Source organism: Ixodes scapularis, unplaced genomic scaffold, assembly GCF_016920785.2.
Source record: "Ixodes scapularis isolate PalLabHiFi unplaced genomic scaffold, ASM1692078v2 PGA_scaffold12__126_contigs__length_90152505, whole genome shotgun sequence".
In the NCBI taxonomy this organism is placed as follows: Eukaryota; Metazoa; Arthropoda; class Arachnida; order Ixodida; family Ixodidae; genus Ixodes; species Ixodes scapularis.
In genome coordinates, this window is record NW_024609838.1 from 18,020,269 (window position 1) to 18,092,357 (window position 72,089).

Genomic DNA, 72,089 nt, shown 5'->3' on the forward strand with positions numbered 1-72,089 from the left:
CTTCATGTTTGGCGTTTGTAATTATCAGCGTCATATAGACGGTTTTTACGGCTTTCCCCTTTTCGCTCAAAAGACAACAATGTTTTAGGTCTCTTTTTTCTTTTTCTTGAACCTGCACTCGTTACATTTTTAGTATAATAAATGCACAAACTAAAAACACCCTTGTGAAAAGTTGAATTGCACTCAGTTTGTTTTTTTGCACTCAGCTCGTTTATACAAATTTATTGGCACCCGAATAATGCTCGGAATCTCCCTGGAGTTTTTTTGGCTTACCTTTAATAAATAGTGGTTACAAAATGGTCACCATTAATTAAACACACCACTCTAAAAAAGAGCTCACTTACAATAAGAACAAATCAAAGAAACGCTGCTTTTTTTTCTTACCAAATAATATTACTTGAAAAGTTTCTAAATAATACGCAATATTACTTGAAAAATTCTAAAAATATTGTCAAAGAAATTTAAAGAAATTAAAAATGACGGTGACGGTGATTGTGTCATTTTTAGTGGAGGTATATAATCTATAATTTTTCAGAATTATGAAGCAAGGTCCTTCAACAGCTTGCCCTGCAATGAGCTATATAGCAAAAATGATAACAAAATTCTACTTTACAAAAGCGCAGCATCATCTCCGAGGTCAAAAGTCACTGCAAGTGAACATATCAACAGGAACAAAAAGAAAACGACAGCGTTGGGCGATGGTTCCTTGCCAGATAGCGATTTCCGAAGAAACCGGGCTAAAGAAATCTACGAGCCCATCGCACATAAAGATTAGCATTAAATTATTTGTAGCTTGAAGTGTGCATGGCTTTTTATGCCCTTTTTTACTTGGACATGCGCTTTAACGCCTGATTTCCCTTCCTGATAAGTTAGCACTATTGTAAGGACTTAATCCAGTTCATGAGGCTCTTGAAATTTCACAATTTATATGTTCTTGCAATTAGTATTGATAAAGTATTCAACCTTCCTTTTTTAGTACGCTTGGTATCTTTGGTACTATAAAGAATGGAATTTCCGAACATTGGAAGCAGGGGAAACAGAATATTCTCCCATGGCGTTGCAAATTAACTGCGACGACAACCATGGCACTAGAAAGTGCTTCTCAAAAACTACACAAAATAGCATTGCACATTAACCAAGACGTCATGCGATGTCTCCATGTCACGTCACGTCACAATTTTACGTGCCACCATGGTGTCACTGACGTTAGGTGACACCGTGACGTTTAAAAGAGAAAATTTCTCCCTGAATTTAGTGCTAAGAAAAAGGCTATTTTAGATTTGGCGAAGACACTTTCCCGCGGTCTTGTGAACTGTTGTATGAAGTCCTTTCGGGCTTTTCAGGCCCTGTCTTGAGTCTTGCGCCCTCGAGGTAAGCGGTAAATGTACCAACCGTCCGTGTATCTAGTTTTATTCATTTCATTCGGCAAAGGCGGAAAACCATTGTAAGGGTGCACTTCGTTGCAGTTGTGTTTAACCCAGTAGGCTTTCGAGCTGTTCGTTAGCACAAGGAAAAAAGAAACAATTTATTGATTGATTGATAAGCCCGCGCGACACCGACACTACTAGCTAATGGGACCAATGAAACTGCGTGAAAAGCACAACTGTGAAGTTTTGGTTTTTGATTTGGACAGCGATGATAGAAGACGTACAGAAACATGACCAACACCATGATGGTGCGCTCTGGACGCCTTCTGATTATTCCCAATCAGCTCGAAGCGTCGGCTGCGTCTAGGAATTAGGATGAAGAACAAAGTGAGGCCTTCTGTTGGCCTTCGAAATTTCTCGACGAGACCGTTGGCTCGCGGATGATATGGTCAGTCCTGCGTATGCGTGCCGTTCCCAGCAGCTCGGAGAGACGTCGGAAAAGTGCCGACTCGAACTGTCGGCACCTGCTGGCTGCGGCCGCCTCGACGGGCGTTCCGAAGAGTGAAACCCAGGCGTCGACCAAAGCGGATGCAACGGTCTTGGCCGCGATGGGGGGGGGGGGGGGGGGGGGGGGACCCGTAGCGGTGTCGTTTGCGGCCAGCGGATAAACCGATCAACAACAATAGAGAGTTTTAGTAGATCGGTCCCATGCAATGAATCCGCGATGACAATACCCGATACCCCGCCGCCGTCTTTGCGCATGGATTGTATCGTTATCGGAGGTATCGGAACGATGTACTAAAACTCATTAATCGGTAGCTATCGGTACCCTTTTCATATTGGTAGATGTCCGACGATATCAATAGAGAGGTTTAGTGAACCGCTTTTGCACGTCCGATACGGTGCGATGGGCCCTCCGCTAAGAACTCCGCATGAGCAAGTCTTCTGCGGTAACGCGTGCGCAGTTTGTACCGGAGGGCTTATCGCACCTGATCGAATGTACAGAAACGGTTCCGTAAAACTCTCTAATGTGAACCTGCTCGAAATTGTGGTCGGGAGGGATAAACTATCTAGAATTTAGGAAGCAACAAGTGTGTTTATTGGTGTTTTGTGTTTTTAATTTTTACGCGACAAACGTATCATTGGGATATGCGTTGCAAGTTACGTGGCTGCTTCATAAATTTGCTCCTTTATAATGAAACCAAACGTTTTCGCTCCACCGAACACTTTGTGCGTGTGCATTGATATTGCTATCGATAATTATTTTAGCTAAAGAAACCCGGGGCACCGCGGAAAGACAAGTCGCCCGTATCAGGAAGACTTGGGGCGCTTGTCCAATGATAGCGCTATGGTATTGCACAAATGGAACATGATGGGGATGGTGGTTCATCAACATTAGAATCGTTAAAATAATTAACTAAAATTATTAAAACATATGATGGTTTTAATGATATACTTTTTACGAGCGAATACGAAAAGCGTCTTCCATGCCAATGCAACATTTCTTTGGGTAATCCTCTTTAAATGAAATACCCGTACTCTTCATGCCTCTAGCTGGATCCAGTCACCGCTTCCTTATCCTCGAAGAAGAAAAAAGTTCCAAAAATATGCCTCTTTTTGGCAGGGTCCAACTTGCCAAAGCGAAGAGCCGAAGCTAGTTCATTAGAGTCAATTTTACGCCAATTTTATCTGAACCCAAATATAAAACCAGATGTTTAGATTCGGTCTGCTATGTGGTGAGAGAGTGTCTTAATATAGGTATTTGGCACGTAGAATGCAAGCAGGGGCACACCAATCATAGGACAGTATCAAGAACGCGAAGAAAAAGCGCGATGACGAAACAGCCAGCTGCGCGCAGCCATTGGCTAAGATTGAAACGATAAAAACAAAAAACAAAAAACAAAAAAAAACGTTGCAGCATTTGGTGCGTAAACATACGCACAGGGTGCGTAAAGAGCACGCTGACTTGCACGCCATACACGCACTTCCTTGGCTTATCGCCCAGGCGAAAAATGCTGACTCACTGGGGTGTGGGCGTTTGCGTGGTGTCCCTCGCCGGGGGGAAGAGGCCGGGTGCGTTGTCTTTTTTTTTAGTTTATTTCGCCCGATCCCCGTAGGGCATCCTGGTGATATCCCACACCGCCTGGTGATAGGGGAAGAAAATTGGCTTAAAAGGGCAGGACGAATCATATGTTTTATTATTTTCGACTTAGGCCAGATGGCGCAAGCTACCGGCCGGTACAAGGGGTATAGCCATGAATATCCATCGATCCATCCTTATACTGGACAGAAGAGAGCTAATGCGCGTGCTCACAGCCCAGTTCCGCGCCGGAGGCTAATATTAAAATAGCGTAATCCTCTAAACCGTAAAAAAATATGCATATATATAGATATATATCGCACAATCGGTTGTGCGATTCATATCGCACAATTGGTTTATATCGCACAACCGATGGGCCCTTATCGCACAATCGGTTGTGCGATAAAGGGCCCATGGACACACGGAGCGTCACTTTGGCAGTGGCGGCAGCGCGGATGGCACACGCGGACTCTCTTCTTGCCGGTGCTACATTCAGGTTGGTCTTTCATTTACTTTTTAACTATCTAGCGCCTCTTTTTAGTTTTGCCGACGCTGCTGCTGCTGCCAAACGCTGCATTTTATTTTTAGGTGTGTGTGCGTGTAGTTATTGCTTTGTCTTGGAGGATGTCGGACAGTGATGACGGTTTGTGTTCAAGATGTGACAATGTGTTTGACGACGATGAAAACGCGTTGTCTTGCTCCGAATGTGGGTGTGTTTACCACCTTGGCGACTGCTCTGGTGTGTCCGGGTCGACTTTCACATCAAAAGGAGGCAGTTACAAGAAGGCTTTGCGGTGTTACAAAATCGAAGGGGAGCCAAGTGAGTAAACCCAAACCGGAGCTTGACGTTGCAAGCCTGCTTGCGGACATAAACCATAGGCTTGACAGCTTGACGACTCTAAAAAAGACGATAGACAGCATTGAGCGAAAAGTCCAGGGGGTTAGCAATAAGTATGGCGCCGTCCTAAACAACCAAATTCGGCATGAAACCGAAATTAAAGAACTGCGTAAACGGATGGACACCGTCAGAAGATGAGAATCCGGCTCGTGAGGTCGACAGACTGCGGGATGAAATCAATGATCTTGAATGGCAAACTAGAAAATTAAATCTGGAGATTCATGGTGTTACTATGACTGAAAACGAAAACTTGCTGGAAAAGGTCAACAACGTTGCGTCACGGCTGCAGGTTCCGCCCCTGACAGCGACAGAGGTTGCTGCCGTACACCGACTACACTCAAGACGTGATAAAGTGCCCACTATTATCATCCGTTTTACAAGGCAGTCTGTCAGAGACCAGTGGCTGCAAAATAAAAAAGAAAGCTGTCGGGAACTTAGCCGGATGTTTTTATTGCTGATAGCATGACGAAGCAGAATGGAGCGCTTTTCTGGGTGGGTAAAGATTGGGCCAAAACGTCTGAATTTCGTTATGTGTTGCATCGGAAATGGAAACATTCTGGTTCGAAAGCCGGATGGTGAACAAGCGTATGTAGTAAAGAATGAAGGTGACCTGTCAAAGCTGGCGTAGGGGTGATGTGGATTATTCCTTACTTTTTAACTTGTTTCTGTTTCCACTTCACGGAAGATCAAGCTCCACTGCTCCCGAATGAAACAAAATCTTACCTTTAGAAAGAGGGCAATTTCAATTTAAAGTGTTTTAATTTAAATGCGCAGTCCGCAGTTAACAAAGGTAATGATCTTGAACTGCTGTTTGATCAGTTCGGTGTTAATTCTGATATTATAATGATTACCAAGACTTGGTATAATGATGACTCTGTCATTTTTCGTTTACTTTCATACGACAGATATTTTTCAAATCGAATTTCGAAGCGTGGCAAGGGATTGAGAATTCTGACTAAAAAAGGTATCGGCTGTGATGTATTAAGCGATTATTCCTTTATAGCGAAAGACGTAGAAGTGTTATGCTTACGTAATGGTCAAAATGTTTTTGCTGTATTTTACCGCCCCCGGATGGGAACCTATTAGCATTTTTCGAAGCTTTTGAGACTTTTTTGGTATTTATAAATGACAATCAATATAATGTCATTTGCGGGGAAAGATTTTATTATTGATATGTATTCTGACAGCACTTCGAAAAGGGAAATGAACAACCTAGTCAGTATGTATGGATGTACTAATACCCTTGTCCATCCAACAAGAATTACCCTACGCTCTGAAACTACATTAGATTTATTGCTAACTAATTTTCACACATAGACTGAGCAGCGGAGTGATAAGCCGTGACCTTAGTGACCATCTTCCAACATTTTCGTGTGTTAAACGTAATGTATCTCGAAAAACTATGAAACATCGACCTGCGGTTTTAGAAAGCATAAATAAAATTAGCCTCGATGGATTTAGACAGGACATTGCAGCTGCTGCTGGGACAACGTGCTAATGCAAACAAGAGTTGATAATTCCTATAACACATTTTTAGAGAAATGTCTTAGTCTATATGGACGCCACTTTTTATATAAAGCTGTAGTGGTATCCAACAAAAGTCGTAAACCATGGGTAACAACACGTTTGCTTCTAAAGATTCGAAAGAAAGATGCGCAATATAAACGTTTCATCAAGACGCGTGACCCAGATGTCCTCGAGGAGTTTAAGACTTTCCGAAACATTTTAACAAAAGAGCTGAGGAATGCAAAAAACACTTCCTAGTCTCCCCTTTTTCCGTCGGCAAACGGCCGTACCGACTTAATGTGAAAACATTTAGGTTCGCTGGTTAAAGGCGCTCCTGCAGCAAATAATATGAAAACATTGCAGCATAGAGGTGTAAAGTTAACCAATCGAGAGTTGGCCAATGTGTTCAATGAATATTTTGTAGACATAGGTGTTAGCGCTGGTGTTAACGCTGATGTAGCTAATGCTTGTAAACATGTTTGTCCCCATAATTGTAGTTCCATCTTTTTAAAACCAACTGATAGTTCGGAAATTCTTAATGTGATTACAGACTTAAAGAAACAGCGGGAGCTGTGATGCCGACGGCTTACAAATTCGCTCAGTCAAGTATTTAGTTGACTTAATTGCAGCAGTGTTAAGTTATATTTTTAATTAGTCTTTGAAAAGGTGTGTGTTTCCCAAAAGAATGCAAATAGCAAAAGTAACTGTTCTATGTAAAAAGGAGACAAAAACGAGTTAGGTAACCATAGGCATATTTTTATACTGCCTGCTTTCTCTAAAGCTTTGGAGAAGATACTTTATCAACGTCTAGTAGATTTTTGAAATAGGTGGGACCTCGTCACTTCATCGCAGTTCGGTTTCAGGAAGAACTGTTCGCTGAAACTGCACTTATTCATCAAAAAGACTATGTTTTGGAAACTTTTGAGAACAAAAAAATTGTTTTAAGGGTCTTTCTAGACTTTACAAAGGCGCTTGACTGCCTTAGTCTTGTGGTTCTACTTAAAATGCTTGAAGCGTATGGCATCCGCGGGCAAGTTTGTCTACTTTTACAGTCCTACCTAGAATATCGCCAACAGTATGTAAATGTAAACGGTTTTTCATCCGCTGTACGGTTCACCACGTGAGGGGTCCCACAGGGGAGCACATTGGGACCTTTTCTAATTAATTTATACATTAATGATATCGTTAACGTAAATAAGCACGCAAAATTCGTGATCTACGCGAATGATACGAGCGTATTTTTTTCTTCCGATACTTGCGACGATTTAATCGATATGGCAAATCTCACCTTATCAAAGATAAAAAGTTGGGAAGATATCGACTCCTTGAAAATCAGTAGTCATGAAACAAAAGTTGTGATTTTTTCGTCTAAAAAAACAAGCTTGCGGTACTGTCTTAAGAATACTCACTTTTAGCTCTACTCCAATCGAAATTGTTGGTTGTTTTAAAACTGTTAGAGTCATTTTTAGTTAGGGTATGTCTTGGGATAGACATATAAATGATCTTATCTCAAAGTAAGTTTGAGTACTGGGGATTATAAATCGATACAGATCTGTGTTACCAACAAATGCTAAATTATTGCTTTATAAATCATTATTTTTCTCCCATTTAACGTATTGCCGCCTTGCTTGGGGAACGTCAACATTTACCAATATTGCAAAACTTTTTATGTTGCAAAAGAAAATATTGAGATGTATATGTAATGTGCCACGCGACTTTCATACCGCTGATTTATTTAAGAACTTTCAAATAATCACTTTTCACAAATTATATCAGTTTTGGCATTCTACTAATTATAAAAGTGAAAAAAAAAAAAAAGCAAGAGGTACATGTCTTTTGGTAAACCTTGCGTCGCTGAGGAAAACTTCGTATCCTACCCGTAACCCAGAGAAATGGAAGATGGTCACGCACCGAACATATTATGGCTCTTAAATGATAAGCTCCACACTCCCGCATTTGTTAAACAGCCTTAGCAGCAACAACATTGATCTAGAAAGTCTAACCTTTATAGACTTGCGCTTTTTATATGCTTGCGTGTGGTCATTTTCTCTCCTAACATTTGCAAAAGGGGCTTTTAGTTTTGTGCACTGATTTCTTATATCATTGCCTCTAGCACGCTATTATGTTGCTTCTTGTTTGTTTTCCCGCACGCTTCCTGCTGTCCATTGTAGGGGCCGGGGACTCGTCAAGCTGCTTTTTGCAGCTTTTTTGCTTAAGCTCCACCATCATAAAGGATGGAAATAAAGCATTATTATTATTATTATTACTAATTTTATTATTATTATTATTATATTTTTCCGGTCCATTGTTCTCAAACTACTCTGCCTCATACACACACACACAGACACACACACACGCATATGTATATATATATAATGTTAATAAAGTGTAGGCTTGGTCCACGTGAATGACTTCCTGCGTCATCAGAATATCGTGCAGGAAGAGCTAGTTCAGAAAGAACACACTTCAACTTTTCACCAAGTTCGTGGGTCGATGTCATTCTTACTTTGCAACTTGCAAGCTCCCTCTGAATAATCCATAGACGCGGTGTTTGAGAGTGGCTACCGAGCCATTTCTACTCTCTCGTTCATCGCTGATTTGTTTCAGCTGACTTAACAGACCTCTTTGGCCGGCGTGTCTAACTGACAAACAAAGGGACCTTTAAGTGCCCCGCGTTCTCACATCGTTCTCACGACATTTCGAGCAAAGTCTTGGGATCATCTGCACGTCTAAGCGTCTTTTTCGCTATTAAGACGTCAACAATGCATTGGTGCAGTATTTCAACTAAACAAAACACATTTATCTCGTTGTTCAATTGCAATCTGTTTCTGGCGCACTTAGCACTGCTGTCCGTTAAAAACGCATATTGATTACTGAATTTAGAGCCAGAGTACGACATTAACACCGCTGAGTATACGAAGGCATATCGACGCGTGCTGACTGTTGGGCGAGTTTGTGCTGTATCTTTGAAAACACGGTTGCGCTTCTAGACAGGGTTAAGTGGGAAGAACAGACAACGTAATGAGGGGGGGGGGGGGGAGGGAGCTAACTTAAAGGAGCTGTGCAACAGTTTCAGTGCTTTACTTAACTAATGTGGGAGTTGGGGTCTCGACATTTCTGAAGTAAAGAACAAAAAACCGCTTTCGCCTCCATATCCTAGTTTTTATTTTAAAAATGGACAAAGATTGAGGTTTTCGGTGCCTCTCAACTCCTTCACCAACTTTCGAGTCACGTGCGCTGTGACGTCAATGGGGAAGGCGCAGGGTTCCGGTGAAGCTCTCTATTTAGAGCCATCAGTGAGCGGCGAAAACTCATCCGCTCGCGACCGCGTGACGACGTGCTGGCGGGCGCAGAGCGAACAATATGGTGAAAGGAGGAAAGTCTCATCCGGGTCCGGCCGTACCCGTCCGGCCCTGTCCCCCCTCCCCCTCCGGCTTCTGGCGGCTGTTCCGCTGCTGACGCTTTTGTGGACCTAGGATAGATGGCGCCACTGAAACTTCGTATAATAAAAGTTTTGTCAATGATACCAGGTTTTTGACGCATTTATATTTTTGTTGGAACGACAAGATTTATAGGAAAGTTACCTTTTATCTAGCAGGTATTCGCACATCTTGCTATCTTTCTACAAGATTCCCCATTGACGTCATGCCGCGTGTTTCTCATGGCCGCCGCTAGCGGCTGCAGGTCGAGGAATATTCTAATTTTTTACTCGCGATTACGCCTCGGATTGGCAACATTTCGAAGGAAGGAGGTGTGTTTTCTGTCCTTTGGGACAAAGTGAACAATGTCAAAAGTAGAAAACGCCAATTCTTTCAACGTTAAAATCGTTGCACAGCTCCTTTAACTGTTTGTTGCACGCGCAGAGGGAGTCTTGCCTCAGATGTCGTTGATGTGGAGTGTGGCAGGAAATGTGTAGGCCAGGCATGAAGATGTGATAACGATGGATCACGCGAACGCAACCAAGAAAAGTGAGCAGCCATCGAGATATCCATATGTCGATGCATTGTCAGGACTTCAGGTGCAGGCCTGTGTTATCTATACGTGCACGATTATCAACAGTCGTAAAGACAAAACGGTGAGAGAAATTATCGAGGCAGGTTAAATCGCCAGTTACAGCGAGGAATGCGTCAGTGTGGCTTCAATTGATCTTGCGGAGAAAGACACAATTTTTGCGAGCAGCAGCTCGCGGTTACGGGATTGGTTGGGTGGTGTGATGACGCAGAGCATATATTCCCGCTCTTTTCCGAGGTATATAGAGGACTGCGAGAACCAAGTCTACACTCTGTCTCCCATTAATGCGAAAGCATTAACTGTTCCGTGGAGAGAAGTCGGCGCTGTCTGTAGCTGTGCCCTTTAGCAGCACAACGGCACCTACATTCCCTTTGGCAGCGACGCGTCGTGTGGCTCCATAGCAACTGCGCCATTGTTGCTAAGGGGCCAGCAGAACTGCTGGCGGCGCAGCGGAAGGAGAGGACGCGGGTATGCGGTGACCAACGTTATATAGAATGGGGAATTGTAGTAGACCGTTTCCGCAGCCCTCTAAGCACCCGGATAGCGCTCCGTAATCCGCCACAAGACCTTGAACTATGCAGAAAGGGCTGGCGGCGCGCATGCGCAGCTGCGGCGTTTTCTTCGGGGATACCGTAGCGGAGGAGAAAAACGGTCTACTACAATTCCCTATTATCTCAGTTGCAAAGCTACCGCGGGAGTAGAACTTTACTCTCTCACTTCAGTTCGCCTCCAGCAGAGCCATATATACTGGGAGAGTTTGGCGAATAGGCGTGGCCACGTAGCCAGCCTCCGGCGTTGAGGCAGGCTACGTCACCGCCATCGCCAGGGAACGCCTCCGCTCAGACGCTCGCGTGCAGTCGCCGCCATGTTTACGTCAGTTGCCAGAGCGACCAGGAGCAAAAACCGCGGAGGCGAGCGCCTGGCTAGCTTCGCCTTGGAGTATGGGATACTGAAGGCAGACTTCGATATGTGGATAGCTATAGAATGTCAGAAACATTGCGAGTGCGATGTCAAGAAAAAACTGGTTTTCATAGTTTCGAACGATAATAAATGAGTCTTCACGTCGTTCTCGCAGGCGGGATACATTGATAGAAATTACGCTACGACACGTGAATGAATCACGTTAAAATGGGTGCAGTAGATGAAGGTGACCCATCGCTTCAAACGTTTGTGAAATGTTGACGCCTAGTCCAAGTTGGCTCCCTCGATGTAGCTGCAGCGGGATCTTTAACTTCCTTTACTTCGTTGCTTCCGTAGCAGAACTACCATTAAGAAAACGGCTGGTTAGCGACCGAATGTTTGTTTAGCTGTATGCGGCAGTTTACGTACTCCGTTTGTCCTTAAGCTGACAGTGCAGCGAATGAGACGCGCTCGATCTAGAAGCGTGTTGCTTGCAATGATGCGGACCTATCCTGCGCAAGCGCTCGTTGCTAAGACAAGTCTAAAGCAATAGCCTCCTCTATACTCAAAGCTTCGATGTTGCGCCTGTAGCCTTCGCTGCACCGTCAGCTTTAGGCACTAAAACTCGCCGGACAGCGTTCTTGCCCGTTTGATTTAACTGGTTATCTTGAATCAGACGGAACTGAAGATTACAAGAAAAAAAACATTTTTTCGCCCAAAACAACATTTTAAGTGCGGCCATCCTCACGTCGTAGAAGAAAAACCTTAAGCAGTTGATCTAGTTCACAAACTGTAGGGAGGACTTTGGTCGTGTTTTGTTTTGTGCAAGTAATCTCGTCATTCGGCACGGAAGGGTGGGGCAAAAAAAGGCAATTCTAACTTCGCGCTCCTGTACACTGGAGCTGTTGCTGTGGGTTTGCTGTTGTCAGCCCAGTAGACTTGTTCGGAAATCACCGATGGATGACGGCAGCAACCGGCCACTGCCACCATGCTTTGTTAGCCAGTAGACAAGAACAATTAAGGCCATGCCCCCTTCAGCTATCACAAAAGGTGTTCTTTAATTTGTCGTCTTCTAGAAACCCCTATTCTTGACATGCAATGTCGTGCATGGCCTAGATTATTCAGCACTCTGTATATTAACACGGCATGATAAGATCTGAAATACTAAAACATTTGGGCACACTGAATTCTTGACTTACTACCACTCAACACCTGACTACCACGTAGTGTTGCCAGTTTGTGCTCATAAAAATAGCATTAGCAGAATTTGGTATTGCCATGAAAAAGGGCTCGGGGTACACTTAAACACTTCTTATGAGTTGTGAATGCGAAAGCACGTACAACAATCTTCCTCTCCGCGTGTTGTCGCGCTGACGGACACGCAGCGCCATGGGGTAGCCGGTCGTTGAAACTGACGCGCAGTGTCAGTTTCAACGACCGGCCACGCTATGGCGCTGCATGTCCGGTGATTGGGATGCTCGTCGAAGCGCGCCAGCCAATGGGACCGAAGCGTAAAACGTGGCGTTGGCTAGCTTTGCACGTGGTTTCATCGCTGGGAGCTGGCTTGACTTGGAGAAAGGATTTAAGGTGCCGTTTGGCGCGGTTTCAAAGTTGATGACGTCGGCTCGCTTCATGAGACAGTAAATGTTTTCGCATTAATAAATTGACCATTCCTTATATTTACAGACATTACTTGCACCGTTTGCTATGTGTCAATTGGCTATATTAAGTTCGTGTTTTTATTCGAACTGAGCAGGTACTTCCGACATACTATCCGAACAGCGTAAGCATGAAGAGACCGCTATGCTTCTTTGAAATACCTAACAGCTTGTGAGGAACCTCTGGACGAGGCCAAGGCTGGAGAACGAAGGTTAAGTCTCACTACCTGAACTCCGAGAATATCTAGACACAATAAAGCTTGCGGGGACCACAGACGAGATGGTAGAGCGTTTCAGCTGATATTAATGAGTGTACACTTTTGAAATTGACCGACATATCCGACTAAGTTTTTCAGGTATTTTGAAAGAATAAATAAATCTCAGACATTGTTTTAATGGCGTAGACTGACTAAATCCAGTATAGCTGCCACCGATCTGATTACCTAAATGTGCCTGACAGTTATCTCGCGAAACTAACGGGACAGGTCTAGTGTGCAACTGGACACAGCTATGCTAGTCTTAGTCACATCAGCCCGTTTTCTGTTTAAAAAAAACCGACTCGTTTGTAAGCTTCGTAGCTATATGCAGCATTGTATGCATTTGCAAAAGGAAACATGGCATGAAATACTGACTACATTTACTTGTATACACTGTGTTGATTGATCGTCCCTTTTCCCTAGAGTTTTAGTAGATCCTTCGGATACTCCCGATAACGATACGAAGTATTCGCAAAGGCGACGACGGAGTATCAAGTATCGTTATCGGCGTCCTCCGAAGGAACGACCAAAACTCTTCTCACACACAAGTTATTTCTATCACCTTGCATGCTTGCAGATTGCTACTTAACAATCCCAACGATGCATGCGGCGTTTTTATCGTTTTTTCGAGCTATTAATTCTATGTAGAGTTACAACAAACACTTGTCTGCGTGAAGTAAGTTCTCTTGTTTTGATCATCGGTGGTCCAGTGATGTGCACATCTCCGGAAGGCAAAGGGCAATGCCGGCGGATGCAAGCACCAAACCAAACTGAAATATCATGAGGACCGCCACCTTTAAGGAGAAGGAAACTTCGGTGAACGCAACGGACGCCATGGATTATTCCCGCGCGCACAAAACGGGCTGCTGGTTTTGCATGTCCCTAGCAAGCCGGCCTTCTGGGATTGATCGAGACCGGCGAGACCCGCATGTACTCTGTTTCACCTTACGAGGGACAGCAGCGGACGCTACGAGCCATTCCAGTGCTATGCGAGTGTCATGTGATCTTCAAGGGAGATGCAGCAATGCACGCGCCGGGGTTAGTAGTCACGTGATTTGTAAGCAGTGCTCGCTTCGCTGGCATGGCTTCCAAGGGCCACTGAGGTCCATTCTGATTAAGTAACATTGAGGAAAAAAGTAACCTGGCGTCAAATCTTGAGACATGCACACTTTAATTTAACATAATAAAAGTATTGTGTTTGTTTTAAAGTCACAAGAACCTCGAAGGGCGAGGTGATTTTTTAAGGTTTCTAGGCTAGGTGACGCAAGCTACTGCCCATTATAAATACAGCCATTAGAATCGATCCATTTATCCGGTAGAGGGATGCCGAAACTGGGGTGAGCTGAACGGAACAATGCGCCGGAGGCGTATGTCTTGAACTGTCGTGTGCGGCGAGTCGCAGCAGCCATCTTTCTCACGTGTCCCACGTCGGATCGAATAGTTTTGTCGCGATTGTTTTTCCTGCTTAACACTACAACACGCTCGTGTTGTGCGCTCTCGTGACTGCTTTAGAGTAAACGAACATATGTGCCGACTTCCGACGAAACGCCTTATGCATGATTACGAGTTAATTTTCGTCAAATACCCGAATATTCTAAGAAGGGACCATCATTTCTGGTTGGACATTGAGCCCCAAAAACTAGAGAAAAAAATTAGGCGTTCAGAGATCTCTATAACGCGAAATTAGAGCGCAGCTCTTGAAGAGAAGGACGGGAGGGTATGGAGGGGAGGGTACTGTGGAGACCGGTTATAACGAAGTCAGTTATAATGAAATAGCGGCTACAGCGAAGCGATTATGATTTCCCATTCCCTTTTGCACTTCGTTATAACCGAACTCGGTTATAACCAAATAGCGGATATAGCGAAGTGATTCCCGATTGCCGTTGACTGCGTCATAACCGGTCTTGGCGGTATATAACTCCTCCTCCCCCACTCTTCCTCCCGTCCTTCTCTCCTCCTGCTCCTCTCCCCTCCTAATTTTCCTCCACTACTCTTCTTCTGCTCTCCCCTCTTCCTCCTCCTTCCATCCTCCTCCTCTCCCCTCCTCTTCCCCATTTCTTCCTCCTACTCCTCTCTCCCTCCTCCTCCTCCTCCGGCCCTTCCCCACCTCCCCCTCCGCACCTGACGTCAATTTTTCCCGCTAAATCTAGCCACGAAATCGAATTTGTTCGTAGGTGACTGATACCAAATCATGTGACGTCATTTTCCCCGCTAATTTTGCGGAAAAATTGAATAGCTGTTGAGGTCACGTAACATCAATTTTCCCAGTAAATCCAACGGACGCCGACGCCCACGGCGATGCCGCTCCACACGGAAACACACACCTAAAAGCTGCGCTCTAAAAAAAAAAAAAAGAAAAAAAAAAAAGGAAAATCCGGAATTTCTTTTGTACAGGAAGTTCCCGAGAAAATAGAACCGAATTTTTCAGCCCTGGTGAATAAACTATGCATCGCAGAATTCTCAAACTCCATGAGAATGGGGTGCTAGCGGTTGGGATAGAATGCGAATGTTTGAGAGCATGACGTTACCCGGATTACAAGATAATTTAGACAAACACACTTTTTTTATGAGCCGACTCCAACCAAAACCTAATTTTGTAAAAAAAAAAAAAAAAAAAAAATGTAATAGTGGGCGTCTGTAGCACCTGTTCGAGTGAAAGAAACTTGTCGGCAAAATAGAAAGCAATATAATCTGTCTTGTTGCTAGTGTTTTTTCATTGATTTAATACTCACGAACGCTCACAATATTATTTCGTGTTTTGACGCAATTAGGCTTAGGTGGACGACGGTTCAAAGTAAATTTTATTTTCATAATTATCTTTCAACCCAGGCAACGTCATCTTCGCAGACTTTCGCCTTCTATCGCAACCGCTAGCTTCTTATTCTCAGGAAGTTTGAGCTTTTTTTTATGCGTAGTTTTTTTACCCGGTCGAATAAACACGGATTTCTTTTCTCGGCAACTCTCTGCATATTCAAAAGGCTCTGTAAACGTACAGCGTTTATAGCTTCTTTGTGAGGTGACCTTAACAGGAAAATAGGAAGGCGATCAGGGAAAAGATTCTTAGCCCATGAAAAGATATTTATTCTAAAGATGAGAAGGAAGGATAGAATGCCACCGCAAGACCAAATCTTTGACGGTGTCGGGATTCAAACATCGTACCGTTCATGTACGATGTCTACTGCAGCGGTTAGCATTCGTGACCAATTTAGGTAGCGGGCGCATTGTTTTGTTTTATGTTCGTTAGCCAAAATAAAGCACGGGCACCAAAGGAAGAACGAAAGTCTACAGACATTCTTTTTTTTTTTTTTCAATGATATTGAAGGGACGGGTACAAGCATTTCGAATCTTATATCTTCAAAAATAAATCTATAATTTATGAAAATTTAGGCACGCCATCAGAAATTCAGGGCGCGCACTATTATTATCACGCTTATTGCTTCGTGGTCCATTTTACGTCGTTCTTATTGTCCGACGCCGCAGTCTCATTCGTTGCAGGAAGATTGTAAAATTTAACATTTCAAAAGCGTGAACTGAAACACGGACGAAACAAGAAACACGCACGACATGACGGATGCTACTTACAACTGAATTTATTAAAAAAAACGTTCACTCAGCCAGTCTTTCGTTCATCATGAGCTATAACCAAGCCATTAACCCAAAAAACATAATTGCAGTGTTAGATGAAGCTATCCAAAAAATACATTTCCCTATAGAGCAGTAAAAGAGGCACCACGCTCAAAGATTTTTCATCTGCGTTCTCGATAAAGAATGCTTCAAGGGATTCTCTCTGCAATTCGCTCTTTTTAGAAACGTCGTCATATCTAAAAGTGGTTCGCGCCCGCAACGGTTACGATGGTCTTCGACATGCCCCCCGAATCGTTACATGCAGCAAGCTGGTGCTCCCTCGCATTTTCATTAAAATAACACCCCATTTATCCGACAGAAAATACGGCAACGACTCAAGGGAATCTCGTAGAACACCTTTTTAACAGATTCAGTCTACCTCGTAGCATGTTTCTGGGACAAAATAGGAAGCTCGTGATACGCCACACCCTCAGTTGTTTAAGCCGTGGGTGACGATCATCCTGTTGTTATCTCGAAAATCATCTAAACACACATCTTCCCAACATTTTGACGTATTTATAAAACATTCATTCAGTGCCTGGTTAACTTGAATTAAACGCATGTTTAATTGAAGTTAACGCTCGTTAACTGCAATTCCCTCAACTTCAACTTCAAACGCTCGACCATTACGCTACGAGTCTCATATCGGACTCTAATGGAAAGAGATCTGACCATGCTTGGTTGCTAATGCACCTGAAATAAAAGCAGCGTTTGTAATTTTTTTTTAAATATGTATTTCCTACATTTTGGTCCTCTGTTAAATTCTCCTGCAAAGAGAGTGGGTATTGAGCGGCCGAAGAAACGAGATCGAAGTGGGGCCATATCACGAGTGCGTGGTATGGCCCCCCACACGACGCATAAGTAGAAACTTTTGCGTCAACCCCTCCACCCTTATTTCGCCCCTCTCCCATTTCTCCATGCGCCGGTAGCTTCATTTCTTTTTTACACTGTTGCGGTTTGTTGTTTCGCAGAGAGAACAGCCCGTGTTTTTTTTTTTTCTGTTTTCTTTTTTTTTTTTTTTTTTTGCGCTAGCTGAGGGTTTAGCCCAGAAGTGGCTCTCCGCTGCCACATAGGAAACCGTTCGGCGCAGCTCCGACGTAGAATTAACAGGTTCTGTAGAATAAAAAAAAAAGGTTATGCTTTGATTGCATAGCCAGATATCCTTGTTCAAGAGTATGGAGTGGTAACTGTGGCTCAGCCTAACTGCAGTTCAGTGTGCACGTGTAACTAGGGTATTGGGCAAATTTTCCTGGCTATGCACTGAAAGCTATGAACGCAAGTGCCCTTGCGCGTTTTGAGCGCCCGTCAAAGCTGTGCACGAGCACTCTTCACTTTTTTTGAAACAGCTGTTCGAGAGTTTGGTTTTGATCACGGCGGTGAAAAGTAATTGCACTTAAGGGTGACTGACCAACTGTTAAAGGTACGCATGCAATTAGCGTATAACATTCTTTACAAGACTAGTGACGCGGAATGGGCCTTTTGTTAGGCTACCCGAGTACGAGTGTGACTGTCGTGAAGCGAACCCCGTCAAACAAATGATTCTTTGCAGGCGCGTTCATCAATATTTTGGTTAGTAAATACGAATATTTTATACAGAAAGGACGACCGCATCCAGCGCGTTTGCCTACGTTCCCAGCATTCCCTTTGATGCTTGAGACATTTTGCAACATGTCTGTTCAAACTGCGTCGCTTGTTCGTACACCCCGCGGCACTGTTAGCGCAAACAAACCGTCGCCGGTGTCCTCTTTTTCTATTTTTTTCTCAGTATTTAAAAGAATGGCATCAAATCTAATTTAGTGACGGAATGTGCTCATTTGGCGTTTTGACCTCAGTGATCAACTTTATTTCCAACTTAGTTTTTGCAATCACCGATACACCTAGTAGTCAATACGCGTTCCTAACGGACAGCAAAGCCGCCTGCGTCAGAAACACTTATCAAGAGAAACAATAAATACGCGTTAGTTTTGTTGAAACACAATACCACTGCGTCTTTGTTTTCATTGCAGCGAGAAGAACGCTTAGAGGTGCAAGCATTCCAAATCTTTCCTCGAAGTTGTAACGAAAACGATATGGAAAAATATTGCGGCTGATTTAAAGGTCCCTTTGTTTGTTAACTACGTGCCGGTCAGGGAAGCGTGTTAGATCAACTGGAATAAATCAGCCATGAACTAAATTATTAAAAGGCTTGATAACCACTCTCACAGCGCTTGTTTGGCTTATTAAAGCATGAATCGGTTTATTAAGCATTCTATGCTTTAAATCTCTATTCTTGTAAATTGCGTCTGTCCTACTTTTTTCAGATATTTAGGGAATGTGTATAATTACTACTTGGTGACTTGTGTAAAAATGTATTTGATTCGTGCACCCCTTACTAAACTAACCTCCCGAACCCTTTAATATATTTCTCATAGAGCCTACCATTATATTTTTATGATATAATTGCATCTTAATAAACTTCTTCCAATAAAGAATTGCAAAAAAAAAAAACCCGTACGCTTTGGGTAGGTGAACATACATAAACATTTTAAGCACATAAATAAAAAAAAGAAGGGAAGGTGACGTTTGCTATTTTATTACGTCGTTTTATTCTTCTGCATTTACATGCAAAAAGGAAAACGTACACCGTGTCCTCGAAAAAAGAAAAAAAAGTACGAAACTTTACATGTTTGAAGTTTAAAGTGGTGTTGTGTCGACGCTATCTCAGAGAAGAACTCGTCGATACTTTTCTTTAGATGTCACCAAAGCAACCCAGAGCGGGAGGTCCTATAGCAACCAACAAATACTGCAAGACAACACGAACACGATCTGACATTTTCCAAATGGGCGAAAGAGGCACTTAACCATTCTATCGTGCTGAAAGGTTCCTTAATGTTTTAAAAGTAATCTGGTAATGCCAGGGCACTTAAGGGCCCTTCGTAATTTGGCTTCGAGCACAAATTGGCGTGATAGAACCCCTTCGCAGTAAAGCCATTTTTCATTCAGACAAGAAGCAGCCGCATCGAGGTTATAAGTAGGGTGACCTCTCGCCATGCTGTCAGAAGACTTTACGAAACCTCCGGATAAACTCATCATGAAGTTTGTTATCATCCTTGCCGTTATTGTCTTCGCAAGCACCCTGAACCCAGCCGAGCAGGTAAGCCGCTGGACGGACGTTCTGCAAGACCCGGTCTTCGCACGCTTCATGACGATGGCGACGGACGGAAAACTGGGCATTCTTCTGTCACCTCGATGTCTCAAAGAAAACGGACTTTACGTTCGACGCTTTCTAAAGCGGTTGCCCATTGCGCCGCAAATCTCTACAAAACATGGAGATTGCGATATCACGGAGTTTTGCTACCGTATTTCGTTCCAGTCTCTTAGCCTTCTACTGATATGGTGCGAACGCAATGATATGTCACGAACTATAATACGTCACCCGTACAAAAACACGATCGCTTTACTCTCTGATGACGTCCGCGCTGAAGTCCTCTCAGTGAAAGATCCCGGAATTTTTCGAGATCCCAACTACACCTATGTCCAACAGAAAGGCGTCTACACTATACTTCGAAGTGACAGTAGAATTCTGCTAACGAAGGATAGCCAAGTGGAATGCCTGTCATGTAGTGAAGGTCATCTCGCCGCAAGCTGGAAGCCTCGTCTCTTAGAGCAACTTCCTTTGGATGGGGCACGATTTACGATAAGTTGCCTTTACCCTGGATTCTGTGGGCATCCCACATACGCCGTACTTCTGGATGTTTTAGTTCACAAAAACGCCAGTTTTAACGAGAAACACTATACACTATATGCTTTTTGGAAAAGATTTTTCAAGGACAGTTACACTCCTAATGCAAATGAAGTCCAGATTGTGGGTGGGCCTTGGAACGTGTGGAACCTGCGCTCTCCAGCGTGGGTACGACCGCGAATTTACCATGCAAGCCCGCGTACGCTTTTTGCGAAGAGAAGATACCCCCTTCCAAAGGAGGTCGTGCTTATCCTTCCCTTCTCCTCCCAGGTATGGACAGCGCTGCTATGCGCGATGCTGTTGAGTGCATTCACTATACTCCTTGCGCTTTGGGCCAACAAGAAAACATTTTTTAGTGCCCACACCGCGGTGCTTGCATTGGTCGCCTCATTGCTGCAGCAAAGCGATCAACTCTCATACAACAGACGGAGACAGTTCTATACAAAGCTTCTTATAGCTCTCTGGAGTGTCATGGGTCTTGTGCTTGCTACGGGATACAAAGGTTCACTGACCGCACTTCTGAGGGACGTACCTCTTGAAGCCGAACATCCGAGATTCACGAACTTCAGTAGCTTCGATCATGAAGGATGTGTCCTTCATTTTTATCACTTCGAACATCTGTTGAATGATACTTCAACAAAGGACGCCGCGAAAATCGTCAAGACCGAATATCTTAAACTAAGGAAGCAGAAAATAATGCCAGACAAAAAGTATTTTATCATGACTTTCGAGTTCGCGGGTCGACATACCAGTACCATTCATGAAGAACTCGGTAAGTTCGACTACGTCTCCACGGGGGAATCCATCTTTACAGAGATGATTGGACCCGAGATTATCTACGCGTCGCAGTTCAGGGAAGCGTTCGCGCAGACCGTTGTGAAAGCCCAGGAGTGTGGCCTGTTCAGCAGGGCGGAAGCACTTCAAGAATTCAAGATGAAGTACCAATCCTACAGCGGCGAAGTCTCAACAGAGCCAGAGGTTTTGACACTGAGCGACCTCGTGCCCTTCTTTCTCATCTGGTCTGTGGGACTCGGTGCAGCGGTACTCATCCTTCTGCTTGAAGTGGCTTCGGCTTATATACGTGTCTTGTGTGTGAAGCGCAGACGCCGCAACATACAAGTCTTGTTTAAGAAGCCCGGATGCTTCAAACGGCGTAAACAGAGACTGGACATGAGTCAGCATCGGGCTTGCTGAACTGGACCGTTTCTCTTCTTTTTGATGTTCCACTGACCAACTGTGTAAACCCCATCCACACCCGTAAAAAATGACTAAGCTTGCTTTCCTGCTCATTACAAAAGCAGACAATAGCAGTGAACAGTAAAAAGGATCACAACGATTGAAGTAGAAGACGTTGAGGCAGAAAAAAAAAAAGATGGCCGGACGGAGAGTGATCATGTCGTGGCAGTTGCTCATTGCTCCTGGGCACTTCGCATTTCTCATATCTATCCATATTGTTAGTTTCGTCGTTTTGTCGGATTCTAATTTTCAGCGTGATTATCTGCCTCCGTGTTGTTCAGCAAAGCCAAGCAGCAGACATTTCTTAGAATAGACTGAATTTCCGCGAAGTCATCATGGCTGTCAGAATGTTTGCACAAAAATAAATGTGTCACAAAGAAAACTACATTGAAGCTACAGTTATAGTTGTTTAGATAGGTTTCTCCTAAAATTATTTCGTGACGGTCATAACCTACTAAACGTGCGTCTTTTTAACACAGCGGTGGTTGCTTAATTCTTTAGAAGAAAAGAAGCGATCTGCGTCCACCTCTCAACTCGCAGGCAGCTCTAGCGGCCACGTGGATGTAACCACGCACTGGGGTTGGCAAAACAAATGCCACGTGCTTCGTTCCATACAGTCTTTGGGTTCGGCTATTGCTTAGGTCTAAGGTTCGGCTATGCTCTTGTGCCATTTATGAGCCGCATTTCATTATTGCCAGCTTGGGGCAATCGCCATGACAATGTCAACATGACGATGCCCGTCTCTAGTTTATCGAGTATCGCAAAGTAGCGACTTAAATAAAGATACCTCTTTTATCTTAAATTATGTCGCGAAAGGAATATTCTGAACGTCTGAAAGACGTTCAGAATATCTTTAATGCGAAATTAGAGCGCAGCTAATGAGGAGGAGGTGGGGAGGTACTCTATACCCTCCCCTCGTAACGCGAATCCCTACCCCTCAATTCGCGAATTCACAACTCGCGCAACAGACGGTGTAGCCTCGCGAGGGGGGGTCAAATTACCTTTGTTTTTGATGTGCGCTTCTGTATTCTAGCACGGTCTTGAGGCACGGCTGATAAGCGCCCGGCGCGAGGCTAAGAGCATCTTCTTCGAGGGTACGGACGATTCTTCTTTTGGTTTACTTGTCTGGGCGTGGTGGTCGAGTCCACTCCTCACTTTACAGTCAACTGTCAACAGAGAGGGGGGGGGGGGGGGGCATTTAAGTTGTGCTGAGAGAGAGAGAGAACGCGCAAAAGTGGTGTGATCCCCTATTGTCTTGTGAGACCAATGGCCACCGCTTCTCTCGCTTTCTATGCCCTTCCCTTTCCTGTCCTCCACGAATATTGGTATGAAAGTGTGAACCGATGATCGATCGATAACCCGTAATCGCCACTTTCGTAGCGCTAGCTACACTGGCCGAGGTTGAGCAGTTTCGCGCGGCTCCCAAAGAGGATTGCTGCGCATGCGCGAGGAGCAGTGACATCACACGGCGCACAGCTGGCGCGCCGGAGCCACCGCCACCGCGCGCTCCGCCTGCGCCGCGCGCTCCGCCTGCGCCGCGCGCTCCTCGCCGGTCTGCGCAATCCAGAGGAGTGACGTCATAGCCGCGGCAGACGCCCTAGCGTCGCCGTGTGCCCAGATGTGCGCCTCCGTTGCGCAGTAGCCAAGTCTGACGCTGCACCGGAGCCGCTTGATAGCGCCTCTCATTTTGTGCGCATAAGTTCACGCTACGTATATCCTGGCATAGCCGAACTAAGCGACCGCAATTTTTTTCTCTAACTGATCGAGCTTTCGGTCATGGAGTGTCCGTCGTCTCCATGCCATCTCTTAACGAGATCTTTCAAATTCAGGGCATTAATGAGAAGGGAAACCTAGAGTTTCGGTGCATACTTTGCTTGCCAAAAAACACACATTGTCATCAGCAAGAAACACAAACTCTACTACGGAAACACATCAAGGTAACCTGGGACACCTGAAGTCTGCATTGGCTATACATTGTAACGCCAGAACCAAGTTTTTCTTTTCTAGTAAATAACAGGCGAAACACCCGAGTCAAAAGGGAGCTTTGGAGATCGCTTCTTTAGCTCCGAATCTCGTAGCGGAGGTAGACGCTGCTACTGAGCATGCGCACCGCTAGCTTTTTCTGCACAATTCGAGGGATCATTTCCGGAGGCGGTAAGCTAGCGGACTGGCAGGTGTGGACCGTGGTTGCAGCTTTCGGTGCCTTGTCAGCTTGCAGGTGAAAGGGGTGTACCTACACTCTTTCTCTTAAATACATTATTTTATTTTTAAAAGGACTACCATAATACGGGCGTATGAAAAATGAAAAGTAGTGTTGCAGAACGTTTTTGAAAAAAATATCAAAATTGTTTCTGTTGTTTTCTGGATAAGCGTACGTAAAAACGAACGTGAAAGTAATTTGTAACGTAACGAGTAAAGTAATTTTTCCGTTACTTTTTAGCGAAAGCAAATCCACTGCATTTCAGGCTCAGTAATTTTTATTTGTAATCCATTACATCTTTCAAGTAACGAGCACAAGTCTGCTCTTGACTCGTTGGAAATCTTGAATCACCATGGACCTCTTGACGCGTTGAATCTCTTGACGCGTTGGACCTCTGACCTATTTTGGATGCTTTTTCTCGTGTCTGCCGAATCAAGAGATCCAACGCCTCGAGAGGTCCAATATTGGATCTCTTGACACGTTGGACCTCTTGACTCGACATGCGATCAATTATTCGAAGAAGGAAAGCAGGGCTGCCTATAAAAAAACAAAAGATATGGGGTAGAAGGGAAAGAGGAGGGAAAGGCAAAAAAGCACGGACTAAACCCCGAATTCATAGATGTGACTTCTACTGAAGCTGAACTTCGACTTGCTCAAGTCCGCCTCAACACCAAGTTCGACTAGAAAACGTTCAAGCTGGATTTTACGTTTCATACACGCTCCCGCGAACTTCCTTCGTCAAGTGCCGTTCAAGTCGCGAGCGGTCGCGGCCCTCCCCGCCTGGAAGCGAGAGTAGGCTGCAGTTTTTTTGGTAAAAGTTGTTTCAGACTTTAAAATAAGGTACTTCTTGAAACTTTCTTTATAGCATCTGTTTACGAAACATAAATCGCGAGAGATGGTAATGGGAAGTTTAATTATTTTACCGATTGTACGCGTTTTCTGGACACAATGATGATTTCGTCTAGCAACATACCAGATAGCCGCCAAACACGCCCTTCACTCGTCCGGACGCTCCAGCCTTCCCTTCTGTCCAAGCTTCCTTCTGCTAAACTTTTGAGATTCCCCCAACCATTGAGCAGCAGTGGAATGGTCACTAAAAAAAGGAAAAACACAATCGCCGCGCTTCACCGCTGATGAAATATCTATTCATCAGGGCTTGCGGGCAAGCATAAAAAGATAATTGAATGCAAAAAGACAGACTCCGTATTTTCGAACCTCAAAAACGATACCTGGAAGAAATCTGCAATGAGTATAATTGCTTACCGGTGTTTAGTCCACGGGACTCTAATCAGCTCAAGAGGTGTTGGGAGAACCTCAAACAAAAGTGAAAGAACGAGCGGTCGGATGAGAAGCGCAAGACCCACAAGACAGGCGAGTGTTCTGTCTTTACTCGTCCATGTTACTCGGAGTGATTGATCTACTCTAGCATTTGCGATTGGCGAAAGATCATATTGGGAAAGCGTTTCGCGATTCCTTTTTGCCAGCGCGTATCATTCCGCATTTCCTTCAGTATAGTATATAGAAAGATCGTGATATTCGCAATGTTTCGAGTGCCTTGAATTATCCCGCGCCCGTTTAGATCCACTTTAGATTTATTGTACTGAGGCACGCAGCAGATTTCGATATATCTTCCGTAGGGAGCGGGAAAATAGTTGTTTTCCATGCGAAATGGCATAATATGTCATCGTTGCCATTTAATCTTATGGCGTTTTTGCGTTATTGATCAACCTACCTTTCTATTTGTTACCTGTGTGACAAAAATATCGTGGTAATATGTTCCAGCCTCGTCTATGTACAGGAGTGTTTATTTAGAATATTCAGAATGTGCCTATATCTCAACTGCGTTAATTAAGTGACTTGACATACACGATAGTGCTTTAGAGGGGCCGCCCCCCACATCCATGAGCGCAATTTCTGTGCTTGTGGAGGCAGTGGCAGGGCACATGGCTGTTTTGTAGTAGGTGGGTTTACTCAGCTATGTACATAGAATGAGATGAAGTGATGCGTCTTGAGTCAGCCCGAAGTCCAGCACAAGATGCAGAGGTTCCGCTCTATGCGCTTCGTCGTCTTCGAACCCCGGCTATCCAACATCTCTCCTTTTCCTTATTGTCCAAAACGACTTGGTGTCTTAAACAATCTTCCCGCTCGTGTAGTGTACCCACGTTGTGGCTCTACGTGAACACTGAGTGGTTCATCGCCCTGGTAGCCTTTGTATAAGCTTGTACCTGGCAAATCATCGTACGACATCTCATCGTCCTCCTTGTTTTAGAGCGCAGCTCTTAGGCGCCCGTTCCCGGCTTGAGCGGCGTCGCCGTCGGCGTAACCGCGAGTAACCCTCGTAACCCTCGTGAGGGTTACGAGGGTTACGAAGGTTAATCTCACGAGGGTCACCCTCACAAGGGCTACGATGGTTACTAACCCTCGTAACCTTCACGAGGGTTACGAGGGTTAGTTACCCTTAAAAGGGTTAGATTCAAGAGGGTCTCGAGGGTTACCGTCACGAGGGTCCCGAGGGTTATGAGAGTTACCCTCACAAGGGCCACGAGAGTTACCCTCACGAGGGTCACGAGAGTTACCCTCACAAGGGTTACTAGGGTTACCCTCACGAGGGTTACGATGGTTACCCAGGTCACGTGACCCCCCCCCCCCCCCCCCGGGGTCACGTGACCTGGGGATACCCCCGAGGTCACATGACCCCCCGTTGACGTCATCACCACTGATGACGTCATCAGTGACGTCACTGATGACGTCATCGGCATCGGCATCGTCACGTGTCGAAGACTGCCCTGTTTTTGCAGTTTGGAGAGTAGGTGCTCCGGCACGACAGAGACGTCAGCACCGGTGTCCAAACGAAAGCTCGCATCTTCGCTCCCAATACGAAGCAAGACTCGCCATGGTGGGCATCTGCCCCCGGGGACGTCACGGTTCCAGTGAAGTAAAAGTCTTCGTCAAGGTGCCTGGAAGCTGTAGGCTCTGAGATTTGATGCAGGAAGGTCGACTTCGATTTGCAAACGCTTGCGAAGTGACCCGGCTTTCCACATTTGTGGCATTTTCTCTTCGATGCTGGGCAGTCGTTTCGTGGATGAACGTCATGGTTGCCGCACCAATAGCAAGCTTGAGAATCTTTTGCTATCATGCTGTGCGTTTCTACAGGTGTGGTGTGCCTCCTGGATATCTTGAGGTGATCGACTTGAACCTGATCAGGTTGCGTGGCATCCTCTTGTCTGAGGGCCTCCTGTTGTTTTCCGACTATTTCAGTTTGCTTCGCGAGAAGAACTGCTCTCTCTAGCGTCAATTCACTCTCTAGTTGCAGCTTCATGTGCAGTCGTTTATCGCGAACACTAACGACAATACTATCGCGAGTAAGCTCATCGTTGGTTTGGCCGTACTCACACTTCTTGCTCAGTGTGTGCAGCGCCATGATAAAGTCGGCGAGTGGTTCACCATCTTTTTGGATACGAGAATCGAACATAGCTCTCTCTTAGACAATGTTCTTTTTGACAATAAAATGTTCCTCGAATGCTTGGATGACGGATAAGTAGTCCTCAGCTTCAGAGGTCGGAATGTTGAGCGTCGCATAAATTTCCTCCGCTTTAGGTCCCATCAGGTAAATGAGAGAGTTTACCTGGTCGGCTTCAGGCTTGACGTGCAATCCAGATGCCGATCGAAAACGCTCCCAGCGGCGCTTCCATGTCATTCGTTGTTTCGGATGAAAGTTGAAATGTTCAGCTGATATGGCATCGTGGGGGTGACTTGCACCGATGAAGTGGCTTTGTCCAGATTGCGTCATGAGCAGGCCTTGTTCTGAGCGATGTAGTCAGGAAGACCTGGTGGTTCTTTGCGAATTGGGCCGCTCACTTCTGGCGCCGAAGATAGCTGACGAGTCCCAAGACTTCTGACACCAAGTTTTGTAGTAGGTGGGCTTACTCAGCTATGTACATAGAATGAGATGAAGCCTCTTGAGTCAGCCCCAAGTCCAGCACGAGATGCAGAGCTCCTGCTCTCCATGCGCTTCGTCGTCTTCGAACCCCGGCTATCCAAGAATGACCACCCGCCTTGGCAACGACAATGACCCCGACGGAGCGACCTACCAGCCCCCTGTCCAGAACGAGCCAGTGGAGCGGCTGCTGGAGTGCATGGTTGGCTGCGACCCAGAGTACGAGTATGCAGGTACAGTGTGTTGACACGTCGATCTGCACTTTCGGGCACTTGTAGGTTATGTGTGATGAAAAAAAAAGATAAATAAAGGAACTCGGAATTCCAGAGCGGTGAAGATAAGAAGCAAGACATTTACAGTCGAGAGAAGTAAGATATAAAACGGTTTAGATATATAAACAAAGTTCAGTTCGGCAAATGCGCTTACGGCACGGTGTTGCACGTCGGCATTGGCATGGAGTTAGTCGTGTCCCGGAAATGCTTGGCAGGCACGCTTGGCACAGGCAGATGTTTCCCAGCAAGTTTGGTTAACAGCCCCACGGGCCTGGATTCATCCGTCCGGGTTCTTCCTTGGCTGCCAGGACCACCGCTGTCGAGCCGAGTTCCGTGTCATGCCCGCCCTTTTTTCACGTATCACAAGCCCGTGTCATCTTCCTCTCATCACGTCTTTTGTCTTGCTGTCTTCGTCTTCTAGTTACTCACATCTTCACCACGTTCACTGTGTCTTTTTTCTCGTTTTTTGCTCAGTCCAGCTCACAGTTTTCATGTGTGTAGTTTTTGTCGTCCTTGGTTCCTCCACATCATCACAGTGTGCACCTCACAAGGGACTGGTAACACAGAATCCATTGTATAGCTTTGTGGTAACGTTGCACAAATTAACTGACCAATGGCGCCTAAGCGTGGTATGCTACCCACTCGCAGGGTTTTCACGGGGCTTGGTTCCTTCTTTCGCGAACCCTTTTTCCCACTCCCCGTGTTTCCTACCGTCCCGTGCTTCGGTTACGTCTTCGTTTGTTGTATTGGTGTGTTTTTGACCGTTTGTTTTGTGACTGTGGCAATAGTTTTGCACGCTTGTGTTGGTTTCTGGGGGGCGTTTTTTTCTTTTTTTTTTTGTGCTGCAGCCATGCTCACACGGGAGCAGGAAGCTGCAATGGCAGTAGCGGCACAAATGAACCTGCTCGAAAAGGTCACGGAGATGTGCAACCTCGTGATGCAGCGCATGGCCCTCACGCCTGGCCAGCAGGAGACCCCATCGCAAGAGCCCCGACCACACTTGACTGTACCAGTCTACATGGGGTACGACGACGTCAAGTCCGTGGCAGACTTCCTGGGCGAGTTGCAGACGTACCTCCTTGCCTCCGGTGCCTCGAAATCCTTCATCATGAACCGCATTGTCCCGCTGGCGTTGCAAGCCAGCGCTAGAAGCTGGTTGGGGTTGCAGGCCCCGTTCACGAGGCTGGCGGACTTCCAGACAAGGCTTCAAAAATAGTTCCTGCCTGCGGGCTACGCAACGCAGATTCTCCGAGAGCTCGAGGCAAGGACGCAGCTCCCGGACGAAAGTCTGGACCGGAATGTTCGGGTTATGCATGAGCTTTTCAAGAGGGCGGACCGGAATACACCGGGGTCGGACAGAGTAGCTCGGGTCAGAAGACAGTGCCACCCAAGGTACCACGCCTACCTCATCAACCGTACCTTTGAGACCCCTGAAGAGCTAGCCAGGGCGCCCGCCTCATCGAGCAAGCTCTTCATGCTGAGCGGAACTACGTGCCGCAGCCACCAGCCAAGTACGCAGTCAAACCAGCATGCCCCGAGGCCTCCACGCAAGCGGACTGTTCGAACAAGACTTCTCTTCCCCCCCACATCAACCGGGAGAGTTGGCGTGGCATGCATGGCGTTATCACATGCGGGATAAGCGGATGTTTGACTAATTCTCATCGACAGGTCTCTGGAGGTCACAGCAGTGCCCGTGATGGTCTCGGGCGGGGGTCGCCACGACAAATGGGAAGTTGTTGGCCGTGCCCTATCGCGAGTTGGGGCCCAACGGAGATCACTACCGAAGCGAACCATCTTCATCAGAGTGCTCCTGCAAGTGCTGGGGAAAACTGGCATGCTGCGGTCGAAATCCCGCAACACCCGCCGCAACGAAACAAGCCCTCCCCACAACAGCCAATCGCAAGCCTGGTAGAGGCCCTCCGATGGTGGTTCTTTACCCGATCACTGGAGGCGGTCCGACGGGCACCTCGGTGCGGGTGACCTAAGCAGGCCACTGTTGTCGGACGGCTGCTACGAGTGCGAGCAGCCTGGCCACCAACGAAACCAGTGTCCAAGACCTCTGGACACTACAAACAAGAGGTGGCACGAGACGGCGGCAAAGGGATGGAACCAGAACCAGGGAAGCTACCACGGCCACCGACGCCGAAGCCAGACAGCCACTCGCTGTCAGCCGTTACAGTCTCGGGGATCAGTGAGGCCGCGGCACAGATTCCATCGGAATTTCGAATCCAGCCCGAGCCTATCATCATTGAACCGTGCATGACGATCACTCTGCTCGGTTTTCCTTTTGCCGCACTTTTGGATTCTGGGGCCGCTATCTCAATTAGAGGGGATTTCGTTTTCGAACTCTGCAAAGCGAAAAAGACAAGTCTCCGGGAATGCGAAACGCGATTACAGCTAGCTTCTCTGACAACTTTCCAGAGGCCCGACAAAAACTAGGCGTCGCCCGAGTGCAGCAGTCGTCGTAACAGTACAACCAGGAAGTGGGGGCCCCGTCAGACAGAAATGCCTTTTCCCCCTGCCTCTTTACCCGGCATTGCCGATGGAAATCCAAATAAAGAATGAATGAATGAATGAATGAACGGGACCTACAGTTCGAGTTGTCACAGTTTAATATGGATACAGCTCATTTAATGCCTTGCAATTTATAAACACTGTGCCTTGTGCTACAGACTTGTAATCCAGATATGGGTTTATCCATCTTGTGACAAGAGACCACTACCAACCTGGCAGCCCCTCTATGGACGTAGCAGAGCCAGAGGCAAATGCCAGTACCGCAGCAGCTACAGGAGCAGCCCAGGATTCCCTTACCGAGCGGACCATACCTGCTCCTGCAGCTGCTTCAAGCTGCAGCAGCGACAGGGTGGCGGCTACTCACGATGAAGCCAGGCCGCCCAGACGGAGGATGGTGGTCCTAGAACAGACTCTCTCAGCAGAAAATGGTGTACGAAGTTCTCTGCTGAGGGCAGAGTCTGCCATCCGTATCAAACTCCTTGAGGAAAAGCAGCAAATAAAGGTGGTAGAGCACCAAATGAAGGTGGCAGAGCACCGCGTGCGGCTCCAGGTCCGGTTTTCTCGAAGCGATGGTAAACCCATTTTGGTAAACCACGGTGCCTAGGAAGGGAAAAGTACCTAGGTACTGTAATAAACGGCTAGATATAGAACAACAATAATTATTTTTGAATGGGCAATAAGATGCGCCATCTATCGGTGAAACAAGCCAGTCATTTTTTTATCCTCTTTTTCTGCTGGTTGTCATCGATCTAGTATGGTATTTTAAGTCAAAATATAGTAATGTTGTACTTGAAGACCAATTTATTAGCTTCCGCTGGTTACTATGCTAGAGTTTGTCGACGAATATTCGAAAATGTAAGAAACATTTCCTTCAATATGTTTCGCCATTAACAACGCATAACTTTCCCGTGTTTCTTCCAGTCTGGTAACGCCAGTGCTGTAGTCTCGTTTTCGTTCCTTGCGACGCACGTTTCTGCGATTCCTGCTGATCTCAACTGTTTGCCCTCTCTTCCATTTGCCCAACCGATTCACCGGTGACGAGAAGCTAAGCTTCTCGTCACCGTTGAATCGCTGGTCACCGGGGATATGTAGAAACCTCAATGCTGTCGGCATACTGTCGGCGCACTGTGAACAAAAAAAAAACAGTACAATGTCTCAGCTATTCACCCGGAACGAAGACTTTATTGAGGATAACCCCCTTTCTCCTCAAAGTAATCGCTGCTCACGTGTTGGCGTGCATAGTATAACAAATTAAACGTCTTAGTATAAATATGTACCAACACTCGTTCGCAAAACATTTTTTTTACTCATCATAAAAACACTTGCAAGGCTTGTGTACCGTCATATGTCTTGGATCCCGGACTGCTGAAGAGTGATGCGTTCGCGGAATGCTGCCGTCGGTTAGTTTAGTAGTCCCTCTGAACTATCGCTTTGCTTAACGTGCGAATAGGTTGATGGTGAGTCATTAATATAACAGCCAGATCGAAATGAATGTTCAGCAGAACCAAGCAGAACTATTAGCCCTCATTAAGCGATGCCGCGGCCATTTTGCTTCTAGGAACTGCTCCTCCCTCGGCGCCCCTGCTCTCCCAGTCACGTGACCTGGAATTCCCCCTTCTAGGGACAATAGTTAACTTTAAACCACGGTTCGCGTTCGAGAAAACGGGCCCAGGTGGAGCAAACGAATTTAAAAAAAATGCCGACTGGAAGCTCAGGAAGCTTTACCACGGAGGCGAAAAATAAAAAGCAGTGCCAACGCCTAGATTTTTGAAGGGATCTAATTTATTTCACAGAAGTTCAAAGCTGGGTCTATATCCGGAAAGGGATAGGATGCGATTTCCGCTTGCTTCACGTTAGGCATGCTTTGAGAAATTGCATTATTACATAATGGCTCCTGCCTATCATCTATTATTCTCATTTGGAATAGTGAAAAGCCACTGCACAATCAATACAGAAAAGGTTTCGGCAATATTTTCACATTTTTATTGGTGAATAAACAGGAATAAAGAAAACAATAAAGGAATTTGCGAAATAGACAAAAAAAAAAACTCATTTACATATGAACATACTTCCAGACGATGCTTATAGGACAGTTTCATTAGACGCCGTGCTTTATCTTCCAGTAAAATAAAAAAAGCCACTTTCATGACAAAAGCTTTAAAGGGGCGATGGAACGATTTTCGTACTTCGTGCAGATATTGCTTAAAACAAATCCCCGAAGAGTATGAGCTATGAAACATGCCTGTGTTTTTAAACCCATGCAATAAAAAACGACGAAGAAAAAAAAATAAATGGCAGCGTTTCCCCTTTTAGCTTGCAGCCAGAAAAAGTGGGCAAGTGATCTGGAGACGATTATATTGCCGCGCGCCAAGTAGGCAGCGCGGCCGTAGCCTAACGGTTATCGCGCTTGCCTCCCACGCGAAGGGCCAGGGTTCGATTGCTGGCCGCGGCTATGCATTTTTGTTAACACTGTAATGTGATGTTCTGGTGAAATCGAGAACCGTCTAGCTGATTCGAGGTCAGAATTTTCTACGCGTTCGAACCTTCTACGTCGAATGCTCCAGAAGCCAACGTGTGTACAAAAGCGGCTCGCAGGCAAGCCGGAGTCAGTTTGGCTCCAGCGTTCGACTGTGCTGCTACGCCGACTTCGACGCCCGCGACGCTCTGTTATTATCTTTGTTCTCCCTTTATTTTTTTGGCACAAGTTCGCCACATTAAACGTTTATTTCTTCCCGTTTATTCCCTTTTATTTTGGTCACCACCCGGGACATTTTGGTGGAGGTGCGGGGTAGCGCATGCCCGTGCAGCGTTCCCCGTTCCCCTCCCAGGGCCCGCAGTGCAAGCCCGATTCCGAGCCCGGTGAGAAGACCACTCGACGCGGAACCTGAAACTCGGACCAGTCGCCGCACCCAAGGTCTACACCCGGAATACGGACTTCTGCCACCCAGGACCAAGCAGCCGACGAAGCCGACGATGGACGGCCAGCAGTCACAGACTCCGGCCGCTCCTGCCTTCATCTACCTGCCAGTCGCACCCCGGACTCCGACGCCATTCCACGGGGACGCCCACGAAGACGTCGAGGACTGGCTTCAACAGTACGAGCGGGTGGCCCAGCACAACCGATGGACGGACGAGCAGCGCCTGCAGAATTTTTACTTCGCGCTCGAAGGAACGGCCAGGCACTGGTTCGAGAATCGGGAGACATCATTGATCTCGTGGACCGCCTGCAAGAATGAGTTGAGGCGAACTTTCACAAACCAGTATCGACGGGAGAGGGCCGAGGACCTTCTTCGAATGAGAACCCAGTGCGCAAACGAGTCCATCACCAGTTTCGTCGAGGATGTCCTGCGCCTGGTCACTCGCGCCGACCCTCAAGCCACCGACGAAAAGAAGTTGCGGATCCTGATGCGAGGCGTACGAGATGACATTTTCGGAGGCCTCGTCCGCAACCCGCCGACCACCGTCGAAACGTTTGTAACAGAGGCGACCAACATTGAACGGGCCCTGCAAACACGAGCCGCTCACTTCCACCGAGCTCCTGCCGTCGCTGCACCCACGCCGTCAAGCTGCGCCCTCAGCCCCAATATTCCGGGGATCCGAGAAATAGTCCGGGACATCGTCCGTGAAGAACTGAAGAAGCTGATACCTGCCGCCAAACACCCAGCTTCACTCTCGATTGCCGAGATTGTTCGAGAAGAGGTCCAGAAAGCGCTCCAGCCAGACGTTCTCGCCGACGCCGCACCGAAACCACCAGCTGTGACCTATGCCGCCGTTGTTCGTCGTCCGCAGCCTCCTATTGCTCGGCAGTACCCAGCTGCACCTTAACGAGAAGTCTCTTCGTCGCAGTACGCGCCGCGCCAAGAGCAGCGTGGACTTCGAAAGACCGACGTGTGGCGCACGGATGACGGACGCCCGGTGTGCTTCCACTGCGGGGAGGCTGACCACGTTTACCGGAGGTGCCCCTACCGCCAGCTCGGCCTGCGAGGATTCGCTCCAAACGACCGTCGACCTCGTTTTGTAGAACGACCAAGGGACATCGAAGAATACCTCCGTCGCCCTCCGTCACCAGCGCCCACCACACCACGAGGTTCCCGTTCTCCATCCCCGCGACGTACCGCGTCGCCTTTCCGTCGGTCGCGCCGTGACAGCCTGTCCCCCCTATCCCGTCGGGAAAACTAAGTGCGGCAATGCCTGGAGGTGCCGTTGCCAAAGACGACCCGAGTAAAGAGCCTCCAAGAACGCCGGAGCGCTCCCACTCTCCCGACGTCACGCATCGCTACGACGCCCCTGCAACGGTGTCCAACAACCTAAACGTCGTCATCGACGGCCACGACGCATCGGCACTCGTGGACACCGGAGCAGACTACTCAGTCCTCAGTGGGAGGCTCTCCCGCCGCCTTCGAAAAGTCATGACGCCGTGGGAAGGACCCCAAATACGAACCGCCAGAGGACATCTCATCACACCAGTCGGGAGATGCACTGCTCGCGTCGAGATCCACGGTGAAACGTGCCCTGTCAAGTTCGTCGTTCTGCATGACTGTTCGAGGGACGTTATCCTCGGAATGGACTTTCTCTGCGAGTATGGCGCCGTCATCGACCTCGGAACAAACCGGCTGACGCTACGAAAACCTGCTCCACCAGCGGAGGAACCCCAAGCGACGTCACCCACGGTCCGAGTCCTCGCAAACCACGTAAACCTACCACCGCGGTCGAGTGTTTTCGTACTTGTCGGGATCGATGAAGCTTCCTCTGGCGAAGTTCTTCTCGAGGGAAGCCTCCAATTGCTCCTGGGAAGAGGCATAGGCGTCGCAAGGGGAGTAGCTGAACTTCAGGATGGGCGGACTGTGGCCCTCGTGACGAACTTCCGAAACGAAACGCAACACCTCACGAAAGGTGCAGCCGTGGGCCACGTCGAGAAACTCCGAAACCCCGCCGAAATCACCGCGATTACTGACGAATCCTCGCCGCCCCAGCAAGACAGTACGTCGCCAGGGCAGCTCGACATTGACCCTAAGCTTCCGGACCCTAAACGGCGTCAGCTGGTTAACCTCCTCGCCGAATACCGCGACTGCTTTGCGACGTCGTCGAAGGTGCGCCAGACCGCGGTTGCCAAGCACCGCATCGTTACCGAGGACGACGCGCGCCCTGTGCATCGATCGCCGTACAGAGTCTCCGCTAAGGAAAGGGAGGTGATCCATCAGCAACTTCAAGAGATGCTGAATGACGACATCATCCAAGCTTCAAGCAGTCCATGGGCCTCTCCAGTCGTGCTGGTTAAGAAGAAGGGCGGAACTCTTCGGTTCTGCGTGGACTATCGGCGGCTCAACACGGTTACGAAGAAAGACGTCTACCCACTCCCCCGCATCGACGACACTCTAGACCGGCTGCGCCACTCTCGATACTTTTCATCGATGGACCTGAAGAGCGGCTACTGGCAAATCGAGGTCGGCGAACGGGACCGAGAGAAGACAGCCTTCGTCACGCCGGATGGACTGTACGAGTTCAAGGTGATGCCCTTCGGACTATGCACGGCGCCAGCAACTTTCCAGCGTGTCATGGACACCGTACTGGCAGGGCTGAAGTGGCAGAGTTGTCTCGTCTACCTTGACGACGTCGTAGTATTTTCAGCTGACTTCGACGAGCACTTGAGACGACTCCGAGCTGTTCTTCAAGCCATTCAGACCGCCGGACACTCACTCAAGCCGTCAAAGTGCCGGTTCGCCTATGACGAACTGAAGTTCCTTGGCCACGTGGTTAGTAACGAAGGCGTCCGCCCAGACCCCGAGAAGACTCGCGCCGTCGCGGCATTTCCAGCGCCGACAGATAAGAAGGCCGTGCGAAGATTCCTTGGACTTTGTGCCTATTATCGACGCTTCGTTCGGGATTTCGCAAAGATTTCCGCACCACTTACGAATCTCACGAAGGACGCCGAGAAGTTCGAATGGGCCGAGGAGCAACAGCAGGCATTCGACGAACTGAAACGACGACTCCAGACTCCTCCTGTGCTTGGACATTTCGACCAGGATGCGGAAACAGAAATTCACACGGACGCAAGTAACGCGGGACTGGGCGCAGTACTAGTCCAAGTGCAAGAAGGCATCGAGCGAGTCATCGCCTACGCAAGTCGGACATTGTCCAAGGGGGAAGAAAATTACTCCACGACTGAGAAAGAATGCCTTGCGGTCGTCTGGGCAATAACGAAGTTTCGTACGTACTTGTATGGGAGCCCGTTCCGTGTAGTCACGGACCACCACTCGCTCTGCTGGCTTGCGAACCTGAAGGACCCGTCAGGACGCCTCGCTCGATGGAGTCTTCGACTACAAGAGTTCAACATGGCAGTGGTTTATAAGTCAGGCCGCAAGCACAGCGACGCCGACTGCCTGTCCAGAGCCCCCGTCGAAACCCCTTCCGGCTGCAGCGACGACAATGACGACGAGTGCTTCCTAGGAGCAGTGAACACCGACGATATGGCACGACGTCAACGGGACGATCCTGAGCTGCGCGCATTAATCGAGCACCTGGAAGGGGGCAGGAGTACCGTGCCACGTGTCTTCTCACGAGTACTGCTGACCTTCGCCATCCGACAAGGTGTACTCTACAAAGAGAACTTCGGCGACAACAACACACCGTGGTTGCTGGTAATCCCGAGTGATCTTCGAGAGGAGATCTTCCAAGCCTGCCACGACGACCCGACATCCGGACACCTTGGTTACAGCCGGACACTGGCCCGTATTCGTGAAAAGTATTACTTGCCGAAGCTCCCCAAGAACGTCCACCTATACACACGATCATGCCACGAGTGCCAGCGACGCAAGAAACCGCCGACGAGGCCGGCCGGACTTCTGCAGCCCATTTCTCCTCCAACTACACCCTTCCAGCAGATCGGAATGGATCTACTTGGTCCTTTTCCGCCTTTGACGTCGGGGAACCGCTGGATCATCGTCGCCACAGATTATCTCACGCGGTACGCCGAAACGAAAGCTCTTCCTTCAGGGACTGCTGTGGAAGTCGCGAAGTTTTTCATCGAGTCCATCGTCCTCCGGCACTGCGCACCCGAAGTTCTGATTACAGATCGCGGATCTTCGTTCATGGCACAGCTGACGCAAGAGATCCTTCGTCTCAGTGGCACCGGCCATCGCCGAACCACTGCATACCACCCGCAGACCAACGGGCTGACCGAGCGACTCAACAAGACAATCGCCGATATGATCTCTATGTACGTCGACGTAGAGCACAAGACGTGGGACGAGGTGTTGCGCTACGTCACGTTTGCCTACAATACGGCGGTTCAGGAGACCACTGGATTCACCCCTTTCCAGCTGGTACATGGTCAGAAGGTAACGACCATGCTGGACGCAATGCTGCCCCATGAGCCATCTGACAATGAGAGTGACGACGCCCAGGCGGTTGCTCAACGTGCCGAAGAAGTCCGCCAGCTCGCCCGACTCATGATTCAAGACCAGCAACGCGTCGACGCGGGCCGCCACAACCTTCGTCGCAGGGACGTTCACTTCCAGCCCGGAGACAGGGTGTGGGTGTGGACGCCCATCCGTCGCCGCGGCCTCAGTGAGAAACTGCTGAAACAGTACTTTGGACCATACAAGGTACTTCGTCGCCTCGGCGAGCTGAACTACGAGGTGATGCCCGACGGAACAAGAACATCATCACGCCGCCCACCACGACCTGAAGTCGTCCACGTCGTGCGCCTGAAGCCGTACTACGCTCGATAGGACTGTGAATCTTATGTGTCTCAAGTTACTCTTTAGTTTACCGTTCTTTTTATGTGCTTTGTTTTGTTTTGAAATGCATCGAGGCGATGCACTTTTTAAGGGGGGAGTAATGCCGCGCGCCAAGTAGGCAGCGCGGCCGTAGCCTAACGGTTATCGCGCTTGCCTCCCACGCGAAGGGCCAGGGTTCGATTCCTGGCCGCGGCTATGCACTTTTGTTAACACTGTAATGTGATGTTCTGGTGAAATCGAGAACCGTCTAGCTGATTCGAGGTCAGAATTTTCTACGCGTCGAACCTTCTACGTCGAATGCTCCAGAAGCCAACGTGTGTACAAAAGCGGCTCGCAGGCAAGCCGGAGTCAGTTTCGCTCCAGCGTTCGACTGTGCTGCTACGCCGACTTCGACGCCCGCGACGCTCTGTTATTATCCTTGTTCTCCCTTTATTTTTTGGCACAAGTTCGCCACATTAAACGTTTATTTCTTCCCGTTTATTCTCTTTTATTTTGGTCACCACCCGTGACAATATGCGACCAATGTTGATCATAGTACAGGACACGCACCGAATGGCAAACATTGTTGGTTCGGCTATTGTCGTCGTTGCAGCACTTGGACACGAGCCACTACCTGAATGCTTGTCAAGCTGTTATCGCATGCCCAAATGAAGTGCTCACGCAATGCTCGGGTCCAATCTGTGAGCCGCATTCAAATATTGTCACTGGGAAGGGTGACGACCCCGGTAATGCGACCCCTGAGCTTTTGTGGAGTTTTGTGAAGTAGCAATTGCAAGAAAACGCTTGCTTTTATCTGTGAAATTACACTGCAACAAAAATGTTTCTCGGTCAGCGGCATTGCATTTAAGTATACTTGGGTTCCTCGAGTGTTAGTAAGCTTGTGTCAAAGCTCGATCAGTCATTGCAGAAGGGAGCTTCTACTTCGAAAGAAGCTCCCATTTGAAGCTTCTTTCGATGAGTCGCTCCCGTGTCTGTATGCCTGTGAGGGAGTCCTCCACGATGTCCACGGGTGGCAGGTAGACTGGCCGCGTGGCCCTCCCCCTGGGTCTGCGTGTCCTAGGCACAAGGGCGGAACTGGGGGAAGTGGAGGCTGTGGGTCCTTCCTCAGGCAGGCCAGGTTGTGGAGTGCAGCACAGGCTGTGATGATCTGCACGGCCCGACGTGGATTGTGTTGAAGCCTTATGTCAAGGCAGGGGAAGCGCTGCTTCCAGATGCCAAAGGCCCTTTCCACAGAGTTCCTCGTTTTGATGTGGGCCTTTTGGTACCTGATCGTTTAAGGGAATATTATGATTGGCTAATTAAGTTATAATATTGCCTTTAGATCTTCTTCAAATCTTTCTCCCGAGTAGCACGATTTTAAAATGCTTCAGCACCACTTACAACAACGCACTAGCCGCAGATAACGACAAACAGGAAAAGCTTCACTTGTCCCGCCTCCAGCATCAGCATCATACATTCGGTAACACTTTAGCATCTTGTTTACCTCGCGCGTGCATGTGCAGCCCAAGCATGCCAGAAGGCACTGAGCGTGCTCTGGAGGCTGGGCAGAAAGATTCCCTGCAGTTCTCACCGTGTCAGTGACTGTAATCCTCAATAAGGCTGGATATTTGCGGGGCTAATGTTGCCACACGCAGTATCTTACTTATTTTGTTCGTACATTATTTAACCATCGTAACTAGCTCACAGGTTCAGTAGTGTTACTTCTGTTCCACATTTCTATACAATGTTTTCTTTGTCTCCACACATAGCCCTACATTTGCTCAGGCACTTGTAGGATTTACATGCCTGCCTCGTGGTGTGTTGGCTGGACCGGGATCTGCCAGGGGGGTCATGAGGAAAAAGAAGCAGGCGTAGCCCATGTCCCCAAGCAGCGTCCCTGGTACCCGGCGTTCCTTGTACAGCAACCGCACACGGGAGTTGTCAAAAATCTGGCTGTCGTGTTCCGACCCGGGCCAGCTCACAACCACACCGTAAAATTCAAGGGGGGGGGGGGGGGGGCGTTGACAGCCTGCAAGTAGTTTGCGTTGAAATGAAACATGGAGACATGAGCAAGAAACATTTGTAGCAATGGTCCCATCGAATGAACCTGTCGTAATACTCGACAAATATTTTCATTAAAAAAAACTGCTCAAGTGATGTTTTCTGGTATCGGAACGATCTACTAAAACCATAGAGAGCATACATACTAACTCTAGACGAAAAGGTCCGCCATTTTCCCATACATTGCCGCAAGCGGCGGAGCATGCAGGCAGACCCTCGGGGTCCCATACATGGTAACCAACTGCCTTCGATTTCACAGATATAATTATATCATCAGAGCAGTTTCATGAACTTCAACAATACACGAACGTACCAGTGGAAAGATATTCGCGTTCCTTTCGAAGCTTTCTTTTTGCATAGCACGCAGATGTACGGCCTTCCGTCAACACTAAACTAAACCAGATAACCGAGATGACCGGCTTCGTGGATGGCCGCGCCCCAGGAATACGAAACCGCGCAACCACCAGATTTCCGAGATTTCTACAGAAGGGAAGTTACTGCAGCGTAATGAATATAACGCTTTTTATAAGCCTTAGAATAGCTCAAAATTTAGTTTACAACGCTAAATTATCACTATTTATATTGCTGAGAGCTTTCAGTCTTCGCGACTACCATTGCGACTGTCGTCCTTCAGCTGGCCACATTGGTTTCTTTCTCTCGTGTTCTGCCGCTCTCTTTCACGATCTTTCCCTCGGGACCCAGGATGTCTGCGCACGGGGTTTGCCACTCCTCCTCACCCACCCTTACCCCCCTGACTAAAACTTCCTAATGGGGTATCGGTACCCTTTGCATAATGGTGGAGGTCCGACGATATCCATAGAGAGTTTTAGTGAACCGTTCTTGAACATTCGGTACGATACGATGGGCTCTCTGGTACGAACTGCGCATGTGCAAGTCTTTTGCGGTTGCATGTGCGTAGTTTGAACCAGAGGGCCCATCGGACTTTATCGCAGTGGCGGATGCAAGGGGGGGGGGGGGGGGGGGGGGAGGGCGACGGGGGCCGCCGCCCCCCACCCCCCCCCCCCCTCCCCCCCCAAACAAAGTCGACCCGCACCCCCTCCTCCCCTCTCGGAGGGCAATTTGCCATTGGTGAACCTTCCTGCGCACAAGAAAGAATGGGAGAATAATATCCTTACAAACTTTCTGCCCCCTCCAAAAAAAAAATGGAGTTCTGGATCCGCCTCTGCCTTATCGGATGTGCAAAAACGATTTCCTAAAAATCTCTAATGTGAACCTTTCAGAAAGTGTGGTCGAGAGGGATAAGCTATGTAGAATTTGGGAAATACTGGGTTTGTTTATTGGTGTTTTGGGTTCCTAATTTTTACGCGACAAACGTATCCTTCGGATATATGTTGCAAGTTACGTGACTGCTTCATAGATTTGCTCCTTTTATATTAAAACAAAATTTGTTCTCTTGAAGAAACACCTTATACATCGACATTGATATTGCTATCGATATTACTTTTAGCCGAAGAAACCCGCGGCGCTGAAGAAAGGCAAGTCGCTCGTATCACGAAGACCTGGGGCGCTTGTCCAATGATGGCGCAAGGGTATTGTACAGATGGAAGATAAATGGTGTTGGTGGTTCTTCAAGAGTTTCTTCCATGTAAATTGAATCTTCTTTAGATAATCCTCGCTAAATGAAATACCCGTATTCTTCATGCCTCTTGCTGGACCCAGTCACCACGCACTTATGCTTAAAGAAGAAAACAGTTACAATAATACGCCTCTTTTTGGCGGGCTTTAACTTGCCGAACCAGTGAACCGAAGCCATCTCATTAGAGTCAGTATGTGCGCCAAGTTTATCGGAGCCCAAATATAAAACCATATGCTTGGATTCAGTCTACATTCACCTATGCGGCGAGAGAGTGTCTTAATAGACGTATTTGGCTCGCAGGAATGCAAACAGGGGCACACCAATACAAGGGCAGTATCGAGAACGCGTAGACAAAGTGCGGTGACGAAGCAGCCAGCCGCGTGCAGCCAATGGTTAAGGTCGAGACGAAAAATAAAAACACAAAAAACACTATTGCAGCATTTGGTGCGTAAAGAGTACGCTGAATTGCACGCCATACGCACCCTTCCTTGGCTTATCGCCCAGGCGAAAAATGATGACTCACTGGGATGTTTGCGTTTTAGGGGTGGGCGAATAGTGGTTCGAATCGAATAGCGCTGCGTCACTCATAGCCTTCTCAGTGCTAGGGGAAACGGAGACCTACCGGTTTTCTTTGCAGCGTCAATGCTGGGAATGACGCTGCGCTATCCGATTCGAACCACTATTCGCACACCCCTATTGCGTTTGCGTCGTGTCCCTCACCGGGAGAAAGAGGCGGGGTCTGATGTTTTTCTATGTTTTTCCACCGATTCCCGTAGGTCATCCTGGTGATATCCCACACAACCTGGCGATAGTTAAGGGGAGAAAATTGGCATAAAAGGGTGGGAGGAATCAGACTAGTACGTAATCCGTTACAAGTACCGAAATCACTTGTAATCCCTTACATTTATAAGCAGTTTTGTAAGGCTATAATTACATATTTCAGAAGGTAATTTTAAAGTAATTTCTTTACTTTTTTTACGTAAGGGAATGATTGTAACCCGTTACATTTTTGTTTTCATTTACGGAGAAAAAAGGCGGGAAGTTTAGATATTAACAAAAAATCGTAATATATTTTTTTTTTCAATTTTAAGGGTAAGCTTTATTGGAATCACATTTTTACCTACATTTACAAAACGCAAGGACTGACCTTCTGCAGATGCTTAAAGCCTTTCTTCGTGTCACCTACAGCCTCGACTTGAATCTTTTTCTTTTTTTCGTGGTTTGGTTGTTCGCAAATCATAACTCGTCAACTTCCTCGCCCACAACAACAACACACACACACAAAAAAAAGGGGGGGGGGGATCGGATCACACCGACACAAAGAACCGGTCTCTCCATGCAAGTAATATTAGGATCTGTGCGCGCCCTTTCTTTTTTTCCCTTCGCTCTTTGCTTCTTTCTCGCCGAGTGACAGAGAAATGACTTTGTATCAACTTCAGGGACCAAAATAATCCACACTGGGGACAAAAGCGAAGTTTGAGGGAGCTGTAGCTAGATCGCAGCGTCGCGGCCATCAGGATCTAGCTAACTTTTTGGGGGTCGAACGAGCAGGAGAGGCCTTGCGAACACGTAGTTTTTTAATCACTCAGTCGAGCGTTTTGGGTGGCAGCACCTGTTTGGAAAAAGGTGGATTCAAAAGGTTTTCAGCGTGGACGACGACATCTTTTCATAGAAACGAGGCAAGATGTCCGATGAAACTTTTGAGAGCCAGATGTTGCTCGAAGTGACAGACGTGTGCGTGGCGGCTACGATAAACGCTTTTTAGGGCAACTCCGGTCCATACTTTCGATTTTGGGATTATGACTGTTTTTAGTGCAGTCAGGCGTCCCTGAATTGGAAGGTGTAATTTTTTTTTCTCGTTATTGTGCGTAGTCTTAAAGATATCGACGCCTCAAAGTTTTTTTGGGGCGTGGCCAACAAAACCGAAACTAGCCGCTCGAGGCCTTGCGAACACTGGAAATGAGTCGCTATGTGAACGTGACGTCATGGTCGTTCTCGTTCACCGAGTACGCGGGCCGAGCGACACCTACCTCTGTTGCGCTAGCCGTCGAAAGAAAGGAGGTAAGTTGATTTGGTCCTAATTCTGTATACGTGGTAGTTATCCATCATGTGTAGGAAGAGTTAGTGCGTATACCTAACCCGTACGAAAATGTCAGATATGGCCCAGGTATATTTCATATACGTTCAGATATGATAATATAAGCAGTCAAATAGGGCTGTATTTCGCCAGATATGGGAGCTAATACAGCCGTATTTCGCCATATAGGTGGGCAAATACTGCCAGATCTGGCCGTATAAATGCGTAAATACGTCCATATATCACCATATACGCGTGCGAATATAGCGCCCCTGATAAGGATATATGGGCCCGTTTCAGTCGTGCAAGCAACAAGTTATATGCACTCGCTAAGACACTAGTTGATTGATGTATATTGCATGCGTCTCATGTAATTGGTTAACCATTGTCAACATCCTTAAAGTGAAGTTATTCGAGGCATTTTGGCCAATTAATCAATTGCGCAATTTGAAGATTGAAAGACAAATGAAATTTGGTTGTATGCTTGATGTGTGACAATATGACGAAGTGCGATCGGAACGCGAGTTAATCAAATAATGGATTTTAGTCGCAGCTCTTAGGCACCCGTTTCCGAGTTAAGCGGTGTTGGCGTCGCCATCGGTGTAACCGCCCCGCTAAATTTAGCGAGAAATTGAATAATAATAATAATAATAATAATAATGACTTCATTTTCAGTGGCCAAAAACAACCACAGCGGTCTTCACTTTGGTGCACCTGTTCAATCCTAGAAACACGTTGGTATATTACCATCACCCAAAAACAAATAAACAAACAAAATGTTATCAGTAAATTACAAGGTTATTCAACTGATGGCGGTACAATGAAATGGATGTACAGAAATCGAGGTGCTTAGGAGCAATGCTGTTGTATAATGTCTGAATCCGAGAAAGCGGTGAAGTACAACAAGGTGAACGTACATCAAAGCATACGGGATGTCTAGTATGGCGTAAGTTAACATGAAAATTAACTTTGCTGAACATTGATGGCGAATCAATGACACTATTCACAACCTTATGCAAAAATACAAAATCATGAATCGTTCGCCTTTCAGACAAGAGTGTAAGCGAAAATGACCTAAGTATGTATTCATAGTCATAATAACAGCGCCTTTCGAAGTACCTATCGTAAACAATACGAATCAATCTTTTTTTGAACATTTTCGATGGTCAAGGCCTGTGCCCTAGATATTGAGTTCCATATTACCGAGGCAAATTCCAAACGTGACCTAACTAAAGATTTGTAAAGATGTAACAAACAATGAGGCCTCCTGAAATTCTTCGACAAACGTGATATGATTCCCAGAACTCTCATAGAACTTCCTACCACAAAAGATACATGATTTCTAAAAGACAAGGCACTATCAACGTACACGCCAAGATCCTTCACACACAGTACACGTTCCATTGGCATGATATCAAGATGATAAGTAAAACTGAAAGGCACATGGCGGCGGCACAAGGATAGGACCTTTGTTTTTGCAGGATTAAGCAATAATAGATTTTGTTCACACCACTGAAAAATGAGGGACACATCACGCTGTAGGATCTCGCAGTCCACAGGAGAGTGAATCATTCTAAACAACTTGATATCATCAGCAAAAAGTAACAACTGGGAACTCTGGACACAACATACTATATCATTTATAAATATTAAAAACAAGAGAGGGCCCAGGATTGACCCCTGTGGAACACCTGACGTTGAAAAGTAACTATGGGAATAACTATCAACAACGCGAACAGAGTTCGAGCGGAGTGACAGGTAACTCTGGAACCACTGACATAACTCTGGCAATAGACCATATAAAAATAATTTATGCAAGAGTAATTTGTGACTGACCTTATCAAAAGCTTTAGTCATATCAAAGTATATTGTGTCTACCTGCCCCCTATTTGTAACAAATGGAGCGCAAAAATCAAGAAAAGTACACAAATTAGTCTGGACAGACCTGCCACTCAGGAACCCATGCTGCAAAGGTGTTAATTTTTGACGGAAATAAAAGAGCATCCGGGTATGTACAACAATCTCGAAAACCTTAGAAAACCCACAGAGCAGAGAAACAGGACGATAATTCGTAACAACCGAGGCATCACCACTCTTTAAAATCGGAACAATAACTGATTTCTTCCAAAGAGATGGAAAGACCCCAGAACTAAGCGAAAGATTAAATATGTGCTTTAAAATGGGAATAAACAAATCACCGCATCCTTTGATTATAAAACTCGGTATACCATCAACACCACTTGAAAACTTTGGTTTTAATTTTCTTATCGCTTCCGCAATTTCGACATGATCCACTTGTACGGAATGCAAGAAGTCATGACAGCTTATCTTATCGTCACCAGGCTGGAAAGACCCGTGGCAGCTAGTGTAACATTTGCTAAAATAATCAGCAAAAATATTTGCAACGTCATCAGGCGACGAATGATAGGCCGGTGTGTGCACTACATCATCACGTAAACAGATGCCTCGACTTGCATCGCGCGTGTGGTGTTTTACAAACTGCCAGAACTTTTTTGGTCAACGAATCAAGCTATTCTCAACGCTATCGAGGTGAAAACGATTATCACGCTTGAACAATTTTTTTGCTAAAGCACGATATATGCTAAATTTGGTGTACCAAAGTGTATAACCAGTATTTTTGAAGAGTCTGTGAAAATGTTCTTTTTTGCGCAGGTATACTTTAAGTTCTTGCAAAAACCAGTTAGGATAGATGGAAATTTTGTTTATGTTTTTAGGCACAAAGCTATCGATAGCATCTTTAGTAACTGAGGTAAGCGTCTCGCTAAGGCGGTCGACATCCGACATAGCAAGAACATTGCTCCAGTCAAAATTCTCGATAGATCTATAAACACTCATATAATCACCTTTCGAAAAGCAATAATTTGATGGCATACACGATACTCGTGACCTGAAGGGAAGATAAAACTGGACAATAAAAGGTGGATGAAAAACATCGATCTGTACAAGGGGATCGAAGGCAGGACTCAAGTTGAAAATCGGTATATTCGAAAGAGCAAGATCAAGAATATTTCCTACGCTATTTTTTATCGTATTGTGCTGTTCGAGCCCGCAGAAGTTTATAAAAGATAATAACGAAGATGCTTTGTTAGTTGTGATGCTGTTGCTACTCACATTTTGAAGTGCCCAGTCAACACCTGGTAAATTAAAGTCTCCTTATATTTGCACACGATACTTATCGAAATTAATTTGTTTTCTGATTGCCTCAAAATGCTCAATAAAAACTGTCTGGTCAGAAAGAGGCGGAAAATAATACGTACCCAAAAGATAATTAAAACCGTCACTTGCCTTAATTTCCACCCATACACATTCCGAGTAAGATTCAAGGTCAAACCTTCTATGCGAGGCAACAGAGACTTCACAGGCAATCAAAACACCACCGCCTATAGCTTCTGCCCTGTACAAGAATAGTCTCTATCTCGGCGATATACATTGAATTTCGGACTGAAGTAATTAGTGTCTGGTAAACTATTGCAAAGCCACGTTTCAGAAAGACAAAAAATATTGTGCGGAGAACCTACGAAATTTGACATAAACTCGGCAGCCTTCGTACGTAAGCCTCTTACATTCTGATAGAAAACACTAACCTTCTGGGCCATTTCCACCATCTACCTCGCTAACAGGGTGAACGCGGGAGCTGTCAAGTCGGCCAAAAAACTGATGAAAAATGCTGCCCTCTGGCCACACTTCAGGATTGTTGATAGCATTAAACACTGACTCGTCGCCTGACAAGTGGAAAGAAGAGTAGGAATCAAATTTAGCTATCATCTTGGAGCAGATGACTGGCTTTCCCTCTAAGAAAGGAGCGATTAGTGCCATCACGTCGGCGACACTCGTGTCCGGAGCAAGCCTAGAAACAAACAACGCTGAAGGGCGTTTTGACCGAGGAACAGCAGTCACCTTTTTTGTTTTAGCTGTTCCAGTTGACGGCTTGGAACGTCGTCTTGGTCTAACCATGGTGAAGTCGTCATCGTCGGTGATTTCGGTAGCTGCATGCGCACCATTTCCAGAAAGTATTTCCGGGTTCGTGGTCCCAGCAGGCCGTCGGGGAGATGCGTCGAAAGCCTCACGCATTGAAGGAGGCCCAGACGATGGAATTGGCGCGTCCCGAGTCGATCTCGAGGATGACGCGACAGATGACACGACAGACGAATGTGCGGTCACGGAGGCGTACAGGGGCGGCGAGGATGACGGGAGTGGCATCCTTTCCATGACGTTTTTCCGCAGTTGTTGTACCACTGAACGAAGACTGTTGTTATCAGCCCTGAGGCACATGATCTCGGCCTTCAGTACATCGAGCTTGCTTGACAGGCTTTCGATGACACGTAAAAGACCGGGTGGGGGGAAGTTTCCAGCCAGTGCGGTGAGCGCATCCTCGTCCAGCGTTGCGTCAGTAGTATTCACATCACCCGAAGGAGAACTCGTGCCGGCGTTCGTTGGTGACAGGCTGCGTCTCCTGGTACAGCCCGTGCACTTGAAGGTGCTCTTACCACTTGCCATGTAAACGTTGTACTCTTCTTGGCCTACGTTTATGCACTTACAGTGGAAACGCCGGTTACAACCGGCGGAGCAGATGAGGAACTGTTGCTTCCCATAGAAACGCACAGCACACGCGCCGCATACGCCCTTCGGGGGAGCGCTGTCAGACACGTCATTCCCCGTCAGATTGGTACGTATGTCACGTGACGTCAATTTTCCCGCGAAATCTGGCAGTGAAACTAATTTTTTTTTTCATCTTTCCCCGCTAAATTAAGCGGGTAAACACGAACCGTTAGTTTACTCAAGGTGCAAGACGCTACTTCGCCGTCCCGAATCCTTTTCCCTTCGAACGGAAGCCGTTCCGCCCGGAGTACAATACACAGCTCTTTCAAATCCGTTCGCGCAGCATCGCATCCGTTCGTTTGCGAGCGACGGCGATTCATCGTGTGTTGAAAGTCGGAAGATGTGCTGTCCGTGGTGTCTTTTATGTATAACTCGTTCGTAAAAAAATTTGAAACAGTGTACACGTGATTTTAAATTTATTGGTAAAAATACATTTATATACATATTTAGTTATCTATTTATTTGTCGACATCATGCACAAAAAAATAGTCGCGTTAATTTTTTCATTTAAAATTATAATGTGGTTTATACAGCGTAAAACATAGCATCTTGAAACTCGCATCGTTTTGAGTTCAAAAGCTAGACTTCATAGAGCTGTATGTTCACTCGGTATTGACAGCAGGGTAGATGCTACGCGTGTTTTAGGCCAATCGTGTCTCCGGTTAGGGTCACGTGACTACAGTCTAGAATCTGCATGGTGACAAAGCAGGACATATCGCACCTGCCTGGCGCCCAAGGCCACACATAGCATTCACAGCACTGTCAACCTTCCTTACAAGTGACACATCTCCTGGTTGTGGCCCCAAAAGATAATCCTTTTGTTCGTGAAACCCCGTTTTGGCCTCTCCTTCGATCCTTTTCTCTCTCCCTAAGATGAAAGCGTTGTAAATGGTGAGTGGTCACGTGGTTTGACGGTTGACGCATTAGCCGTTGCCGATATCGGAATGCGTTTAGCCGGACCTAGTTTGGCGTGTGAATTCTTCCTCTGTGGCAGATGCCTATGTCTGCTTCTGCAAGCGATTTCTGCAAAGAAGCCCATGAAGTTTTTGTGATGCGTTTAGTGTTCGGTTCTACAAACGACAGCTTGTGCTACATCGCGTTGAATCTTCACGGGCACCTTCTCGTTTCTGTGTTCGAGTGGTGGTTTTGCCGTGGCCGTGTCGACATCTCCCTCGTACAACACCTTTCAAGTCGCGTCTCGTCAACGTAAGTGCGCTGCAACCTACTTCGTGACAATTGATCGTTTTTCCTAAATGCATTCTTCCTGATTACTTCTAGATTTAGGCCGTGTCTATCTCCTGGCAGCCTGGAGAATCATTGAGCAGAATGTTTCGGCATTGGTGCGATTGCGCAACAAGCAGAAAATTTCGACATGCCGCCGACAAAGTTTTGACGTGTCGCCAAAAAACAACAGCAGCAAAGACTCTTAATTACGCGTTTCAAAATTTGACGAGCGGCTTTACGAGTCGCTCGTAGAAAGATTGTTACGATTTTTCGAAATACTGGTGAACAATGCTAGGTCATCCGCGGATGTATCCCTCTCCGCCCGCTTGTACTTTCTCTAACTTGACGGACACTCTGTCTCGCGGTTCATGCCGACGAAACGATCGTCGGGATACCGGGTAATTGCTACAGCCGAGCGCGGCAGAGTTTACCATTGCTCCCGCTGTGGAGGGTCGAAGAGTCAACTACCAGCACGGTAGATACCGTTTCTTTTTTTTTTTTTATTCTGGCAGATTTGTTTTAAAAGAAGCCTTGAACGCTACACTTATGCGGTTTGTGCGAGAGTGATACGCCCAGGGGGCTGTAAAGTAGTTGGCTAATCTTTACGATAAGTCGGCTAATTAAATAAAATGTATTAATTAACTTTTTAATTAGTGAAAACAGACATGGTTTCAATTAGAAGCTTGCTGAGCGTCGTCCGAAACCCCTAAACCAGTTATTTTTAGAAAGACTGAGCGCGTGCGAAGCGCAGTAGTGCGCTGAAGTTACCACTCGTGGACCAGGTACATGGCTGGGGCTAGATAACAAAGCCGGAAAATTTCCCCGGGCGCCTTACCGAAACCGCTAGCCTTGTATTTGCTCCACGAGTGGTGGCATTAGTGCGCTCCTCACGCGCTGAAGGACTTTCTGAAAATGACTGATATAGGGATTTTGGACGACGCCCCGCTAGCTGCTTACTGGAATCGTATGTCTATTTTCACTAATTGAAAAGTTCATTAGTGAATTTTAATTAATTAGCCAAGTAATCGCAAAGCTTAGCGCCCACTTAATGCCCCCTGGGCGTATAACTCACTCGCAGAAACCGCATAAGTGTGGCTTTCATGACTTTTTTTAAGAACAAATCTGCAAGAATAAAAAAGAAAAAAAAAGCACCCTGATATGGGAGGCAGATATACCCCTATTTGGCGGACCCCGATATGGTTATATAAAAAATTGGGCAGATCTGGTTATATAAGGCTTATATAAACTGATGTGCTTGATATCGCCAGATCAGCCCAATTTTTTTATATATCCATATTTGTCGTTTTTTTTATATAAGTCCAGATCTGCCATTTTCGTAAGGGAAAAGCTAGCGACTGAAAGACCCGTGAACTCATACGGTGCCGTACACGGCGGCCGCCGCCGTGCGTGCGCTATGCCGTGCTCGTCGCCTGTATACCCAAAAACTAGCGACTGGAGAACGAGTGAGCTTGTTCGGTGCCGTACTTGGCGGCTGTCGCCGTGTGTGCGGTCTTCCGTACTCGTCACTAGGCCTAAATTGTCATCGGGGCTCCGTGGATGGAGCGGTGTTGCTCTACGCCGCGCTGCCAGTGACGCACAGCACCGGGGGCCCTCTCGCTTTCGCGCTGCGGGTCAGTCCCAGACACGAAGCTTTGAGGCTCTCCGGCACGGGCCGCGGCGCCCGAACACACGTGTGCTGGGCTGTACACGCCTGTTTTTTCGTTCTTTTTTCCTCGGGCGCGTAAAAGCCGAAGTCCTAAGTCCACTCGCCGAACAGCGTTCACCCACACCTTCTCGAATTTCCGGTCCGTTGGAAACTTGTGAAAAAGCACTTCCGTGTTGTGCAGCGGGTTGTTTGAGCAGCCCACAGCACTACAAGTTGCACTCGGCATCTTTCGAGTAACAGCTGGGTAGTCTTAAGGGGTGTCCAAACAGGACACTACAAAACCCGCGACTCCGGCAAATCGTGAAAATCGAAGCGGACGCTTCTATTTTTACGGTCTGTCGGAGTCGTGAAAATGTTTGCAGGAGTCGTGAAAAGTTTTGCGATCACGACTGCTCTCCTCTTCAAATTGACGTCACACGCCACCTGCGTCTGTCTCACCTCGCCAACGCCCTCGCGTACCGCCGTCGCCTCGGCTCGAAGGCCAAGGAGGTCCGGCTTTGGGTGGATTTGGGACATTCCTGCGTCGAAGGGTGCGTTTCGCCCGCCTCGGATCTGCCTTTTTGTCGAGATTCACTTTCGTCATGATGGCGTCCGATGCGGTTCCGTATTGTGAGCGGAGGCCTTGAGCGATTGACCGACAGCCAACAGAGCGTGTGAGTGGCTCTCCGGACCCACGTGATAAGCAGAGCAAGGCCGCCGTGGAGGAAGCGAGGGGGAGATTTGACGGAGGGAAGTTTCCCCCCGGGAAGAATTGACGGAAGGAAATTTCCCTCCGACGGCCGGAAGCGGATCGCGGCAGAGCGCGGGACGATTTGCCGGAGTCGCGGGTTTTGTAGTGTCCTGTTTGGACACCCCTTTATGCGCACCGAGTTGCTTGCTAAAACGAGTCCTGGAGTCCTCACAAGCAAATAAACAAGAGGCTATACCGAAGCTACACGGGCTACAGATAAAAGCAACGGCTAAACACGCCATTCCCAAGCCGAAGTAGCGGTGGTAGCGGCTCAAAAAAGCGCAGTCCGCGCAACGCCCGGACCGGAGGAAAAAAAGAGGACGATACTGACGTCACGGCCCAATGTTGCTTTAGCGATCGGCAACCCGCCGGCCGCCCGCTAAGTAGCAGCGGCTGGCGGCGGGTCGCATATTTATTATCGGCATTGGTTGAGAATGCGGAGTCCCACGGACGTAATATTTTGGCTGGGGTCGTATTTTGTGTCACTACAGCGATACCAGTAATTTATTTTATTTTAGTTTTGGCCGGAGTTGCCCTTTAACACTTGTCTTGTTCCTTGCCCTAAAACAGTAAGGTTGAAAGTAATGCCCCAAAAGTAACGGATTACTATTTGAAGCAATGGCCGCTTACTTCTATGAAATTGTAGTTGTAAATGTAGTTTACATTCAGCCATGGGTAATTGTAAATGTAATTACTTACATGTTTTTAGTAACGTGTACATGTCTGGGAGGAATTATATGTTTGTCTTTTTAGACTTTGGCTAGGTGGCGCAAGCTGCCGCCCGTTATAAAGGGAGTAGCCATTAACATCCATCCATCCATCCATCCATCCTTATACTCGTCAAAAGAGAGCTAACGCGCGTGCTCACAGTCACAGCACAGTTCCGCGCGGGAGGTTAATATTAAAATGGCGTAATCTTTTAGGCCCTAAAAAAAAAAAAGTTTAGGTGTAGGTTCGGTCCACGTAAACGACTTCCCCCGTCATCGGAACGTCGCACAGGAAGAGCTAGTTAAAAAAAAAAAGAACACATCTCAACTTTTCACCAAGTTCGTGGGTCGATGTCATTCTTACTTTGCAACTTGCAAGCTCCCTCTGAATAATCCATAGACGCGCTGTGAGAATGGCTAAGGAGCCATTTTTCTACATTCTCGTTCATCGCTGATTTCTTTCAGCAAACTTAACAGACTTCTCTGGCCGGCGTGTATAACTGGCAAACAAAGGGACCTTTAAGTGCGCCGGATTTTCACATTGGTTTCACGACATTTTGAGCTAAGTCTCGGGAACGTCTGCACGACAAAGCGTCTTTTTCGCCTCTAAGATATCAATATAGCAATGGTGCTGTGTTTCAATGAAAAATAAAACATTTATTCCGTTGTTAACTTGCGATCTGTTTCTGGCGCACGTAGCTTGGCTGTCTATTAAAACGCGTATTGACTACTGAAATGAGAGCCAGAGTACGGCATGAACACCGCTGAGTATACGAAGGTATATTGACGCCCGTTGACTGTTGGGCGAGTTTGTGCTGAATCTTTGAAAACACGATGGCACTTAGAGACACGGATAAGTGGGAAGAACGGACAACGTTAATAAGCTACCTTAAACGTTTCGTTGTATGCGCAGAGGGAGTTGTGTCCCAGATCCCGTTTTTGTGAGGTGTGCCGAAAAATCTGTAGACCAGACATGAAGATGTGTTAAAGATAAATGACGTGAACGTAACCGAAAAATTGTGAGGAGCCATCGAGATAGCCATATGTCGATGCATTGTCAAGACTGCGGATGAAGACCTGTGTTAACTATACACGCATGATTGTCACCAGACGTAAAGACAAAACGGTGCGAGAAATTATCGAGGCAAATTTAATCGACATAAGTTACAGCGAGGAATGCGTCAGTGTGGCTTCAATTGATTTTGGGGGCAAAGACACACAGTTCTTGCGAGCAGCAGCGCGCGGGTGCGGGATTGGTTGGGTGGCGTGATGGCGCAGAGCATATATTCGCGCGGTTTTCCGAGGTATGTCGAGGTCTGCCAGAATTGAGTCTATACTCTCTTCCCTATTGATGCAAAAGCATTAACTGTCCCATGGTGCGAAGCCGGCGTTGTCTGTAGCCGTTGTCTGTAGCAGCGAAAAGGCACCTAAAATCTCATTGGCCGCGCAGCATCGTGTGGCTCTATAGAGACGGCGTCATCGTTGCTAAGCAGCAAGCCGAACTGCTGGCAGCGCAACGGAAAAAGGGGGGGGGACTCGGGTATGCACTCGCCAGCGTTATTAGGAAGTTTTCGTAGATCGTTTTCGCCGTCCAGCAACACCCTCCGCAACCCGCTACGATAGCCGGAACTCTACGGTCAATGCCATCGGCGCTCAGGCGCAGTACTGGCTCCTTCGTTGCGGAGGGCTTAGCGGAGGGGGAAACGCGGTCTACGAAAATTCCCTATTATTTTATATCAGCTGCGAAACTACCATGGGAGATAGCACTCCCTTCAAACACTTCAGTTCGCCGGATGGATGGATGGATGGATCCGTCTGAGCCCTTTTGATAGGGCGGTAACTTAGGCCAGCCACTCCACACTACAGATCGCGCTTAGCCTCCCGTCGTACGAAGCGCCATCTGGAGTCTGCGCGTCAAAACACTTTTATTCTTGATTGAAGCTTTTCAGAGAGGGCGCTGACTCTGTCCAGCTGCCTGTTGTAAAGGGAAAAGAAACATCATCATCAGCAGGCTCCTGGAGATCCTACATTCAAAAGAGGGAGCAACTCAAACCATGGGTAGCGTTTGCACTTTAATGGCAGACCCCTATGCGTCACTTGGCGTGCAGAAAGAAAGAAAGCGGGTAGTGAGACTAAGCAAAGTGTGGCGACGCTTGCAAACGATCGATGCCTTTTGCCTCCGCGACGCTCGTTTGAAAAAAGCGGCACATAAACCACTTGATCACGATCGAGAAGTCAGAAACACTGAAATCTAGGAACACTGCTGCTTTCAATCAGCTGGAAGCGAAAATAGAAGACGACGATTACATGGCATATATGTATATATATGAATTATTTATTTTAGCTCAGGAGAGCCGCAGCGCCGCAGAAAGGCAAATTTCCCATACTATGAAAGCCTGCGGCGCCGCTTCTGATGATGTGACATGGTATCATAGAATTGAAACGTGTGGATGATGACGATGATGTTTTGACGGTGAAGGGGGTGAACAGCGTCAGGCGTAGCAGCGGCCTTCGCAATGGTGGTCTTCGCTGAGCCTCCATGGGCTGCTGACTTATTGCAATGCCAGTCTCAAGCGCCCTGCGAGGCCTCCCAGCGTGCTGTACTATATGATTTTAATGGGAACGAAAATATGTAAAAAAGAAAGGAAAAGAAACACGAGCACGAGGATGCGTAAGTAACATCAACAGGCTCCTGACAGACTGAGCGTTCCCGTGGCCTCTCGTGATGTTTACACCAGCTTGGGCTGACACTTCAGCAAGAGTAGATGCTGGCAGCCGCCATCCAAAGAGCCATCTGGGCGTGCGGAGGGCGGAACGGAAACAAAACGGAATCTTAAACGTCGGCGTGAGAAGGAGAAGGAGAGTGATCACGGAACGGGGTCTTCGAGATGGATATTAGATCGACAAAGGAGCGCAACGACAGCTGACGTTAAATTAACCCTCTCCGTTTAAAACTTAAATTGATATTTGTTTATTTAAAAAAAGAAAGTTTTCAAAAATAGCGAAAGAAACGTTGGATCTAAATTAGTGAACAATTTGGCGCCGAAACCCGGAAGAAGGAACTGCCAGTGAAGATGGATACAGCGAAAGCAGCCCTCACCGACCGAGCAAAGCGAAAGCGGTCAGTGGTGCGATCAGCTGCAACCAAACTTATCAGCGAGGTCGCAGCCATGACGGATCCAACGACTGTAGGTGAGCGTTCTGAAAGAGGACTCTCTTACGGAACTTCACAGCGATATTGAGCTGGGAATCGAATACGAGGTTTTAGAAGAGGAGATTACATGCTGCGAAAGCTACAAGGAGAGGATCACGTAGCAAAGACTAAATTGAAAATCATGCTCCGAGATCAGGCCCGGCTATGTGACAGAGCCCCCCCTCCCCTTAACAAGTTCACCAACCACCGCGGACGCCAGAACGAGCGTGACGGTCGAGCATAACAAGCCTGCAGTAAAGCTCGCCAAATTTGAGACATAAAAATTTTGAGGTGAATTACGGGAACGGCAGGGTTTCTGGAGTCAGTTCGACTCAACTATCAATGTGAAATTGATACTGCCAGGGGTCGACGATTTCAAGTACATGAACAGCTACCCCACAAGGAAGGCAGCCGTGGCTGTTGCAGCGTTTGACCTGACGTCAGCAAACTACGAGCTGGCCCTCGAAATTCTTAGGGAAAGGTTTGGCCGAAAGGACAGCATTATCGACGACCATCTGTCGAGGATGCATAGCATTCAACCGGTACGAGAATCGCCAAGGCGTCCACAAACTCCGTTCTCTTGTTGACGAAGAGCAGACTGGGGTGAGGAGCTTTACAGCTCTCGGGGTCAGCGCTCGCACATACAGAGCATTGCTGCTAACCGTGCTAAAGAAAGCCGTGCCCGCGGACGTCTCGCTCGAATACCATCGGTGACAAGACGAAAACAAACCAGGAGACGATTAATTAGAAACCTTTTTGCGCTTCCTAAGAAAGGAGACAGAATCTGGCGAGAAAATGCGATCGGTTGAGGCGCAGAAAAAACAGCGGACCGAGGAGTCTGGGTATTACAGAAAGGGAGGCTACAAGGCAGGTTCTATCACTTCAGCAACAGCCTTGATTACCATGACCAGCAGAGATGACAAAAGATGCGTTTTTTGCCCCTCTAAAGATCATTAGTCAGATAGGTGCACTGCACAGATGTCGGTATCGAACAGAAGAGACATTCTGAAACAAGAGAACAGATGCTTCCGCTGTGCGAAGAGAGATAACAGATTCCGAGGCTGCGGATCATCGAAATGGCTGAAGTTTGGGTGACGCGCCGGGAGACACCTGACATCCATGTGTGACCCTGACTGGATGAGCATCTGTACTTCCCCAAAAGGGAGGAACGCAGCATTGACAGCGGATAAAGTGATCCACGGAGCAAGGGTGTTGCAGTCTTCTCTCGGAGTGGAAAATCGTCACGTTGAAGGGGAAAGAACACGGGCGCTCCTTAAGACATCGCAGGTGGGGGCAGAGGGCATAAAAAGGCGCACCCTCCTTCTGCTCCTGCTAGGCGAAGGAAGCCAGCGCACGTTCATTCAATACAGCGTCTCCGAGAAGTTGCAGTTAAAGGTGTTGGGAGAGGTATAGCTCCAGATCTTCACCTTCGGCGACATCGCAGCCACGAAGCACACAAAGTGTCGACTGGTGGAGCTCTTTCTGCCGTGCCGGGACGATTAAGGCAAGGTCCGCGTAGAGACGCTGGAAGTTTCATGTATCTGCGCGGATATCACGACTGCTCCGTCGGAACCTGCAGTTGCCCAGATGAGGAATGAGGGTATGCACATCGCCAACGCTTCGGGAGGTGCCCAAACTGAGGAAGGAATTAACCTCTTTATTGGAGCCGACAAAGCCATCGTATCGGGATCTGTCAAGTGTGTGAGCTTTACATTGACGGCAGTAGACACGACCTTCGGATGGACCCTGGAAAACCAGGCGGGAACAACCAGATCGACGGCGATCTGTACCTCACCTACAAGCGCAATGAGGGCGATCGTGACAGCGAACGGACAATGACATATCCACGCAGCTCAGGTCGTTCTGGGAGCTCGAGAGCACCTTGGTATAAAAAAACTCCAACCCACACCAAGCCACCAAGACTCCGTACTTCTTGTTGATTAACGAGAAGAAGCTGAAGGGGCTGAAGATTTTACCATTGCATTCGAAAAGGCTGCAGAAAGCTCACGACGTATGAAGAAGCAGGAGGCTAGCGTGGAAGAGGGCGCTCACCTTGGTCAGTCGGGGCGACCCGAGAAACATGCCGAAACATGCCGAAACCTGGAAACAAAACCGTGGACGCCGAGAACCCTGCGGAAAGTGCGGCAATCTTGTCAGCCGTATTTCAGCATCACCATGCAAGAAACCATCCAAGTCAAAGACGGTCTCTACCAGGAATCTGAATCGTCGGCGGGAGGAGATGGAAAATGATCACGGGACGGGGTCTCCGAGATAGATTGACAAAGGAGCGCAATGATGACAGACGCCAAATTATCCCTCTCCGTTTAAAAGTGAAATTGAGTTATGTTTATTTGTTCAAAGTTTTCAAAAAGAGCGAAAGCAACGTTGTAATTAAATTAATGAACACTGCGTGCCCAGCATGCAGACGAGCCGGCTGAACTTCCGGTGACGCAGGGAGTCCCGCACGTGAAGCTCCAGGGGTTGGTGCCGGTGTTGGTTGGGCAGCGGTCTTCGCAAAAGCAGCCTTGATGTCTACCAGTTTGCGGTCCAGCTTGTGATCGAGCAACGTGAGCACCCTGTGGATCGAAGACATGGTGGGTGCCACTGGTCCGGCTGGCTCTCTGTCGATAGAAAAGACACGTCTTACACCCAGTTGGCTTACCCTTCTGCGCGGTTATTTTCCCCACGCCCATTTGTACAATGACCTCTTTATCAAGCCTTGTTCCTGTCATGATCAATCTAACGCGTCCTCACGGTTTCCGAAATTGCGACAGAGGAGTGAGATGACGACGCTCCCGACGATCCTTACCACACGGCATTACGCACGCGACGGACGCCATGTCCACCTATAATTACTGCAGCGGCCGCCTCCAAAACAGTGGCGCTTCGAACGACGGGAGGCGAACCACGGTGAGAGAGGGGGAGTATACTGGTCGTACAAGTAGTGTCTATGAGCAGTTCCGTAATTGAGCATCAAATAATAGAGAGTTTTAGGGAACCGGAACAAAATACGATCGATAAACAAAAACGATCGATACCTTGGATCGGGCGTGTGGACCGATCGTGTGCCCTGAAACGGCTTTGGGGGAACCGTATTTGCAGACGATAGCAGACGATCGGTACAGGTCGCGCCCCCTGGCAACGGAAACCTGCATCTGCCTCATCGAGAAAAGACAAATTTGCGTGTGTTTGTACAAATCGTAGAAACTCAAGTAAATAAAGATCGCACCCTAAATATATAGAGAACCTAAAATATTGTATACCTACTTATAGTTCGTCTCGTTTTTTTACTGGAATGAATGCGCTTCCGTAATACAAAACCTGGCGCACCACGGCGTGTCGCCCCTAGCACAGCGAAGTTCTAAAATGTTCGTCTGCTAAAGAAGCAGACGAGCTTTCCGACAACAATGGCGCTCGATCTTTTTGACCATGACTTGGAGTTGGCTCTATTCAGCGAAAACAATTTAGAAAAAGTGATTTTGTGCGACTGTCTGCGCACTAAGTGTGGCGTGAGTCTCTTTTGAACTTCCCGCTTTATATAAGCGAGGCACGAACGCGCGTGCCGTGGGGCCCGTGACTTGTGCAGGGGCACGAGGGAATAAACATTCTTTTTGGTTTGCCGTGACACGGAGTCCGTCGCATTTCTTTCGAGTGCCACCGAGCACCGATACACTAAGAGAAGGCGCTTGTTGGCGGCAAGGCATAGGACGTTCAACTTGGCGTAGCTCTTGAATATACAAAAAAGTTGTGATACCAGGGATGATGTGCCAGCGTATTTTTTTTTTTTTTTCAGTTTACCAGATTTATATACTTGGGGAATAAAATAATGCCTCGACCGTACATGGTAGCTTGTTTTCTAATAAATCATGCGTTCTCAGCGGGCAAGCTTTGCTGTTTTACATCAGCCAAATGCGATGTTTACACCAACCACGTCCTGATATGCTGAAACGGTGCCGAAAGCAAACTTGATTTGGCTCAAGAACACGCTCGCGCGCGCTTATCATCAACATTCGAAGTCGTCTGCTAGCGATCCTGTCTCTTTCCCTCGAGGCCCAGTGCAGGATCGAGTATTAAGAAAGCTATGGACAAATAAAACTAGAAATATTAAATCTCGAAAAAAATACAAAATAACCAAAATATACACACTTTCTCAAGTTGATGCGGTCAGTTTTCTTGTACAAAGATAATTCAATTCAATTTTCAATTTAATTCAATTTTTATTTTCAGATCACGTCATACAAATAAAGAGCTGGCCCACAAAAGCAGCATTTTGCTTGTATGTGGGGCCAGGCGACCAGCTAGAATACATGTTATTGCAAAAAAATAAAAAAATAAAACACTCCGCAGCACAAAAAAAAAAATGAAAGAAACCTAAAATTAGCAGCACAAATAAATACAAAAAGGAAAACTTTAGAGCATGAAATATAGGTGTTTATAGCCAAGTTTACTCACGCAACCATGAAATAAAAGTACGAAATATCTCCAACGGTTAGGCTCCGATATCTACAGCTCAGATGCTTGACACCAATTCCTTAGTTTCCTTTTTAGTACCCTGGTGGATTCTATATTCATAAGGTACTCTGGGAGTTCGTTAAATAAGGAAGGAATGTAATGATTTCTGTTTTTCTTTCCATACAGTGTGTATATTTTTGGAATGACGTATCTTACAGTACGTCTCAAATCTCTGTTTTTATTTACGAGGAGGTCAATCCGTTCCTTCGCTCCTCGCAACGAGAAGTTCTTTTTCAACGCTGCGTCATTCCAAAGTGCTGGAGCGAAAAAGAAGTAGCGCCTAGCAGCTCCTGAAGTAGAAAGATGTTGTCTACTACTGTAAATCGCTTGCGAGGAGGAGGCGGAGGGACGGAGGTAGATGCGGCGCTCATGTTGCTCTCTTACGGTACAGAGAGCAGACGATCACGGTCGTACGCCCGCGTACCGATCGTTGCGCCGTGTACGGTACGACCACGAAGAAAATATAAAGCAAAACCTGTAACTTTACTGCTGTGCACCTATTAAAACTATCACCCAATATTCAAAGGGCTCGTTTTATAGGATATATGTGATTAGCATTTGTACAGAAATGTTTAATTCATGCAGCATTTTTAAACTAAAAGGTATCCAGAGCCTTGATGCAGAAGCCTGTTGCTCACTCTGTTGCCACTACAGATAATCCTCCGTCATAACAACAGCTGTAAAAAGGGGGTGATAAGTGCTCAAAATGCACATCCAATGTTTGTATAAAAAGAACAAAAAAAAACTTATAATATGTAAAGAAAAGAAAAAAAAAAAAAAAGGCGTTTGGGCCAGCGGGATTTGAACTCTCCACTACCCGTCCTCTACGAGCTCAAGAAAACGGCGGTCCAATCCACTGAGCTACCGAGCAAACGAATTCAGACTACGCTAAACACCAATTTATTTCAATTGAAAAAGTCCTATTGCGTTTTGTTCTTTATTCTTTTTCTTATTTGCTGATTCAAACTTTATGGACTTGCTGTCACACATGGCGCTCCTGCCAGGCACTGCCACGATTTATTTTCTTCATGTTTGGAGCCCCGGCACGCTCTCTCCGCCAGCGAAATAGCCGTTTTGCTAACGAAGCGCGACTGTCCATGTCGGCCATTGGTCGTGCCGGTCGTGCCTTACGGTTCCAACAGCGCATTACGGTAAGATCGCAGAAGACAGGCGCATGCGCAGTTCGTACCGGAGGGCCCATCGTACCGTATCGGATGTGCAAAAACGGTTCCCTAAAACTCTCTAATGTTTGCACTGAGCTGGCGTTAGGCCAACGTTATTAAACCACTCAGTTGGGAAACTGCCGTAGAGACTGCGCTGGAAAAGTGGCCCCGATTTGTCCTCGAGCACCGAGCTAATGACGATCACAACGCCACCATTTCTTCCGCAGCGGCCAATCGAGGAACCGCACCTTACTTCTATTTTGGCTTTAATCGGCCATTTTGGCGCCGAAACATATACGGTGGAAGGGTGCCACCCGTCTCCCCAACGGACGCGCCGCGTCTTACTACCGAAGTTAAAATGCACCTAGGTCGGGACGCGCTATGAAAGCACCGCTGAGCATGGTTGTATAAAAAGAATACCAGTTTGCCGCAAAACCTTGCAAACTAAAGATTTAAAAAAAACATCACGCGCCCTTCATTTTGTACTAAACTCCAATAAATTTCACACAAAAAGAGTCTTTTCCGTTTGTTTTTACGCAAAAACAGCCTTTCTAAAAGCTGAAGGTGACGACAGTACAGACAAATGATAAAGAGTGGCGCTGTTGTCGTATTTAGCTCTGTCTCGGTGGACGCCAGCGGCCCAGGTTTCGAGGGCGAGTTTCCCAACTGTGTGGTTTAGTAACGTTGCGTTAGGCCGAACATTAGGCCTATCATTACGCTTTCAGGTCTAACGTCGTCCACCGGTACCCGAAGCTAGGGCGATGATGATGATGATGAAAGGACATGTAATTTCAGTTCGCGCCGCTTCGTACTCCCGCCGCTGCCTCACCCAGCGGCGTAGCAGTCACTAGCGAGTCAGGGCGGTCTACGCGGCGCACCGCCGCACTCCCTGCCGGAGCTGCGGCCACTTTTGGCGGCGTTTAATTGGACATTAATGATTTCGCATTCACAACTCATAAAAGTGCTTAGGTGTCCTCGGAATTTTTATTCCCAGCGCAGCCAATCCACGATCCAACGGAAGCCAATCAAGCGACGCAAAAACTGCATGGTTATGGCGCTTGATGTCTTCGCGCGTTGGCCACCACTGCCCAACGAATCAGTAACAGCAAATGCGTTGCAATTCGGCGCTTTTTTGTATGTTTGTGTGTGCGTGCGATTTATTTTGCCAGTGAGAGTTCGTCGAGGAATTGATTGTCACGAGCCCAGATTGAGTTCCCACGCAGTGCTCGTGTCTAATCATTGCGCAAAATTCAACTATCGTCACCAAGAAAAATCCCAACGACCACGCCAAAACTGCAAGATCTAGAAAATTATGATGATGTTGATGATGATCATACCTGCGTCAACATATTTTGAGAGCGTGCGCTGCAAAAATAAAAGTAAAATAAATACATTAAAGAGCACGCAGGCGAGCTTATGAATTTCCTAACATCTTGGCTTGGGAAGGGAAATAAATATACATGTCACCTTTCTTGTCCCTAAGTCTTGGGTGTTCAAAATGTTGAAATCCAATATATATATATATATATATATTTTTTTTTTTTTCACGTTTAATTCTTACTACAAGCCTGCTGTTGTATAATTATATAAAAGATGCGCCTTCAGCGGCCTAACAAACGACATCACGGTGGGGCCATCTCTCGGGGAAAATATAAGTCATTTTAGTTCGAAGAGGCGTCCATAGAGGCCGTAGCTAGTTCGCTGACGGCTGACTGACGGCAGAGACGGAGGTCGCCGACGCCCAGACACGTGGATCCTCTTTGCGGACAAATAATAATACGATAAAGGAGTACGTTTAAAGTAACACATTTGGAAGTTGTGTGAAATACGCGAAGGATATTTTACCAGAAGATTTAATATATTTCCGTTCTTGCAACATACGCACCCGCTGTAGGTCATCGACCAACGTTGACACAGCTGTAAGGCAGTGATAAAAACTACGTTTAGCAAGTCTCGACGCTGGGCAAATGGATCCTGTATGCCGGGTGTTTCTGCCAATACTTTCAAAAATTCTTACATCCAGGACAACCTATAAACAAAGTCTCTTTTCGGGGATCAATCGCCAGCCACTGCGGGCACTCGTCTGGAATTTGTTAAAGCATATTCACTGAGCAAAATAATTACCTAATATTTGCCATTTTTTTAAGCAGTGAAATGTCCAATTAGAAACTTGCTGAGCATCATGGAAAACCTATAAGTTAGTCAAGTTCGGGGCGACTTGGAGCGCGTGGAAAGCACGGGGACGAGCGAAAGTTACAAGTCACTCGGCGATGCGGAAACGCAGATGACAATGTTGCCGTTTCCGCATCACTGGCCTTGCGCCCGCTTCACGTGCGGTAACTTGCGCAACCCTCGCGCTTCACACGTGTCTCAAGTTGTCCAAAAATTAACTGATTGAGGTGTTTTGTATAACGCTTAGCGAGTTTCTAAGTGAAGCCATGTCAATTCTGACTCATAAAAAGTTAATTTGCATGTATGACGTAATTATTTCGCTAATTATTATGCTTTCCGGAATCTCCGACGTTCGCCGTAACTAATAATTTGTTCCTAAAAAAAATCAAATTGAGCACTTTATTTTTGTGGATGTTTGAAGTTCTCGCAGAAACACCCGGTATCAGCGACTGAAGCATTGCTTTTATTTCCAGTACATATATATCAAGCTGGAAGATGGAACTATAACTATGCAGATGTTACCCGAATTTGTTGTACATAAATCGTCCACCTTTACGGGCCGATGTTGTACTTCGGGTATTATTCAATGGCGCGTTCTACAGTAAAACCTATAGACCATTTTATTAAGTGATATCTCATGGGTGGCGCCATTTTGTTCGACTGCAGCGCCGTCTTCATACATCGGGGCATCTCAACGGATTCGGCGGAGTAAATGAGAGAGTGGGTACTGGACCGATCCAGGCTTGTACGTAATCCGTTACAAGTAACGCCATTACTTGTAGTACCTCATATATATCAGTAATTTTGTAAGGGAATATTTACATAGTTGACTAAGTGATTGAAGTAATTTCCTTACATATTTACGTAACAGATTTATTGTAATCCGTTACATTTTAGTTTTCTCTCACAGGGAAAATAGCGTGTTTAAAAAATGTAAACAAACAAAAAATCGTTTCTAATTTTTTTTTTTTTTTTTGGTCAGGGTAAGTTTTATATAAATCACAATGTCAACTAGCGGTCTCAGATGCTGAAAACATCTTTTCATGTCACCTTAAACCTCAATTCGAATCTTTTTTTTTTTTTTTGGCTGGGTTGTTTGCAAATTGTAACTTGTCACCTTTCTCGCCCACGGCGAAGGGGGAAGCACACTGATACAAAGAACCGGAGTCTCGGTGCAAACAATATCAAGCAACCTCCCGAGGTCAAAATCTTTCTTCCCAACGACAAAAAAAGAAAAAAAAGACTGTCAAAGTGCGCACGAGCTGGTGCAGCGGATCTGTGCGCGCCTTTGCTTTTTGACCCTTCCCACCTCCTTTCCTTTCGAAGACGCGGAGAGAGCACAAAGCGATCGTCGACTGCGCGCCTTCCAAAAGCTCGAGATAATTAACAATGCCCTCCTCGGTTATAGTGACTATTTGTCACTATAACCGAGTTTGCATAATGTTACAAAAGTAGGGGACGCTCCGTTTTCCGCTGAATCGACTTCAACGCAGAAATCGACAGAAAGGGATGTGACATTAACTGGCATGCTGCTCAAAAGATATTAGAACACTTGCCATCTTTGGGAGATACGAATGTTTATTTCATTTTGTGCTGCTTTTCACATAACCTTTTAAAAGCTTCAGTCCCCAAGTCACCTATATATTTCAAACGCCATGCGTCTCTCTTTTAATATTTTTTTTAACAATATTAGGACACGTTGGCGGTAATATATGGCAACTTTCAGTGGTGGTTGTACCGGGGTGTGAGAATCCCGCTCGCTAGCTCCTGAGTGATCGGTTTTAGAATTAAGGTGCTTGCTTACACATTCCAGACGTAGAAGTATGAGGTAAAAGTCATGTATAACTCGTATTTAACAAAATTAGAATTACTGCCGTTGCTGTTGGGGGTCGCCGCCGTTGCCTCACCTGACATTAAGCTGAAGAATCCTGAGCTGTGTTACGCATGTAGCACGGGTCGTGCTACATGAGTTTCGGACGGCATCAAGAAACGGTAGGCACGGCATACGTGCGTCTACATTTCCGTTTTAATCAGCATTATATATTTTTTTGTTTGTTTTTGTTTTCTGAGGAGTCCCCTGATGTTTTTGCTGGTTATGTACCCTAAAAGCTTATCCTCCTATTCACCGACGTCTCAACCAAGGAACCACATGAGTTCAGAGCTAACGGAAGACTGATATAAAATCATATTTTATAATTGAACTGTGATATGTAATTACCATACCTTGCTATTAAAGCCAAGCTGTTTATGGTTAGGGTTCCGTGGATTTTGCGTGCGCGTCAACAAAAACACAGGTCCCGAATTTGATGCCAAATCGCTTCATTCAGTGCAAAAGCTTATACGTCTCATCACTTGGAAATGCATATTCAGTGGGATAGTTATCAATACGCACCATTTTCAAGATCGGTAGAGTCTCAGGTTGATAATAAAGGCTTCTCAAATATTCGCCGCTGTGCGAAACGCGTGGGTCATGTCTACGCTCGCACCGCCCTCTCTTTGTCGCCATTCCAAGCGCTTGCGTGCCTAGTTTCCTTTCCTTCCGCTCTCCCGGCGCGGTGGTCCCGTCGCGCGTGTCTACTTTCCACCGGGTGGTGGTCCCGTCGCGCGTGTCTACTTTCCACCGGGTGGTGGCCCTGTCGCGCGTGTCTAGTTTCCTCCAGCTCCTCGGGTGGGTCTGTGTAGTGTGCTAAGCAGCTTCGCTGGTCATCCACCTTGACAGAATAGAATTACTCATGTTTTTTTTTCCTGTACCACCGTTTTGCGATGTTTGCCGGCAAAAATATATTTGTATAATTTATTCACAAACATTGAATTTCTTCAAGGTTCATTTATTTTGCGATTCTAGCAGCATTGAACTGCGGCTGCAACAACGAAGCTTTGCGCTTTCACGAGGGCAGAGAACTGTTAAAGTTTTCTGATGAGGCACGGAATGCCGTGTGTCAGCCATTCGTGAGAGTGTTCAACGCGGCGGCCGATATCTTCACATAGAAACGTGGCAACCAGTGGCCATCTTGTTTTTGACTGTGTGTGTGTGTGTGGGGGGGGGGGGGAAACCAGACCCCCCCCCCCTCCCCTCTCCGGGCTGGGGGCAGTGCCCTTGGTATCCCTTGGGCGCCGCCGGCCGGTGTTTGCCCTGCCCAGCGGCGGCTGTTTCAGGGGGGGGGGGGGGGGGGGGGCAAAACAGATGCCTTGCCCCCCCCCCCCCCCCACACACACACACACTCTGAGAACTGGGAGAGCAAGCGCCCCCCTTGCCCCCCGGTTGGTACGCCCATGGTGGCAACACGTCCGACGAGACTTTGGAGAGCCCTGTTGCTCAAGGGGACAAAAGTGTGACTGGTGGCAACGAAAAACGCCTCTATAAAACTCCTGTGTTTTCTGTATTACCTTAAGACAGTAAGGCAGCAAGTGACGCCGGGAAAGTAGCAGATTACCTTTTGTTGTAACGGTCACTTACTTTTATGAAACGGTGATTGTAACTGTTATTAGTTAGAATTTAGCCTCGTGCAATCGTGAATGTAATTCTTTATTTTCTTTAGTAACGTGCTCATGTCTGGACCAATCCCACTAGCAGGCGACAAACCGGGACTGTTAAGGAGCATGCAAGCTGGCGCCGTGGTCCGTGAATGGCTCACCGCTCGGTAAAAAAAAAAAAAAAAAAAGGCTGGACTTCGTTTTTGTTTTTCAGTTTGGAACACGACAGCGAGGCGTGGCAAGCCGTGGTGAGTCGGAGAGAGGGAAGCGATGTTTCTGGGCCCACCCCCACAAAGGAAACGTCTCTGTCGACGTGCTCGGTGCGGTTCGCTGCACATGCGAGTCGGGCGAAGCCACGACGCCCGACTATTCACGCAAGCCTATAGCCTCGACCTCCTCTCCACCCCGCTCGTGAAAGTGTTTGGTGGCATCCAGTGGTTTCGTCATGGAACAAGTCACGGGGCGGGATGCTGTAGCTTGTCGGGACGTGTCGTGGCAAGGACTGAAGACTATTTAGCCGATTTAGCCCCGGCTTTGCCGTGAACTTTCTTCGGCTCGCCACGGCCTCGGTGCCAGTTTGCACGCCCTTTTACTAGTGATGCAAAACTATCGATAAATTGACTATCGATACCATCGATAGTTTTACCAAAACTATCGATAGTGTCGCAAAACTATCGATAGTACTATCGATAGTTTATCGATAGTCGACTATCGATAGTTCTATCGATAGTTTTTTACTATCGATAGTCAGATATCTGGCGATTATCGATACTATCGAAAGTACTATCGATAGTTTTGCACCAGTACTTTTTACTCAAATGGAGTGCGCATCACCTAGTGTACTGGTACCGTCGAAAATTGACTTGCCGTTTTGGGTTTTGTTATCTCCCAAAGACTTGATGATATGTAATTGATTGAAACTAAAGCAGTGTGTTCAGGCGAGCTGGTTCAATACTGACATGGTAACCCAAGGACGGGGGAAAAGGGGACGAAAAATACAAACCTCCATATGAGAATGTATTTACCGCATTAGGAAAATTTCAATGCTGAGTGAATTTTTTTTAAAAATCTTTTTCGAATAAGCAAGAAGCAGGGATGGGCAAAATACATGCAAATATGTATCGAAATACAGATACAAAATACTTCGTCAAAATGTATTTAATTACAAATCTAATTACATTTCCAAAAAAGCATTTAAGTACAAGATACAAATACAACCAAATGTATTTGATCTCCTCCAAATACTTTTCCAAATACAATCCTCAAAATTTGCGTCAGCGACTTCAGGGCACCTGCAACGGGTTTCGGGGTATCTCATTTTAATTTCACATCGCACACTCGGGAGTTAGTGTGCGAGGCTTTAGTAACGTAATGGAAATTTAATCACAAAACAATGTAATCAGCTTGGACGTAATAGGTTAAAGAAGTTCAGAGATTCAAGCAGTTTGTTTTTTGTCGATTATACATTTTGGTATAAACCAACAAAGAACCGAGACGACCAAGACGCGCAGCACTAGCTAGAGAATTTTTTATTGTTGCAACTCGCACCAGGTATGAAAATCTGTACGACCCGCGCATTTAGAATGTTCCAGGCAAAAATATGGATGGAAATCAGGCTGGAAAGCATCACAAGTTGTCACAGGCACTTATTTAGCCAGTCTGCCTGTGAACATCGATTTCGTCACAATTCTTCACCTTGACTAGCACCGTAATCAGTCACTAAACACTTGTGCTTGACTGAGAGACACTGCATTCGGTGCAGGACGTAGCTTTCTTCCTGCTCTGGACAGTAACAATAAATTTGAGGGATGTATTTTCTCCTTCAAAATTGTATTTAATTACAATTGTATTTGAAATACCCACGTCAAATACATCACCCAATTTGTAATTAAATACAAATACAAAATACACAAAGTATTTGAAATACGTATTTCAAATACTTGTATTTAAAATACTGCCCATTCCTGGCAAAAAGTTATTCTTATAAAAAGAAAAAAACTTCATTTATGCGGGTATTTTTCTGTATTTTTCATAAACTCTTTCAGCACATGGGCGCGGAAAGAGCGAATTAACCTAAACAAACAAGCTTTAAAAAAGATTCGACGATGCACGTCCGACGCTTCAATACCGGAAGCGCGTTTTTGTTTCCTAATCCTTCCAGTCACCAGCTAATTACTACGCGGAAATAAATATATTCAGAAATTATCAATCCAACTCCCACGCAATTCTTTTTTTTTTTGTTTTGTTTTCTTTTTTGTTCTAGATCGAAGCTGCGCTCCGCTTATAACTTTTGCCTCAGCCCGGAATTAACGTCGGCACGTGACACACAAAAGTTCACCAGCAGTTCAAAGAAAAAAAGGCGCAAACAGACGCGGCTACTCTTCAACATGCACAGCGCTTTGCCGGGGCTGCCGGCCGGGATCGGGATGGAACCGCTGCAGCATAAACAGGCCACATCCATTTTTAGTTTTGTTTTCGTTTGAGAGCCTGGGGGGTGGCGCACGCTGTGTCGTCATTTAATTTACGTTCCTTTCCGTTATTTTCACAGGCAGTGGCAGCCCGATGCCGCCCGGTCAATTTAGTTCTCGAGTATGACAAGGTATGCGAAACGAGTCATAATATTTGTACAACGGCGCTCAGTATTACCGGGAAGGCCTGCATCCCTACGTTGCGCACGTGCTAAACCGGCCGTTTCTAACAGTAACAGTCTCCTCGGAGGGGCTGATGACGACACGAGGGAAAGGGTAAGCGCTGCGCTCTAATCCGAGAGAAGTTTTTCTTTCCCTCTAGTGGAGCGGTATATAGGTAGAAAAAAGGCCCAAGCAAAAGAGCAGAATGCGCTTTCTAGAAGCTTTACGAAAATGGATTTAAATAACGAAAAATTGCGTTTGCGGCATTACATTTTGTTGTGATAAAATATTACGTAATGACACGCGTGGGAAAGAAATCTATAAGTATCGAGAGGAATGCAAATACTGCTCGCTATGAAAAAGGAACAGCAGAGAGGAAGTTTTCTTTTTTTTATAGAACTAACTCTTAGGCTTACTAGAAAACCTTGAAGGCGTATGTTTGATGGAGTCCTAGTAATAGTTGGAAAGGGCTCAAACTGACACCAAATAAAATTAAATAAATTGTTACGCGAGTACGAACAGAACATTTTCGCATGGAAGCCCTTTTTCTGAAATCCACTAGGTATAAAATGCATCCTTTCAGAAGCTGTAATTCGTATGCCTTTGCTTAGCTATATACTCCTTTTAATAATAGCAAAATGTTTTATTCAATATTTTTTCAAATGAAATAAAAATACTTATCATTTTAGGTGGTGGATGCTAAAATAACTTGGCTTTTGTGTGACAAAGAAGCAAGTGGCACAAATTAGGGCTTCAATAAAAAAAAGAATTCATAATGTGTATTCATATTTTATTTTTATGCTTTGCATAGAGGCTAACTTTTGCGGCTGACAATCTTGGATGCAAATTCCGGCGCCAATACAGTCTATCTACCGAACACACTGTGTAGTCTGTTCATTTATTAGAGAGGCGGTATCTACACGAGAAAAAAATGACATCTAATTGTGAAACAGAACGACGTGACCTGTTAAAAAAAAGTTCCACGAGTGTAATTTTCGTTAAATTCTTCCGACTGTTTTCAAGCAACACGCTGGGTTGGAGGGGGGCTGCGGCTTTAAAATTATTTCGACTAAATCAGTTGATTCTGTTACGCATGGCCAGCTTTCTGAGACATGCTGTTTTAGTTCCCGATTCTCACGGTACGTGGCGTATCGACCTTGAGCTTGCACGTTCATCTCCGTAGCGCCGTCTTTCCGGCACGGCATGCTGAACCCGCCTTGTCACGTGACTAAATACGGCGCGCGCGCGGCGCGCTCAAAAGCAGGGGGACGTACGCCGGGGCCACCGTGGCCGGGGCCCGTGCAACGTCTACTTTCCTGCACGGCACTTGATCCGGCTCCTCACGTGATCGGATCTCGGCGAAAAGCAAAGCGGCGGCACGTGGAAAACAGACGCACAACCCTGGCTCCTGCAGGGAGCCTATACAGGAACTCTAGAACAAGATAGAGTGCCTTCATACACGCGCGTACTTTTGCTTGAGTGGTGGCGTCTCAGCCATTTTTCCGCCCAATCGATTTTTTATGCATTTCAAGCGCGCGCAATCTGGTGTCACTGAGCTCGAGCGCGTAGCCCTGGCTAATGCATAAACGCCAATTTACCGCTCAAGTTACGCACCGAGTGCGTGATAGCGTCACGCGCTGGCACATTCAGGGCAACAATGGCCGTCTTCACCCTCAGACAGACCGACATGTAGGCACCTTAGAGCGAGATAAACGGAGAATTCGAAGCGCGCAACCGCTATTTGAACCTCCTCTCCTGTGAATCTCTCCTGCCTCCCACCCTATTCACCGTTTGCGGCTGGCCAAATACTTTACTTGGGGGAATACATTCCACTCCGCTCATTAGCATTAAACAAAGCGCCTACAGCGCGGAATCCAGCCCTGACGGAGGTCGGCGCCGAGTTTTCTTTTTTTTTTTTGGCAAATAAGCCATCATCATCATCAGTCGCAGACATTTCACGACTACGCGCTGTGCTACGCCGGTGGTCGGTGCGCTAGTGCAAGCCAGTGTCTCGAGGTGTGAAACGACGTCAAATATGTTGCGTGGTGTTGTCGTTTGATACTTTTCCGAAACGATGCACACAATATACCCCGAGTTTCAGCAAACATTAGCTTAGTTTAGGTTTCTGAATTTGGCTTTTAGAAACAAAAAATATCCCAATTATGTGTATTATGCCGTTTTGCGTTCAAGTGACAATCTGCTATTTTCTGTATTGCGTATGTTTTTTCAGTGATGTGCGCCACTAGTACGGTGTAGTCTTGGAATTTGTATCCTCCAAACTAGGAAACACCATTGTTCTTTATTTTAAGGCGCTACTGGCTGTTGGTCAGCAAAGCGTTTTGTCTTTAGCCCTTAGTTTTTAGT

The 72,089-nt window shown here is 46.8% G+C and overlaps 2 pseudogenes; one reads left to right on the plus strand and one right to left on the minus strand.

Moving 5' to 3' along the window:
- The first annotated feature begins 28,934 nt into the window (after positions 1 to 28,934).
- Positions 28,935 to 29,582, plus strand: LOC120842171 (annotated as a pseudogene).
- Positions 29,583 to 38,448: 8,866 nt separating this feature from the next.
- Positions 38,449 to 58,506, minus strand: LOC120842169 (annotated as a pseudogene).
- Positions 58,507 to 72,089: the final 13,583 nt, after the last annotated feature.